The 72089-nt window shown below is 43.2% G+C and overlaps 2 protein-coding genes across 3 annotated transcripts; one reads left to right on the forward strand and one right to left on the reverse strand.

Moving 5' to 3' along the window:
* The first annotated feature begins 1053 nt into the window (after positions 1–1053).
* On the forward strand, positions 1054–2490 carry CNR1 (cannabinoid receptor 1). Of its 2 annotated transcripts, XM_009807424.2 has the most exons (2): positions 1069–1134; positions 1210–2490. In XM_009807424.2, exons 1-2 carry the CDS (start codon positions 1069–1071, stop codon positions 2488–2490), a joined length of 1347 nt encoding a protein of 448 aa, XP_009805726.1. The 2 variants fall into 2 exon arrangements, with proteins under 2 accessions (XP_059691684.1, XP_009805726.1); XM_059835701.1 differs by having other exon boundaries at positions 1054–2490.
* A 30324-nt stretch (positions 2491–32814) lies between these two features.
* Positions 32815–48783, reverse strand: SPACA1 (sperm acrosome associated 1). The gene is made up of 7 exons (XM_059831713.1): positions 48648–48783; positions 44855–44911; positions 40877–40978; positions 40397–40503; positions 39748–39883; positions 33185–33326; positions 32815–32908 (listed from the first exon to the last, which is right to left on the reverse strand). The coding sequence occupies exons 1-7, from the start codon at positions 48781–48783 to the stop codon at positions 32815–32817; spliced, it is 774 nt and encodes a 257-aa protein (XP_059687696.1).
* Positions 48784–72089: the final 23306 nt, after the last annotated feature.

A 72089-nucleotide genomic window follows, 5' to 3' on the forward strand; every position in this document is an offset into this window, starting at 1 on the left:
GCTGGGCAACTTGTTTCTGAGGGGACAGAATGTTTTTGAGGATGTCCCCAACGGGACGAGTTACATTTCCATGCCTCTTGCAGGAGCAGTGGCTCCTGGTCCTTTTTGCTTGGAGTTTAGGCCAGAACTGCACTCTGACCCAAACTTGGTGCCGTGTTTTTCTAGGCAAGTGTGAACTGCTCTGATTGAGGCTTCTGATCCTCACAGAATGGATCACTGATGCACTCACTGACTTAGCAGTGTTGGGTCACCTTTCCTGAAACTGTGGACAGGGCTGGGTAACAACCCACCTCCCCCATAGAGTCCGAACATCCCAGCTGCCTTGGTATGCTTAGCAGAAGGAAGGAACAGAGTAGTGAAGCTATATCCAGATCCCTATATTTGTAGATGAAACACCTTGCCAATATGCAGTTAACAAATTCGGGATGTTAGTAGACCTCAGATTGCCGTAACAGGGTGATGTGAATATACAGGCATACTGGGTGAACTGTGAAACTTACAGTGCATGGCTCTTTCCCTGTTCCCTCTCTGTTGTCAGCTTTTCAAAACCCTCGGTGCCTTTTGAAAGAAAAGCAATGAAGGTGATGTTTCGGTTTAATGCTGCTCCTGCAGTGGCACTTGGTATTGTCTAAATGAAGCAAGCCCAAGGAATATTGGTCTGCAAGGTACTTTGCAATCAGAAACCAAGTTCAGATCTAGAGAAAAATATCTTTCGGGTGGAGTGGCTTGAAAGGTTTTGATGAGAAATGAAAATTACTTTCCTGTGGAATACTCAACTCCCTGTGCCTCCAGTTTTCACGTCACTTCTTAGTGTAATTCAGTTTTAGTGAAATCCAGGTGATTTCTTTCTAAGTGCTCGACTCACCCTGATCCCTGCAGGTGGCAAAGGCTAGACCTGCACTGAATACAAAAGAAAGGTCCATTTTGTTTGACACAGTTCAACTAAGTTGTTTGTGGAGTTTGTCTCCCTGTTAATCTTAATGAAGTCTGATCTTTTCCCCTTCTAGGATTTCCTCCGATGCATTTTTCCCTCCCCCAAGCCTCTCTGAAACCAAAAAGATTGGGGTTATGAAGTCAATCCTAGATGGCCTCGCAGATACGACTTTCCGAACAATCACAACAGATCTCCTTTACGTGGGCTCCAACGATATCCAGTACGAAGACATGAAAGGCGACATGGCATCCAAGCTGGGATACTACCCCCAAAAGTTTCCTCTCTCTTCCTTCAGGGGTGATCCTTTCCAAGAAAAAATGACTGCAGGAGATGATCCCCTGTTGAGCATTATTCCCTCAGATCAGGTCAACATCACAGAGTTTTACAACAAGTCCCTGTCCACGTTTAAGGATAATGAGGAGAACATACAGTGTGGGGAGAACTTCATGGATATGGAGTGCTTTATGATCCTGAACCCCAGCCAGCAGCTGGCCATCGCCGTGCTGTCACTCACCCTGGGCACCTTCACCGTCCTAGAGAACCTCCTTGTCCTGTGCGTCATCCTCCACTCCCGAAGCCTCCGGTGTAGACCCTCCTACCATTTTATTGGCAGCCTGGCTGTGGCCGACCTCCTGGGCAGTGTGATTTTCGTCTACAGTTTTGTGGATTTCCATGTTTTCCACCGGAAGGACAGCCCCAACGTCTTCTTGTTCAAACTGGGTGGAGTTACAGCCTCCTTCACCGCCTCCGTAGGTAGCCTTTTCCTCACGGCAATAGACCGGTACATATCTATACATAGGCCATTAGCTTACAAAAGGATTGTTACCCGACCAAAGGCTGTCGTAGCGTTTTGTGTGATGTGGACCATCGCTATTGTAATAGCCGTTCTTCCTCTGCTCGGCTGGAACTGCAAAAAGCTCAACTCTGTTTGTTCGGACATATTCCCTCTCATCGACGAGACGTACCTGATGTTCTGGATTGGGGTCACCAGCATCCTCTTGCTGTTCATTGTCTATGCCTACATGTACATACTGTGGAAGGCTCACAGCCACGCTGTTCGCATGCTTCAGCGGGGCACGCAGAAAAGCATAATCATTCAGTCTACGGAGGATGGTAAGGTACAGATCACTAGGCCTGATCAAACTCGTATGGACATCAGGTTAGCCAAAACCTTGGTCCTTATCCTAGTCGTTTTAATCATATGCTGGGGCCCTCTCCTCGCCATCATGGTGTACGACGTCTTTGGGAAAATGAACAAGCTCATCAAGACTGTCTTTGCCTTCTGTAGCATGCTCTGTTTGCTGAATTCAACAGTGAATCCCATCATCTACGCTCTGAGGAGCAAGGACTTGCGACACGCCTTCCGCAGCATGTTCCCCACCTGCGAAGGAACCGCGCAGCCCCTCGACAACAGCATGGAGTCTGACTGCCAACACAAACATGCCAACAACGCGGGGAACGTGCACAGGGCTGCCGAAAGCTGCATTAAGAGCACAGTTAAGATTGCCAAAGTTACCATGTCTGTCTCCACAGACACGACTGCTGAAGCGTTGTAAGTCAGAGACTTCTCAGCGTTGTGAGAAAAGGAGTTAGTTTTAAAAAAAAAAAAATCAACAACAGAGAAAACCAAACCCGTGGCTTAACGTGTTTGTACCCTCCTGTAATATTTTTTTGGTTTGTCATTGTAAGCTGAGCGACGATTGTGTTAAAAGCATTACCATCAACCAGTTCTTCAGGTTTTACAATTAGGGATTCAAGCTAAATTTTCAAAAGTTTTTTTCTCAAAAAGTGTTTACTGAATAATAGTAAGTTTCCTGAAAGATCAGAGAAAGTACCAGGTTAGCAATGGTTCCTTTTGGGGGTGTGAAGAAAAATTGTGAAACCTAATTAAAAACTAATGCATCCTAAACCAATACCATCAAATAAGAAAAAAAGCCTTGTAATCATGCTGTTCATGTCAATGTGAAGTGTATTTCATGTCTGTAAGTAATAGGAGTTTTTGATTTTTTCCAAAAGCGGCAGTGCTGAGTTTTAGAGGTTTTGTAAAACGTGTCGTGTCCCGTGAATTGTATGCTGTTTTATTATGTGTTATTGATATTTGTCTGATTAAACAAAGTGATAAGGTAGACTTCCGTGGAAATAATGTGAAACGTGATATCTAAACCCCATTGAAAACACTTACTGTATTTGAAGAATTCCTATGAGCTATTCTGGGAATTTTACACTTTTAGTGGTCTTCTGTGGACTTAGAGGAGAGGCTTTGTGTTCTTCTACTAAAATTATTTCCCCACTACCTTTTACTTTCACATGCATACGAGAGTAACAGCAACAAAGGAATAGAGGAGGAATGTAAGAGAGGAATGCACTGGTTCAGACTTTTAAATACCGCTGCGTTTATACAAAAGGACGTTCATGGTTGTACAGACTATCGCCTTGCTCTCAGGCGTTGCATGAATACGAACACTGAAAGGCGAAGGTCCCGGATATTGGCTCCTTTAATGGGCGAATGGTTTTAAGCCACGTGCTGGTGCTGGACCACTGAAGACAGCATGTGTCAGACTCAATGTGCGATGTTATCACTGTGCAGTCGATGTATACTTGAAGTGTGTCGCATTCCTGTATCCCAGGTTTAAGCAGATGCAGAGCCTGAGATGCCAAACTCCCATCTTCACTAAAAGAGGAGGAAATATTGTCAGACTTAGACATTCTCTTACTGTGTGAGCGTGTATATAAATAAGTATCTACATGTGTGTATGTGTGTGTGTGCGCGCGTGTGTGTGTAAGTATACTAATCAGTGTGAGTCATGGTAGCATAACTAAGATAGGTCACTATGACCAAATGTAAACTGTATTTCTTGTTGCACGCTTTGCACACGAATTCTGTTTTTATAATTGAGTTCTTCCAACTGATTACTGATGAAAGTACCGTATTAAGAATATCCCAATCCACTCTGAGAGGTGAGTCCATGTCCTAGAGAAAGAAGCCTTTCAGCTGTACTTGAGAATAAGGGGAAACAAGAGGCAGAGCATAGCGTGAGCCCACACTGACAACTGCAGTGGCTGTTGATGGTGTTCCTGAAAACTGAGAAAGCCAGAAATTAATGATCATTTGTTTTAAGACCGTCAGTATTCAAATCTGATTGCTTGAAATGAGCTGAGTCTCACTGTGAAATCAGGATACAGATGACAAGGTTTGACACCATCAGCTTGGAGGAAGGAGAAGTTATTGAAGGAAAACGGCGCCTCTGTTCCCTGGTGGGATTGTTTCTGCAGCCTGGGACTTTCGCAAGGAGCGTGTTACCGGATAGTCTTTGAGGCATGGATATTCTGTAATTCTGTTCTGAATCAGAAGGTATGGGGTCCTCTTCTCTGCTGCCTTGCTTTTTTGGACCATTTCCTCACCCTTCTTCTGGCTGATTTCTGCCAAAATAGCTGCAAAGGCGGCTTAGCCTGTTAGCTGCCTGATGCTTGCCGCAGGAGGGGTGACTGCCTCCGTGGCACCAGGCAAGGGGAGCCAAATCCATGCTGCCCTGCCACCCGTCCTGGGGGTTATGTAGGGAAAGAGCGGAGCGGCAGTCCTGGGGTCTGGCCGCCGTGGTGTCCCCATGGTGTTTCTGATACCTCAGTGCAGGCCAGAGCAGCTGGTAGCGCAAATGGCCCAGCCGATTTCAGCCAGTGGCTCTGCAGGGGTGTAGGTGGCTCCAAGTTCAGGCTTGGTGAGGGGCAGCACAGTTTAACAGCAGCTGGAAGACACAGGGGTACTTTCCTCCTCCACTCCCCTCTCCTGCAGCCTGCCTGGGTGGTAGCACAGGGCACCAACCCTCGAGGGGCCCACGGCAGTCAGCCGAAAATGGCAGATTGCGGAGGATTCCTGGAGGACATGCAAGTCCTCCTTCTGAAGGATCTTTCTCATATCTAGACGTAGTCCATCCTAAAGCAGTCCTCTTGGAGGAGGCGGGGGGAAAGGCCATTTGAAATGGAAACGTATTTTAAGAGCCATTTTTGAAACTGTCTTTTTGTGAATTAAATGCAAACTTCGTGGACTTTCGTTGTGCATTCAAGTTCTAAATTTTACATGATAAATCATGGGACAATGGGGCTGTCTTGGCACTTAACTTGGTGCTTACTGATATAATAAGAAACAGCATCCTGTGAAACGTTACCGTCTATCATCAGTATCTTCATTTACATAATGAGTTTTTCTAAAGCTCTGGGAACTGTGTCGGTTCACTTAGAACCATTTATTAAAGAGGTTGCAACAATTTCCCTACATGTTGCACACTAAGCGGAACTACTCTTTCATTAGAAAAATCTGCTGCCATTCCAAGATAAGCTGTACTTAAACTTCAGCTTTACGTATTCCAAATTTGCAGTTGCCTACCTTCACTTAGTGATCGCACAGCCAAACGATACTGTGTTCCATGGCCACCCACACCATCATCATCAACCGGCCAACGATAGTTGCAGTTACGTATACATACCAACTCCAAGTGTCACGTATCTACTGAGAAGACCATCTATATGTCACTTGTGTGCAGAGTTAGATTCTCAACAGTCTAATTGTATATTTGTATAATATAATCTCCTCAATGCTGTGCAATCACTATCCACATCTTCTTGCACTGGCCTTTCGATGAAAATTCTAGTGTGTCTCTTGTGAGATAGACAGTGCATTTTACCTGCTGTTATTGGGCTGAATGTATGTAAATAAGTGAAAAATAAAAAAAGTCATCCGTACAAGCAGTGGCCTAAAAAGTCTGTAATTGTAGATTAGGACAATTGTTGAAGTTGCTGTGACATCTCAAATACTACCTTTGAATAAACTGTTTACAGGGTCTCTTGGGATGCTGTTTCATAGTGAAAGGAAAATCTTTCCTTGTGATAATATGAGGTAAAGAAATTGGATTACCTGAGCTCTTTATTTCCAGTGTTTCAAAGTGGAGAACATAACTCTTTACTGTCTGTAAATCTAACATTATTACTTCCTCTTAGAAGAATATTGTATCATTAGATGTTTGTTTGAGCTGGTAACATCCTTGCAACTGCTGCAATATTTTTCATTAGCAACCTGTATAATAGTTTGTACACAAGTACTGTTCAGATTGTCATGAAAAGTAGCTTTGACCATTTACCTACCAGTAGCAGAATAGTATTTCGGTAAGATTTCCAGTGTATTCCTACCATATCATATTTTATTTCTATAATGTAATTAAACTGTTATTTATTCAAGGAGAAAAAGTATTCCTCTACTTTTTTTGTTTTCCAAATTTTGAGATCACTGAGGAAGCCACGTGATCATGCTGCCTCATCCCACAATCTGGTGCTCTACGTTTTGTTTATAAGTTTGTCTGTCAGATTCTGAAACAACTGCTTAAACAACTTGACAACAGGTTGTCAAGCTTTGTGGGTTTTAATTGTACATTGATATGTTTGAAGGAGGAGGTAGATTATATATTTTATATTTGTGTATTCAGTACTATGGAGACAAGAGAGAAATGACATAGTTAAAACTGAATCTCCTGTGTCATTATGTAGGCAATTTCCCCTTTCCTCTGTATTAGCCAAAATGCAATAAATCTCTTTTGCCTTCCTCAGATGCATATGTTTGCACAGAGATGTCACATTAAGACAAACCCATATACTTCAGAAAAACGAAACACCAAAGAGCAGAAGAAAGGAATACAAACTAAAAGACTGCTGCCAACAACGGCAATGACCTGAATTAGTTATTGGTGGTGGTAAATGTAATCAAAGACTTGAGAGAAACAAATAGTCTAGTTTTGGCCAGTGCCAGTGGGGGCAGAGTTATAGCTGGGGGGGGTGGGGGGGTGGGGTGGGATAATGAAGTGGTCCGACAGGGATGCACAAAAGCTATGCAGGAAGAGCAAGCTCAGCCATGCCACTGCCGGCGGGGCACACGTAAGTGCTCCCACCACTGCTCCTCCACAACTGAAAGGAAGGGTTGAAAAAACACTTATAATCTCTTTGTGGTCCCACGCACCCAATCCGAAGCCCACTAAATGCTGTAGAAAGGTCCCTGCCCATTTCAAAGGATCAGTTTTCCATATGACTTAATCTCAGATTCATGTTACTTGGGCAATTTTCCTTCTCCACATTCGTAGTTTGAAAGCAGTGGAGGTCCTTCGGGGATGAAGTGAGCATGTCCTGGGGCCTTGGATCATGGTTGTGCCACAATATTTGTATTTTTAAAAATTAGGTCACTGATGAATTGAGAAAGTCCTGGCAAAACAAAAGCAACTAGAAATGAAAGATTAGCTCTTAATCTGTAGCTGCACGCTACATTTAAATGAAGAAGTCTGAATATTTCCGCTGAAAGCTGTCACTTCCAAAGCAGCCAGGAGACAATTCCCACTGTGTTCACACGCTCGCTAGAAAATAAGGTCTATACTGCCACAAACCGACAGTTTCTTTTGATGGTAACACCTAACTCTATTCTAAACAACACAAGAGGAAATAATGACAACTTTCCAAGCAACTGCTTTCCCACACTATACCAGCTCAGGAAGTGTGCAGGCAAATATACCGTCATCATTTCAGCCTTTCACATTAACATCCATTATTATTTCCATTCTCCTGACAGTTGTTCTAAGAAGTCACAATATCATCATGCATGCACATCATCAAGAAAACATCTGGATTTTGTTGTTTTTTTTTTTTTAAATATGTTTTGTCTTCAGTGAAAGTCCAGCTTTGGCTTGATTTAAAAATTAAATCATAATATCTGGGGACAGATTATAAAAGAAGAGAAAAAAATAATTTTGCCTGTGTTTAAGAAAGCATAAGGTGTAGGGGGGGTTATTTGACAATTTAGAATACATATCTTCCTCTGTTTTGCCTTTGTCAATTGGTCTTTTTAGGTAATGGATATAAACAGTATCAACAGAGTTTTCTTTAAATAGCAGCACAACGTATGAGGCACATCATTGCCTTTAACAGGGCTCCTTAATAGAACGGTCATCTAATACTAATCTTTAAAATTCATTTAGGAGAAAGAGTGATAATAAGCCCAAGGTAATCTTAATGACTAGGTATGACATGCCCTGTTATTGCTTTCCAATAAATCATCTTTGGTATTCAGAGCAGCACTCAGGCACTCAGTTTTATGTTAAAGCATATTAAGGTATGGAATCCTGTCTCAATAAAGTCATTAAGAATTTTTTATTGACTTCAGCAGAAATTATATCTTACCCCAGATTTTCAAACTATGAGTTTGCATTTGGAAAGTGCAATTTTATATTCCAGTCTATTTGCATTTTCACTGACAGTAAAACAAAGATGAGACAGAATAAATAACAGCCTCCGTATTCATTGTTGGGGTATTTTTTACCTCCAAGATAATTTAGTTTGAATTCTGGTGGGTCAATGCAGAATCATAAAGTCTGTCAGGAGTTCAATGGACTTGTCATGGGAGTGAAGCGATTTATTTATCCATATGTGTGCAGGTGGGGTAGAGAACATCATGAACAAAACTGCTCTCACAGTAATGCTGACAGAGTCGCTTCCTGACCACTTGCACTGATGCCCTTTTGATGCTGCTTTCTCTCCCTCTCTCCATATATATGCATATATGTGTGCATGGTGAAAACAGGCCACACACATATTCAAAATCTTTCCCCAAAATAAAGAAGTCTCTCTACATGTAATACTACTACTACTATTAGTAGTAATAATGTGAAACATCTTCACAGCCACTGATTTCACAAAGGAGAAACCTCTTCTGCCATTTATAGCCATAACTGGATGGATCAAGGCCTGCCATTGCTACTTTTTTACCCCGTGGATCTTACTGAAAGTCCCTCCAGGGCTCAGAACCACGAGAATACCTCACTTTCCACCAAGGTGAAGAAAGGGAGAAGGGAAGGGAGCTGGAAATGCCCCAGTTCTTGTCCAGAGCCGCTGTGCGTGTAATGCTGCGAGGGTCTCTGGGGACTCCCCTGCAGTGTCCCTGTCCTCCAAGGCAGGGTTTGGTGGTTGCTGTAAGCTGGCCAAGAGCAGAAACCTCATCAACAGGTGTGAAGAATAATCATCTCTGGTTGAAACTCTGACAAGAAAGGATTTAAGACGCAGCAGGATAATAATGCAGAGGTGGGGACCTGCTATGCGTCATTTCTTAGTTAAGGAACAAGGATTAGGGCTATCATTTTAATAGAGGAACGTGGGGGATTATACAGGCTGTGGATCCATCCAGTAAACAGTCCTCCCATACCTTCACAAGGGTAATAATAAATCCTGTAAGGCCTGTCATCAGCAGCCTGGGGAAAAAAAATATAATCATTGTCTCTGCGATGCTTAACTTGTAACCTAATTCAAAGTAATTTTTAAATCATACACCTACCTACTACCAATGTAGTCTGAGCAGGCAAATTTAACAACAGGCATGCTCAGTAAATCCAAGGTTTAAAGCTTTAGCTAGAATGTTAATGTCTAAATTGAGTAATACTATCAGTCATGAGAATTACAGTTATCTGCCTCCTTATCTTTTGCTATTTATTTGAGGGCTTTTATTTATTTTTATTATAGCACTAGCAAAACCTGACAGCTCTGGCAGAGAGGGAGGGATGGTCTCTCCGCATGCGGCCGGTGGTGTTGCTGAGCTGCCTGCAGCAGCGGGGCCAGGGCACCCAGGAGCTGCAGAACGCTGGTCTGGACAAAGAGGCGAGGAGAGGGGATTTGCCACTTCACAGCAAGCCTAGCAGGAGATGAGAAAAAGAGCAAAGCTTTTTAGGGTGCAGCTCCTTCCCCAGGTACGTCCTACATCCCCTTACAGCTTGGGAGGTGCTGGGTGGACGCTGCCGCGCGGGAGAGGAAAGCCTCAGCTTCAAACCCCCCCACTTCTACCTTGGCAGCTGGTGACGGGCTGCTTGGCAGGGACATGGCCAAAATTGTTGCACTCAAGGGTTAGTGCCTATGGTGAGACACTCGCAAAGGGTGCTGGCTTCTTACTGCCTGTGCCTCGACAGCCATGAGTGTGAATTATCCATAGCTTGGAAGTCTGCCTTTTTACCCCAAATTGTTCTTTAAGAAAAGCTTCCACTTTCAGCTTTCATGTTCCTCACTCAGGATTCTAGAGCTGACCAAAATGTGGCTATGTGCAGATGATAAAAAAACCACCAGGCTACAGTCCCTGTAGATAGATTACAGGAAGTGTAGCTGAACAGCAAAATGTCATAGAAGACTCAAAAAAGACCACATTATCCACCTACAAATTGTGCGTTTAGCCCAAATAGTTTTCTATGCAAGTGATATCCACAGGTAAACCATTTAACATCATTTTTGCCTGGGAAAGCTGAGGATCTAGTTTAGCTTAGTTAAAGGACTGAGTTGTCTCACTCATGGGCAATGCAGGCAGTGGTTGCATCTGGTGCTGGAAAGGACCACTCCTATAGTGACTGACAGCTGACCTCCTAAACTGATACCTAAACTGAGACGTTTTGGGTTGTCTCATTCAAGACATTCAGTCCTGACTTGAAGTGAGGGTGTCCATCTTTTCTTTTCTTTTCTTTTCTTTTTAATCCCATTCAAAATACTGCTGGACCCTGCAGATGCTTTATTTTATTCTTGCAGGCATGATGAAGCTACTGGCTATCATAAGAAAGGACAGAGGGGGTTTCAAACTCAGTGCCGCTCTATTCTTACACTTTTGCTCTTTGCCCTTTCTTGCTGATTACACAAGGTTTTTAAATAGTTGTTTGTGATCTAATCTTAGCTGCTGTGTCAGCTGGCCCCTGCTGAGGCTTAAATCCTTCTGCTGACTATGAAAGTGTAGACTGAAGTCTCAAAAGGGAATAGGGCACTTGCCTTCTAGAGAGCAGAGCGTGGAGGTGCAAATGAATGGGAAAATGTTTCTTATAGGAAAGTGAACAATGGCAAAGCATGAGAACATGGGCTGAGGTACATTTTCTGTGGTCCCTTGCCCTCTGGTAGTTTGTTCCTTCTACTCTTTAGGCTGCCTCCACCATAGTGCCAACACAAGTGCTTGCACGGCTGTCTGGTGAGTCAGATCCAGCTGAACGGATCCATCCAAAAAAATAACATTTTTTTTTTCTTTTTTGGACATGTTATGCCTGCCAGATCATTTCCAGACTGCGTGACCTGGGTTTCAGAGCTGGGAACTAGTGCAGGATTTGTCACACAGGCAACTCAACAGCTCCATCAAGCCAGGTTCCTGCTGTGCCAAGCGTGTAATGGGACTTTCAGGGTCTCATTGTTCATTATCAGAACAGTCTAAAAGTGTTCTGCACTTCCAAACAGGAGCACCAAGGGAAACTTCAGTTTCAAAGCCCATTGAAGCACCAAAACTGCAAGGGCTGCATCTGTGTCCTTCAAAGGCAAAGTCCTCATCAGAGCTAATAAAACTCTCCCCATTCTCAGTGCCAGTGACTTTGCTGGCATGAATATGCATTTTTTTTCAACAACAGAAGTAACCATTGGGTTGGAAAATTCCCTTTGTCTTTTCCTTCTCTTGAAAGATACCTACGTTCCTACTGAGTCTTTGGGAATGCCCATGCTCAGGTGGATGGGCAGAACATGCACGTCATCCCTCTGCCTACCAGCCAAGTGGACCACTTGCTGCAGGCACACCTTGCGCTGGGCATGCCATGGTGAACACCTTTCCTCACTGGTATACAAAGTCCCAGGGCAGGCACGGTGACCTTGGTGCTGCAGCAGCCCTCACATCGCAGTGTTAGCACCCCTTTGTGCAGGTGCCCATCACCTCTGGAGCAAACTCCTCTCACTACATGCTTCACGTTGCCCCGCTCTGTACTGCTATATCTGTTTCCACATTGTTACTACTGAGAATCAAAGTGGTAAGTTACTGGGAATTGAAGCAGTTAGTTTCTCATCGCTGCAGAGAGGCACGGAGATGCTTTGCAGAAGAAACTGCTGACCAATTGGTGGGCAATCTTGAAGGTAAACTACATCTCAGGTGCATCCGCAGCACTCAGGCAGGATAACCACTACAATCTCTTCAGCAGCATGAGCATTCAGTGTCTTTTTGCTCCTCAAATTTTATTTGAATCGCTACCAATGACAACATGAGCACTTGGGAAATGTTCACTCTTAGAAAAAACAAGTAAAACTTTGATTTTACAGGCCTGTATTGTTAAAAAAAGAAACTGTCCAGTTCTGTATCAAAAAAATCAATCTTTTCCAGAGGCTAGGTTGGTAAATAAATCAGGAGGAGAAGCTGCTGTAAATTAGAAGAGCTCTACCACATTCACAAGCAGAGCGATAGAGGCCAGTCATACATCAGTCAGCCACACTGCTGAGCTGTGGATGTGTTTACTGCACAAAAGTAATTGCAACCATATCCTTTCACAGGAGGGCAAAGTAGCCCACATTTTCCCTGGGGTGCAAAGATGCACATGGGAAGCTGGTAGTCGTTATCATCCCTGGCAGTCCAGACTGTACCTCTCCTCACACTAACATATGTGTGTACCTCGTGTACCCTTAAGCCACCCTAACCTAAACTGGGGACCAAACGAGCTAGACATTACCAGTAATGTGTAAGCTCTTTGGCCAAAGAGGAGTAGACTCATAATACTCTCCTTTGCAAGTCACTCAGTTAATGGCCTGTTTTCACATATATTGCTGTTACACCTGGCAACTCATGATAATAGAGGCTTGAGGTATTAGCAACAGCACAAAAAAATAAACAGCCTTTATCAAACCATTCCTATCAGGGGAAAAACAGCATCGCATATGTCAAAGGCTGCATTATTAGAGCGATATTTAGTCTGCAGCTAAAAGGCCACGCAAGCCTTTACTTCTAACTGCTAACTCAGGTCTCCTCAAGAGACTTGACTGGGATTTAAAGGGTAAGTATTGTGGAACGGTCTGCAGAGGAGAGAGCAGTCCCCTTAACACTGTCTTTTCAGGACATTATTCTTTCCATTTGTATAGAGGCAATTGCTCCAGCTAACCTGCCTGTCCTGCACCCTAGGCAACCTGACAAATTAAAACTAACTGCCTAATCCATCAAACAAATGGTTTGCCCTGGCTCCATCAAAAATAAATAAATAACTATCCCCCCCCCTGAAAAATAAAATGTTTCAACATCAAAGAAAGCTTCTTCCCTGCCTCATCTTTCTCTTCTCCAAATGCCCAAAGGGAGGACCTTCCAGCATGGCCACAAGGTCTGCAGAAGGCCAAGATCTAAGGACTATCCCTTAGCACAGATATTTTCTAATACATCCTTGAGCTCAGGGATCCAGGGGGAACTTGGGAGAGACACAACAAACCACATCTGCACCCCTCTGGTGGGGCTCCAAGATAAAAACCAAACCCTGAGGCTGATGGGTTCTCAGCCAGGGGCAGGTCTTGCAGAGCACTCAGCGTCGCCTCTTCCTTCCCCGCTGCCTTCAACAGCCTGCAAACACAATCTTTTCCAGTGTACCTCACAGTATCTAACCTTGCTTTGAAAGTCTGAATGTATTTACTGCCTTTGACTTCCTGACTGGGGCTGTGTGCTTGGAGCCTGTTAATGAAGCTCAAAGAGCAGAGTCAAAGCACTTTCTCAGTGCTGGCTGGCACAGGTGGAAGGAAACTGCCTGGCACCAGTCGCCATCCCTGCATGCATGTTAGAAGACAACGCCACGGAACTCCGCACAGCAGGGACAGGCACAGGGCTGGGGCCATACATCCCTGCACAGACAACCCTGCCTGATGCCTTCCCGGTCCTGTACTGCCACGAGCCATAAGCAGATCCAAATCCCACCATATGCCAACTTCAGGCACCCTAAGCCTCATTAATTCAGCATGCATTGGCAACATCTAATATCTAAAAGCACTTAAAATCATTAGCAACTACCATTAGCACCTCCATTCTGGAGCATAAAGGTTTATATGCACCTAAATAGGAGCTCTGGAGCAGTACCCCAGTCCAGGTCTGAATAAGATGGGCAAGGGCTCGCTGCCTCAGTCACCTACCCTTTTTCTTAGACTCCAACCACATCTAACCTCCTGCAGCAGCAGCGCTGGTTCGGCAGCAGGCACGATGATGGGTATCGCTAGCCGGCCAGGATTTAATTGAACACAGATGGAACTGAGGCAGCCTGAGCCTGATGCAAAGTGCTTCCAGTCCTCGCTTCCTCCTGGGGTCCACAAGCCACGAAAACAACAGTGCTTCCCAGTTCGGTCATAAAACTTCCTTAAAGCTATTTGTTGGTTGTTTTTTGAAGTGAAGCTTTCATTATCTGGAAAAGACATTCAGAGACACTCACAGCTACTTATTGCTAATAAAAATAAACATTAGGCCTGGACAGGCTAGGTACATCAGTGCACTTGTTCAATAGCTGCTTCTTCGTTGCCCAAGTACCAGATGGGAATGGCCACTCAAGAGCCTCTTCTCTGGAAGTACCGTTATTTGCAGAGAGGCTGCCATTTCTTGGGGGAGCAAAGCACAACACAAAAAACCAAAAGATGGTGGATCCCCAATGGACCATGCCGAGGACACAACACAAAAAACCAAAAGATGGTGGATCCCCAATGGACCATGCCGAGGACACACCACAGTGTGGTTGCTCATCCATTACCCCACGCTTTGTACCCCATTACAGGAGGTTTGTTTCAGAAGGAGAGCAGCAGAGGCCAGGAGAGTCCCCTAATGCATACCTGGCCCTGGAGACACACGCTGCCAGGTGCAGCAGGTTTTTCAGCCAGCTCGGCCAAGGGAGCACACGGCAGCATGGCCCTCCTTGCCAATCTCACGATGAGCTGGGAGGACAGGAGGGAGGATATGCAACTGGATAAAGACTGTGTTACTGTGCTGAGCCTCCTTGTCCTGGGAAGGCCCCTCACTACAAGAAAGACATGGAGGTGCTGGAGCGTGTCCAGAGAAGGGCGACGAAGCTGGTGAGGGGTCTGGAACACAAGTCTTATGAGGAGCGGCTGAGGGAACTGGGGTTGTTCAGTCTGGAGAAGAGGAGGCTGAGGGGAGATCTTATCGCTCTCTACAACTACCTGAAGGGGGGTTGCAGAGAGGTGGGTGTTGGTCTCTTCTCCCAAGTGACTAGTGACAGGACTAGAGGAAATGGCCTCAAGGTGCGCCAGGGGAGGTTCAGGCTGGATATTAGGAAAAAGTTCTTTACCGAGAGAGTAGTGAAACATTGGAATAGGCTGCCCAGGGAGGTGGTAGAGTCACCCTCCCTGGAGGTATTCAAGGAGCGTGTGGATGTGGCATTGTGGGATGTAGCTTGATGGACATGGTGCTGTGTGGTGTTGGGTGGGTTGGTTTTTGGTGTGTTGTGCCTTGTTGTTGTTGTGTGGTGGTTGGCTTGCGTGGGTTGTTTGTGTGTGGTTTGGTTTTTTTTTTTTTTTTTTTTTCAGGTTGGACTTGATGATCTTACAGGTCTTTTCCAACCGTAGTGATTCTGTGATTCTGTGATTCTGTGACAAGACGTAGTTTTCAGGCTCTACTGAACTGACTGAGAAAGCTCATCACCTCCCAGGACTGGACCCAATTGTTGCATTAATGTATGTCCATGTCTTGAAGGCACCTGGACTATATCCTAAATGGATGGAGGAGAAGGCAGCAGGGTTTCCCACTGCCGATCACAACCAGACACATCAATGTCATTTCTTGTGAGGGAAAATTGGAAAATGTGCCCAAAAAGCCATAGAAATTATTTAATGGCTTGAGAATCCATTTTTCTGTGAGAGACCTAACTCGTAACATTTGGGTTTTTATCAAAGAGAAGACTGAAAGATGACTCTCTTGTAGCATGTGAAGTATTTCCACAGGAGGAAATACCAGCTACTAAAAGGCTCTTTAACCAGCAGAAAAATGCATAACAAGAGCCAGTGGCTGGAAGCTGAAGCCAGACAAATTAAAATGGGAAATAAGGCATATATTTTTAAAAGTGGGGGTAATTAACCACTGGAACAAATCCTCAAGGGATGCTGTGGATTCTTATCTCTGGAGAGTTTCAAATCATGGCTGGATGCCGTTCTAGAAGATATACTTTAGCCAAAGAAGCTATTAGGTTCAATACATGGGTAATTGTGTGAAATGTAATGGCCTGTGATATACAGGAAGTAAGAACAGATGATCTAATGTTTCTTTCTGGCCTTAAACCTAAGAAGCTATTCATCTCGATGGAAGCCCTGTGCCTATAGCTGAGAATTTGATCCAAGGCCCCCACTGCAACATTTATAAACCTGTGAAAAATGAGTGTATAAATGCGCCGAAGAGAATAGAATCAAACGATGGATGGGGAACTAAGGACAAAGAAACACAAATATAAAATAATTTATTTCTTTGTTTATGAATTATGCTGGAATGCAATGAGCACCTATAGAAACCAGGACTGTAAGGCAGTAATTTACACTGGAGAAATTCAAATGAAACGGGAAGGTACGAGACTATGTTTAGAGACTGTCAGGTTTCTGCGATAAAATTGCGTTAGTAATTAATAATCTCCCAGAAAAAAGAGAGAGAGAGATCATCTGCTACCATGTGTCTATTAGCAGATAAATCCAAAGTGAAAGATATCCCCTCTGGGACTACTTGATGGATTATATTAAATTTAATGGTAATGGAAGGAATACTGTAATTGGAAGATGCTGGGGGGAAAAGATATGGTGGGAGCAAGAGAAGGAGGTGCACTGCTGATACAGAAAACCTCATAGTATAGGAATGGGCTCAGTTCCTCCCAAACTGTACCAAAAGAGCAGAAGATGCTCCATTCCCCATAGGCAAGGACCAGAAAATGTACAGGATGATCTTAGCTAATATGGAAGCCAATCTATACCATCCCCAAGGGAGGTACGTTTGGCAACTGCAGTGTGGAAAATAAATATTAGAAATGCCAGAATTTTTTTCATCTATGAGTACATTTCAGAGGAATAAAATGACAAGTTCAATTAGGTTCCTCGAAGCAGAGGAGAGAAACTGATTAATCAGGCATGGAAGTTCCTAAGTAACCAAAACAACTGTGTGGGCTTTCTCCTCTTGACTCATGTTACAGGAGGAGGTTGTATCTATTTGAAAATGGAATATATTTCCACATGCTCTATAAAGGAATGTCCAAACATATCTAGATAAAAAATGGTCCCTGTTATCTAGTTCTCTCCAGAGCCTCTCGTATGTTGTGTGAAGCTCTGGAGTATGTACAGGAATTTTAGGGTGTTGTCTTTGAAGATAAAGTGGCTTTCTAAAGACTATGTGGACTCCATGCCAACATCCCAAAGGGGCAATATAAACTTCACAAGTAAACTTGTATTGAGCAGAAAGATAACTACAGCAAATGGCAACCTAGATTAAAATAAAACAGCAACACATTTATAATGTCTGAAGTCCAAAGGCTTCTTGGAAAAATAGCCTTGTCTGTCAGAAATGTACTATGTGGAGAAACATATCCCTGCAAATTGCCAGCAGAACAGCAAGAGTTACCATCCTTGGACAGTGAAACATCAAATTATTATTACATCTGAGCTGGCTCTTTCCCAGAGCATTGGATACCGTCTCTACCAGCCTCGGAAAGCTGCCTTCTGCAGATGGGCTTTTTCAGAGGTGTCGTACACCTCACTGCTCAGGGGAAGAGACAAACAAAAGCCAACGCATGTGACACAGAACTGAACCATGCAAATAATATCATGCAAGCGGATGCATCCTGATCATAAAGCTACAGGATGTCTGCAGAGAAATTCAGTTTTCTGGGAGTGCTCCATTTGCTCACTTTGGCTGAAGGCTGAGGGAGGGGGAAGGGAGCCCCCACACGTCTCAAAACCCTCATGTTTTGGAAGGGATTTTGGGGTCGCTTTTTATGTCATTTTTGCTGACAGCTGATTGAATTTGATCATGACAGCGAGTAGGAGGGTGACCAAGGTAGGGCTGTACTCTCTGGTCGTGAGCACAGCAGAGCAGAAAGCCGCTGACACAGCTGCCACGTTCATCTTGTTTCGGGTTTTCCTCCACCGCCCAGCACCCAGACGTCCTCCGCTGTACTCCCCGATGCTCCTGCACCCGGGTGCCCTTGCCCACGGCTGGAGCAGGTGGGTGCGTGGCCTCCCGGCGTCACAACACATTCGTGGGTGTTAGTGTCACAAGCGACTCAAGCAGCATTGCTAATCTGTGTAGCGTTGCCTTTCCCCGACAGCACCAGTCACTCCAACCCAGGGATCGCTAGTTTATTTTTATGGAATATTTTGTTCATGTGGACTCGTAACTGCTTCCCACAGGAGAATGCCTTGGAGTAGGAAAGGTTCCAAATAACATATGAGCTGCTATGTACATCCACCTCAACGAAGTGAGAGCTAATAGATGAAGCACAAAGCTCAGCACCGAACCCTCACAGTGCTTAACCCTGACTCTGCCAGTGACTTGCTGCAAGAACGGGGATGAGCTATTTAGCCAATGCCTCTCCTCCCACCTCCGGTAGTTATTATAAGGATGAATTATTTAATGTGTGTACACAGCTTTGATGTTGTATGCACCATTTCGTATGTACATAAGTGCTAAAGATTATCGGGTGGTTCTGTCATTGCTAGAACACTAAACATGCATTTCTGGGCTTAATTAGGTGTATAAAAACGGCTGTAAACAGCCACACTGGAAAATGTGAGTCCTGATGTATAAAAAATTGTGAGGCCGTGGCAAAATGGATCTCAGCAAGAGAAAGCCCATCTGGATTTAACCTTGGCCAAAGCCTGCTAAAGTGCCTCTAATGGCCTCTAAGCTCTTAAGGCATCCAGAGAGGATTCCCACCTCAGTCCTATCCTGGACTGCCCAGTGTGAATTTCAGCAGAACAGGACTATTATGTCATTAAAAAACAATCGAACTAAAACCTGGACAGAAGTCATAAAAGCTTTGCTATAAGCTCAGATCTTGGGCACAAGCTTATCAGAAGTTTTGCGGAGGCTTCTGTGTACTCTGGGAGGGAAGCTGGTGGGCTGTGAGTCACCTGGCCCGTGTGTGCATCAAGCCACCTCGAAGGACTTTTCATGGCTTGCCTGTCCTCTACGCTGCTCTGCTTTAGGTGTGATATGTTGCATCCAAATACCTGCTAGCCACTAGCCTTTAGTTGCCCTGGAGAAATGCTCCACTTGCAAAGCCAACATATTGACACTGGCGAAACCCTTTATGCAAGTCAGCAAGGCGCCGCAAGCTGCGATTTGCATTTGTGTAATTTACTCCTGTTTGGGGGCCGGCTAATCTCTGCTAGTGCAAATAGCAGCTTTGCCTGTATGCACTTGGGGCCAATGCTGACAAAGCCCCATCAGCGGCTGTCACCAGTGGATATAATATGGCAAAATCCCCAAACCAAACAAGACCTTAATTTCTCACTGAGTTTTGAGTTTCCTGACACCCAAACTTGAAAGAGGTTTCATCCCTTGCTCAAGGGGTAAAATCCTCTGGCGAGAAAAGGCAAATAAATGTTCACAGTGCACAGGCTTTCTGCAAATAAACGGCTGAGTATCTCACCAATGGGATCAGTGTGATGTAACTACAACAACATCTCAGCCTCATCTGTGTTGCAGAACCTTGGGAAAAGTAAGTTCAGCTTCTTCTGATGATCCTGTGTCATCACAGGAATGTTTTCAGAGTAAATTCTTCATATGTTAACAGTTTTGTACATTATTAAACTGGATCTAATTACACGTGGTTTGCTAGAACCAGCAAACCATATTCACAATTATGTTTTCATTTAAAAAATTATTCTATATAAAGATTTCATTAAGATGTTAATTGCTACCGGAATTAGATGCACATAAATAATAAACAAGAATACCTACCCATTATTAGAAAATAATTTCCACATATACCAAGCTATTTACTTTAATTTGTTTCAGATTTTAAGTGGGAAGTAGTGAGCCTGGCTAGAAATAGCAAAAGACCCTCTGTTACGAAAACGTGTCTTTATTTCCTTCTTTGCAGAGTGCAGCTTGCCAGGCCACACTAAAAGAATAGGTGATGCCCTTTTAGCATCGATAAAAAGAATGGCTCATATAAAAAATCTAATTATGGGAAACATTGTGCAGGTTTAAATCACTGAAGGAGTCAGCACAAAAAAGCACAGACTATGAGACAAATATGTAAGGACAGCAGACACTTTTCTATCTGTTGACCCTGTCTTTTAACCAAGCAAGGGTAAACTCTGAACCTTCAAAGAGCCCTTGATGAGGTGACCATGTACCTTGCCAGAATCCCTCCAAATCTGCTGTTTTTTCTTTGCAGAGAATCCACTGGGAGCTGGGAAGTGAGCTCCCTGGCCCATGGGCAACCACCAGCCCCCGGATAGCAAGGCAGAAAGGCCACAACTATGGCCAAAATCCTGACAGAGGTCCCTCCTCCGCTGAGGTGGCAGCAGCTGGAAATGACACCGGTGAGCTCAGTCACGTCACAGGAAAGCATCTGTGCTTATGCTTATTGGTCTCAAGGTGTAGCGACAAGATGGGGTTTATTTTTGGCCTCTGGAAAGAGGATTTCTCGCTGTTGCAGAGCGTATTGGACACTGAGTTCAAACATGCCCTACGTAAGGTCTGCTGACATGCCCTGTTGGGCAACAGCTGTCTTCGGTGACATGGAGAGAAGAGTGAAAAGGAAAACACAAAAGGACTGGCAGTATCAACAAATTCTCCTCTCTGTGCCTTCCCTCTAGCACGACAGGCTGACTTCGGGTGCAGGAACAGAGAGCTTTCGCTCGGGAGAAAAGTGGAAAGGAGTAAGAGGAATGTAAATGCAGTGTGAATCAGAAAACACACTCAGAATTATAAAAAGTCTCTACTTCAAGAAGAGCCACAATAGAAGCCTGAAAGCCTGAGCAGTAGCAAGTAGGAAATAGAAAAAGGAAATTAAATTTTTAAGACCCTTGTATGTTTAGATGGTGTTGTCTTCAAGACAACAAACAGCAAGGGGCCAGGAAATCCAACACTCCTTATTTCCTGATTTTCTCTTGTTAAACATAAAAAGCACAGCCAGGATCAAGTTAACATTATATTTCCTGCCATGTGACTATACTGGCATAATTTTCTTTGCTATGTATATGTGGACTGACCCACTCTGAAATTAAAAAAAAAATACATTAATTGCATTGACATGCAGAGAGAGGTAAGCCAAGAATTTCAGAGCTGTAGTTCACAAGAAATGTAACAAGCCCAACTGCTGGTCCCGCAAGGCTTTTTGTAAATCCGAGGTGAATGTCTCATAGATGAAGTTCATGTCTGATGTCAGTCTGTTGTTATTAGATGACATTTATTGATTGGTGTCAGCTATCTGACAAGTGTTTATCACACCAGAATTTCAATCATGTAGCTCTTTGGGGCTGCTCCAACACAGCTGCCATGTTCTACAGTGCACTGATTCCTGTGAGTTGGCTATGAAAGGTGGGAGGAAAACTTCATGAACTCACCCCACAGTCCTTTGCACCCACCAGCTCACCCACCCTGCTGCAGGAAGAGATCATCTGAGGCACAAGGCGATGATCTAAGCAATAGGACGTCTCCAACCCTGTGGGCAGTTCCTGTGCAGGATGGTTCATCTGGGGAAACACAACCAAGTGGGGCAGTGGGACGTGTGGGGTGGTGAAATGATGCCCAGCCACCTCCCCTCCAGCCAGAAGGCATTGGTGCCCTGTGGCTGCCCATGTCCAAAGCCATAGGAGCACACCTACCCATCAGAAATAGAAAACCAAAGCAGAAGACATACCTAGCACAAACACACAAAACAGTTTATCTCATCTAGGTGAGACCTGTCCCCAGCCCTTATTAGCAGTGTGTATGGCAGCACAGTATCTCACTGCCATCCCAAGAAAGGTGCTGTTGTTCTGGCAGAGACAAGTAAACCTGCAGACACTGCCAGTGATGCCCCCAGACCGGCGGCAGGAGCTCCTGGGGTGAGGAGGTGATACCCATGACCCTAGACAGTGGTGTGAGGAAACCTGTGCCTTCCCCAGGCTCATCCTCAGCATGGGATGAAGAGCTCAAGGAGGCAGGACCCTGGTCTGTTCCCATGGCCTGCAAAGCTCAGCTGTAAGAATCACAGAATCACAGAATCACTAAGGTTGGAAAAGACCTGTAAGATCATCAAGTCCAACCTAAAAAAAAAAAAAAACAAAAAAAACCCAACCCCAACCCACCCAACACCACACAGCACCATGCCCATCAAGCCACATCCCACAATGCCACATCCACACGCTCCTTGAATACCTCCAGGGAGGGTGACTCCACCACCTCCCTGGGCAGCCTGTTCCAATGTTTCACTACTCTCTCAGTAAAGAACTTTTTCCTAATACTCAGTCTGAACCTCCCCTGGCGCAACTTGAGGCCATTGCCTCTAGTCCTGTCACTCATCACTTGGGAGAAGAGACCAACACCCACCTCTCTGCAACCCCCTTTCAGGTAGTTGTAGAGAGCGATGAGGTCTCCCCTCAGCCTCCTCTTCTCCAGGCTAAGAGCAGCATGTGGGGGGGAACTGAGTGTGAGCTAGTGCCAATGGAGCTTATTCCCCAGGCAAAGGTGATTTTAAAGCCACCTGTGTGGATTACAGCCCCTCAGCTACACAGATGCCGGTGGGCACAAGTTTGGCACAGGCACCAAAATGTGTCCAGCCATAGGCTGGCACTAGTCCTGCAGCACTCCCCTCTCTGCAGCTGGGGTCCTCCCAGCCACCCAGGCTCAGCACAACCTTCCAGTAGCTTCCTCATTATCAGGAAGCAGTCTGGACTCAAACCTCATTAACAGCAAGGTTTTGCCCTCATGAGCTCTGGGGGCTCAACGGCCTCAAGCTCGAGGGCCTGCTTTCCTCCCTGCATTAATGTCGACCCTGATACAAGCCCCTTCTTTTGTTTTTGGAGTGAAGCCCGTTGCTGGCCCGAGGGCAAACGGAAGCCAAGAGATGTTGCAGACCCCCGGGAGTAGCAGATGCTGCCTGGTTCCCGCTGGCTGTGTCCCATGTCCTCCACCAGCACCCGCGGTCTGCCAGCAGCCAGCAGCATGCAGGTCCCAAAACACAGCCCAGGTGCTGTTTGGTTTTCAAAGTGAAGAGTTAGACTTTGATTATTACTTTGAGACTATTGTTGTGGAGCAGTTTTAGTCATCATGACCTGACTTTTCACTGATATCTATGAGAGTTGACCCAAACTTCTGAGCTAATTCTGTGCTTTCAAAAACTATTTTCTGACAATCCTGGGATCCTCAGAACTGAGGCTGAGAGGTGGAAGGACATTGTATTTTTCCCTATGCCAACTTTAATTTTAAAAACTGCCTCCTTTTACCCAGAGTCAATAGTTTTTGAAAGGAATGTGAGAGGGAGGGACAAAGGAGCATAGGAAGGGAGGAAAGGAGGAAAGGGGGAAAGGGAAAAAAAGGAAAAGAAAGGAGGAGAAAAGGGAAGGGGAGAGAGAGAAAGAGAGAAAGAAAGATACAAAGAAAGGAAGAGAAAAAAGAAAGAACAAGAGAAAGGGAAGGAAGGAAGGAAGGAAGGAAGGAAGGAAGGAAGGAAGGAAGGAAGGAAGGGAGGGAGGGAGGAAGGAAGGAAGGGAGGAAGGGAGGAAGGAAGGAAGGAAGGAAGGAAGGGAGGGAGGAAGGGAGGGAGGGAGGGAGGAAGGAAGGAAGGAAGGGAGGAAGGAAGGAAGGAAGGAAGGAAGGAAGGAAGGAAGGAAGGAAGGAAGGGAGGAAGGGAGGAAGGGAGGAAGGAAGGGAGGAAGGAAGGGAGGAAGGGAGGAAGGAAGGGAGGAAGGGAGGAAGGAAGGAAGGAAGGAAGGAAGGAAGGAAGGAAGGAAGGAAGGGAGGGAGGAAGGGAGGGAGGGAGGGAGGAAGGAAGGAAGGAAGGGAGGAAGGAAGGAAGGAAGGGAGGGAGGGAGGAAGGGAAGAAGGAAGGGAGGAAGGAAGGGAGGGAGGGAGGAAGGAAGGAAGGAAGGTAGGAAGGAAGGAAGGAAGGAAGGAAGGGAGGAAGGAAGGGAGGAAGGGAGGAAGGAAGGGAGGAAGGGAGGAAGGAAGGAAGGAAGGAAGGAAGGAAGGAAGGAAGGAAGGGAGGGAGGAAGGGAGGGAGGGAGGGAGGAAGGAAGGAAGGAAGGGAGGAAGGAAGGAAGGAAGGAAGGAAGGAAGGAAGGAAGGAAGGAAGGAAGGAAGGGAGGAAGGGAGGAAGGGAGGAAGGAAGGGAGGAAGGGAGGAAGGAAGGGAGGAAGGAAGGGAGGGAGGAAGGAAGGGAGGAAGGAATGGAGGAAGGGAGGAAGGAAGGGAGGAAGGGAGGGAGGGAGGGAGGGAGGGAGGGAGGGAGGAAGGGAGGGAGGAAATCTACTCTGTAACCAGTAGGTGAATTATACTTGCATTTACAAGTGACACTTGAAAAGAAAGATTCTACACTGTGTTCTGATCCTTCCATTTTTCTTCCTATTAATGTGTTTTCCTTCACATTGGAAAAGTGTAGCGATACAATTCACATTTCAAGCAACACAGTGAATCAGTCAGCCAGAGACAGATAGATACAGTTCTTTCTCTGCTAAGGTCTGATATATCACTGCTTGATGAACCAATCTTGCCAAACACAAGTCAAAATTTTAAGACAACACTGAAGGGTACGGTAAGTCCTTTCCAGGATTTGCAAGGAAGTTTTATCACAAGGGTTTAAAATTAGGAATAAAACCCACCAAAGTTGGTGGCATGGAGCTGCTGTAAGTGATGCCTGAATACAGCCCTGCCATGACATGCTTTATGGAAACCATGAGCAAGAAAACCTTTGAAAATAAGACACTAAATTTTAACTTTTGAAACTTTAGAGGTGTATGGGCTTTCTTTTGCCACACTGTCCCCTCTCCAGTTAAAATCTTGAATAAAAAGACAAGAAAAAAGAAAGAAAGTTTGGGGGGACCACAGTCATGGACCATTATTCATTTTATTTGTTCTGAATGAAGAGATAGAGAGATGGAGTTTCAACTCTGTAGAAGAAGTTGGATTTTTCATTATTTAAAGTGTTGAAACATAAATTTCACACTCTTTAGAATGAAATACAATATGAAGAATCTATCCAGTTTGGACCAGCATTCGCCCCAGGCAGAGGCAGAGGAGAACTTCCCCAGATGCATGCATCGTGCGATATTTTGTATGAGTCAGGAGGCAAGGGAATAAGAAAGGTCTCCAGCAAAGAGAAGAGGCAATGACAAAGCACCCAAAAGCACTTTTAAGTGCAGTTTAATGGACTGCCCTCTTTATAAACTAACCTCCCATTCTGCTCAGTTGTGCAGCGATCAAAGACCCCATCCCAGATCCATTTGCTCAGCCAAAGGAAACGCAGACCTACGTCTCCCAGGAAAGCACCTCAGCTACCAGGCTAGGGATTAATGTGCAGGATTTCTCCCACACTCCACCCTCTCTACTCAAGTTGTACCACTGTGTAGAAACCTGAGAGATTCCTGGGGTACGGCATAAGGGGAATCAGGGGCCTGCCCTTATGCAGCCTCACAGCTAAAAGGCTAAAAGTGGTGAAACAGACTGCTAAGAGGCTATGAGTGGTGAAACAGCCATCCGTGCTGCTTCTGTTATTTTAGCATACAATTGTTTAATGTAAAACACAGACACAGGCATCCCCTTCAAACTGAACAGGATTTAGGGTTGTGTTCCCACTAGCACCTTTGTACATCCAGGCCAACGAATCTTGAATTCTTCTCTGAATAGTGGCTGTGCTCCAACAGCTGTTCCTAGTGAAGTCAAAATGGGTGGAGGACATGAAGATGGATGAAGCAGTAAATGAAGCTGGGAGAATTATATGGAACAATCAGGAACATATAGGAACAACTCTTATCCTTATGCAACTTAACAAGGCCAAATGAGAAGTTGGTTCAGGAACAAGGAATGCAGTTTGTATCTACTAAACGAGGAACTGTGTTTTATGAAGATGCAACCCTGCAAAGGAATTAGGATGTAGGAATAGCAAGCAGCTAAACACAGCCATCAGTGTCATAGGGCATATATGGTTCTTGGCTGAACAGATAATGCTGAAAAATTAGAAGCTGTCAAAAAGAGTCAGAAAAAGTATCCAAACATGAGAGAGAACAGCTTCTGAGAAAACCTTTAAAAGCTTAGTCATAAAAGAAGACTGAAAAATGATTGATTAGTATGTGTTGGTGAAGAAAAAATTTTCCATGAAGAAAAAATGTGAAGCACTAAAAGACTGCTAATTTTAGCAGAACCAAAAACCAGTGGCTGAAAGATGAAGCCAGATGTGTTCATATTTTGAATGAGGAGCAATTCTTATTTAGCACAGAAGGCAATAAACCTCTGGAACAAATTGCCAATGGAAGCGCTGGACTTTCAGTCTTTCAGTGTCCCCAGAGCAAGGCGGGGTGCTTTTCTCACAGGTATTGTTTAAACACAGACCTCAGTTGAGTTACCAGCCTCAGCACGAGAGTAATAGACAGACAGGGAAGAGCCTCTTACAGACACAAGATCAGACCAGATGATCCGGTGCGTCCTTCTGGATGCATGCTCTGTGAACATACGAACTTAAGGTCTTGAAAGCTTTCCTAGAAAATCACGTCTTCCCCTGAGATTAGCAAGTGCAGCACATGGGCATCCTTGATAAAATCAGTGCTTCAACAATAAAAATAAGAGATTAAATTATACATAACTTGCCTCTACCTTATTCAAAGGGAGCTGGCATTTTGACTTCCACTGGCTGAGAACCTGCTGTGAATACCACTTGGACCAGGAAGACTGATGACATTTTGAAAGAACTACATCATTCACCTGATGAACTTTTTATGAGACAAGGAATTTACCTTTATCCATTTATCTACAAAGATAAAAGTGTGCAAGCTTTAAAAGTGAAAAACAGGTAAAAAACCTGACTGCCTTTTCAGGACCATTTACAATGAAGTAAATACACACACTAATCTACCAGTTTATAAGGTTTGTCTCTCAGCATCTTGCCCCATTAAATTCCTCAGTGGCCTTCTCTTTCTCCTTTTTCAGTTGTTTGGATGAAGTCTTAGCCCCATATCAGTCTATGGCCAAACTTAACAGCAGAGAATGGAGTAAGTCTTTCAGCCTCTGTTTTGCCTTTAAAATGCCTTCCAGATAATCTGCTTGGGTATGTTCCCCAGCTTTGCTTAACCAGCCCTGCCAACCCTGACATCTTTGGCTGGTCCTCTGCTCCCCAACTCTTCCATCTCTTCTGTGTGAGTGTATTACAGGAACAAGCCTGCACCCTGCTCTGTCTTCAGGTGCCTCCCAGGGTCTCATAATCCCAGTCTCCTTCCCCATGTTCCTCATGATTCCTGTCTGGCTTTCCATCAAGCCAGGTCTGCCCCTCGGTGAAGAACCTGCTCACTGGCATCTCTCTTTTCACAGTATCTGCTCCTTCTCCCCACTTCCATCAGGTTTCTAGGCATAGCCTCTTTGTCCCACTAATCTCAGGATACTGCTTAACTTCCCTTCTCTTCTCTAGCACTCCCAGTCTCTGCTCCCTTCCCAGTTTCCCCTCTCCCAGCCCACTCTCACCAGTCCCTCTCAAAATACTTGCCCAGCCTGTCATAATCTTCTTGCTCTTTTCTACTTCTCCTCCATCATCTCCAAGTCACAGTGTCATTCCCTTCCCATTCAGTCTTAGTCTTACCACACTAAGGAGAGTAGACTGGGAGGGGGGAAAATGGGACAGGAGCAGAAACTAGGAATGCGAGAGAAATGCTCAGGATGGGATTAGCAACCTATTTTTCCATTGAGTGGGTCCCCAGAAAAAATAAAACATCCAACTGCACTTTCTGCATACCCAGAAAGAAAGATAGTAGCCTGAGGATCACATATTCAGCATGGAAAATTTCTGCCTAAAGACTAAAATTTGGCAGTTATAAGCAACAGAAAATTGGATCATTGCAAATATCAAGAGATCTTAATTAACAATTTGCCATTATTCTAGGTATAATACAACATAATGTTATCCCAAAATAGTAACTGCTTCATCTGCACGACAACTTCATACTATTATTTAATTCTTATGTTGTGATAAGATGTGATACCCTCAATAACAATCAGGGCATCGTTTTATAAGACTTCATAGGCACATATGCTATAAAACCATCACTTTGGGAAAGGACTTACAGTCCAAAATGAAGATTTAATCGGCTCGAGTCTTCCCATTTTGCCCAGTAACTTTCTGATTATAAGAACATGAGGATAGAGTACAAAATACATGTAGGTTAAGTAATTTTAAATATCCAATTATCCATATCCAGCCATGCTGGATTTGTGGTTTAATTGCTTCAGACGTGCAAGCTTTTTTCCAGTTATCTTTTCACAGCCCACAAACACAATTTCCTGTTAAAGTAGCATTGTCCTGAAAATTCACCATAATGAATTTTCCAGTCTGAGCACTGTGACCCAGTTCTAAGGCAAAAGTTTTTCTATACAGCTAAGTAAAAAACTTAGTAAATCATAAGTGAACAATATTGGCCTAACATAACGAGATTCTCATAATGAAGCAGAAGCTGAATGCTCAGCTCCTGAAAAATCCATCTCTACACTTTACTGATAAACAACTGGAAACCACAGAGCTCTATTTCCAAAGCCCATATAAAATGCTGTACATTTGACTTAACATTTAGCTGTAGCTTTCTGATTCATAAAATCATAAATCAAATTATTTGCCTATTTTCTCCCTGTAATAGCTGCACAATGCTGAAAATTTGCCACCAATCATGGAGCGCTGAATTGGTTTTCAACTAGCATTTCTTTCATTTTTATTTTATAGAGCATCAGGTTAAAAATTACCCATATTTCTCTCTCTGGTATGCATAGCAGCAAAGAAAGAAAAAACATGAGTACTTATTATATTGTTAAGTGTGTTTGACTAAATGAAGTTATAAAAAAATAATGAAAATCTCTGCAATTCACCATAAAAATTTCATTTCCAAAAAGAGCCAGTAAAGCTGTCAAAGAAAAAAAAAATCTTTTCTGTGGTATATACTATTAGACTATACATAGATGAAACTGCACATACATCAAGACCTAAATAACTATATAAATGCATCCTAAATTTCCTGAGACAGATGGTGGATCATATAGAGACAAGATATGCATTCCAAAAAGATTTTTCTTCAAGAAGAATAAGAAAGGGAAGGTGAAAGAATAGTGGGGAAATGTTTAAAATACTGTTAAATTAAAACAAACCCCACAAGATTATACTGCAATATTAGACAAAGCAAAGAAAATGAAAGCAAGGGATGACACAGTCATTTTGGCCCTGATTCAGGAAATTGCTTAAACACATGTATGAGGACATCTTAGTTCAGGAAAGAATGTAAGTACAAGCTTAAATTTAAGCATGATGAGATTTTCACCTTCACTCTGGCCCCTGTATCCTGGATCCAGCAGCTGGAGTAGTGGGAGGAGGTACTAGAAGTCCTCTGTACAGCAAAGGCAGGTGAAAAGGTCTCCTGGCAGATGAACTGAGCTTGATCACCCTCCAAGATGTGGTGTAGGAGGGCATCTGAATGAGGGCAAAGCTATGAGCTCCCAGAGTGCTGGGATTTCTGTACAGATCACACTTTATAGAGCGGGCTAGGGAGGCTGCCTAACCTGCATTGGCTGAAAGCTCTTGTAGGCAGCACAAACTCCCGAGATCATGAAGATATTTTTATGTGACCCCTGTTGCTTCTCCTTCTAGTCCTTCTGTGCTTCTCCCCTTAGAAATGCAGCACGTTCTCACTTCAAGAGCTTAAATACCACTGGCTTAAACAGGAGTTGGGCACATGCCTAAGGTCTGAGAATAAGAACACTTTCGTACCTTGGGGTGATCAGTAAAGATAATGTTTCCACTGCAGTCAGCAAGAAGAAGGAGATAGAAATGCTGTACTTAAATCTGTGGAAAAGGAGAAACTCTTGTTGGTTCTCTTCATTAACCCACTACCAGCAAGTAACACTAAAAACATTCGTTACATTTCTCAAGCACTGCAGATAAGAGGAGTCACATCAAGTACGGTTACATATCCTAGATGGTGAATACCTCTTGCCAGAAATGTTCAAGCAGATTGTAACATGTTCTTTATCTCTTTGAACATACTCAAGTTAAAACACTTATTTCTGGATATCCTTTATCTGTCATGGCTGTCCACCCTGTTACCAAACTAATAAGTGTATTATCCAGATTGTGGGATCAAAAGTCAGGGAAGGTTGCTATGGGTTGTGCTAAGATAATCATTTTGCACTTCGTCTGTGTTATATACCACATCTAGTACAAAAAGCAATTCATTCAAGTTTATATTTAGGGTGACAGAATGATAATATAGTGGTTGTGTGATGGCTGCTTGGACAAAGTAATCTTAATTTCAGGAATTTCCTCACTTCTTGGCGTTTCTTATTGCAGCTTCAACAACAGAACAGCCTGTTTACCCTATCTGTTGAGAAAGCAAGGCACTCTTCTGTATTTTACGCTACAGTTTTTGCATCAATTTTTCTACTGATTTTTTTCTATTTTGTAGGTATCTTTAAGGAGTTATGAGAGAAAAAAAAGCAGAAGATAATCATATTTTACAAAATATAAGCCAATAAAGGACACCCTAAGGACTCCCACACTCACCAGTAAGGATTAGTTCATCTGTTTCTGAATTTCATTTTCTGAACTACTCTGCTTATGTATCTATTACTTTTTGCTGGATTTGCCAGCAGACCATGGAAATTTAAAACCCTCAAAATATCAACCCAAATAAGACTGGAGGCTCTTTGCAAATGTTATTAAAATACAAAATGGTTGTATAATAGTATACCTCTGCATCATTATGGAAAAGAATATTCTAGTTCCCTCTCTTTCTTTCAGTTATGCTACACCCTAATTACAACATGAAAGCAAGAGTTCAAATGTCGATCACAGAACTGATGGCAGGGCTTCATATTTACCATACTTTCAGTGGAAGCATTTTCCTGAGTAATAACAACTGGATTTGGTCTATTTTTAAGAAGACCAGCATTCCTGACCTAATCCCAGACTCACAACAATACGCTGTCTTTGATTGCACGGGACCAAAAATTCACCTTGAACATGTAAGCTCGTTTTGTGAACTGCAAAATTGTTATTGTCTGCTTTTTCCTTCTCCATGCATTTTCTTCTTAATGTTGCAAGACTTTTAGGTTTGTCCACCAAATGATATAAAATAACATAGCTAATGATAGTGTTACCAAAAATACCATTTCCTTTTTAAAAAAAGATATTTTTACAGAATTAAGTGCACATCATTTTTGAATATGATGTTTTATTTGCAAAAATGTAAATGATCTTTTCACTAAACAGCAAACAAAATGATGTATCTCTGAAAAATATGATAATGCTTTTTTAAGGATGTGCAGATGGTGCAGTTAGAACATCTGCAGCAACAGAGGATCTGAAGAGAGAACAGGAATTCTTTGAGAGGATGAGTTACTACCTCAAATCTATTTTTTTGCCATTTTTTCACAATGTTCTTTACTGAGAAGCGTTCTCTACCCTGGAGTGCTCAATATTTGGCCTCTTTTCAGAGCTTCTACTATACTCAAGAGAAAATCTTAATCCTAAAATCTATTAAAGATTTTAATCAATCCACAGTCCATTTTTTAACATGTCACCAGCTCAGGTTTTTTTATTTTCATCAAACAATATTTATTTACACAAACAGAAAGCACCTTCATAAACAAGATAGTCATGCAATGGAGGAGGGTTAGAGAAGGTCAGCAAGGATGGTCAGAGGTATGGTACGGTTTCAGGATGAAGAATCACTAAGTAATCTTGCACTTTTCAGTCCAGAAAGAAAATAACCAGGGAATATGTTAGAGGTCTAAAAGACAGCCCCTTTCAGGGAGAGGATAGTGCGGATTGACAGCTCACTGCCTTTTCAGGAAGTAAGGTGTGACAAATGAAGCCAGCAGGAAGTGGGTTCAGGCTGGACAAAAGATGTGGTCACGTTGTGGATCTCCTTGCCATAGGATGTTTTATGTGACAGAAGCTTACACAGGTACAAGGGGACATTGAACAAAGCCAAGGAAAAGAAATCCATTCAAGATTGCTAACTGCTTAGGAATTGCATCTAGTTTAGAAAACCTGCAAAAGCCTGGAAGCTGGAGGAATACATGTGGAAAACATCATACAAGACTTGTCTTGCTTTTGTACTCTTCCCTAGACATCCTTTTTTTGTCCATTGATTTCATTACAGAGGTAGATGAATCCTTGTTATGACCCTATGGGGCTACTCTTTTGTTCACATATTTTGGTCCCCTTGATGGCAGAAATGGTTACGTGTGCAAACGTGCAGGTAAAAATGTAATGAAACCTAGGAAGCAACATTTAATGATCTTTCCTACCACTACCCACCTTCCATGTGTCAAGAAGAAACTGGATTATAGTGATTACATAGTAGGTGCTGTGCTTGAAGATCATCAAGGAGACAAGGAGCACTTTACAAAAAATGGGCTCTGCCTAGACTATAAGCCTAGTTTCATCTAGTCTAGATTAACATCTTCACAAAATTAAGACATGTTAAATATATCATTTTCAACACCCTCACAAAAATCTGGCTTTTGTTCTCCAGTTCAGGGGTGCTCAGACTATTAAACTACTTGGGGAATGATGTCCACCTTAAAATAGAAGTATTTTTACCCATTTCACTTAAAGTTCAGTAATCCAAGACAGTGAATGAACTGTAAAAAGTACTTCTTAAAACCAGTATTTCAAACATGTTTTAATCTTCTTTATATCATATTTCTATGTAATCCTTTTTTTTTTTTCTATTTCTGTTCATTATGCAAGTCCTGGAAGGACTTATGTACTTCATCCTCTGTGAGTGAGAGCTCTGCCACTTCTTATATTATGGCTAATGCAGATGGTGAGAACACTGTAGCTGCGGGTGCAGACTCCCATTCTTCAAAAGGCCAATGCGGACCCCCCTGAGAGGGGAGCTATTTATTCCATGTTACACAGTGATCTTTTGTTGGCCAGCTTCTTGTCTTGGCTGTCTTGCCCAGATTTTGATTCCCAAATAGATTTTACAACAGCCCTGAAACAGAAAAAATAATTAAACAAAAACATACCTTTAAGTAGGTTTACATAAATTGCCCTGAATTATTCCCCTCCCATCCACAATCACTGTAACTGTAACTATGCACAGTACTTCTTTCCAATCTCCAGAAGCTTGTTCCTGTTTTCGCTACTGGCAACACAAATATTAAACTACAGAGAAACTTAAATAGTTCAGCCCAGGTCATGTTTGTCATCAGTAATACCGTACTTTGATCAACTAAAACATAAATCACATCGTATGCTGTCCACCTACCAGCGAAGAATCATAAAGATCATGGCAAAGATCATACCGACAGTCACAATGATTCCAGTTACCAGGCAAAAGACCAGAATGGCATCTGTTGTTGTTCTCCTTGATTGCCCTGTTTCTATTCTTGATTTTTTTGTTCGCATTTCTGAAGAAAAGAAATACATGGTCATTATTATGTTCAAATTTTCAAATGAATCAGGAATTTAATCTGATGGACAGGAGTGAAAAGGAGCAGGGCTTGATTATTTACTCTCTGACATCTTTCTCAACCTTCAGGCCTTTACTGTATCAGCAAAATTTAGAATAGTAGCATTTTATACCTTGTTTGCAAAGGCATATCTAACCAAGGAAGATGCAAAGAAATGGAGATCAAGGCATGTGGAGTGGGATATATGTCACTTAACAGCCATGAAACACAAAGCAGTGCAATTCCTGAAGACAAGGAAAAAATTGAAGTGGGAAAAGTATCTATTTGGTACATGTTAAGAATGACTAACATAACAGTATTTTTGCTTTAAGAAATGCTTTAATGTAAGATTTCAAGACATGTCCACGTAAGATACGTGAACGATAAAGACAGAAGAATTACCACAGGCTGTCTGCCACTGGAGGCAGGCTGACTTCTTTGTTCTGTGCCTGGTACCAGGTGGTCCATCACCCAGGGCTGAGGCACCAAGGTACCATGGTGCTACAGAAGAATTCTAACAATGGTAATTGCTGCAATAATGCTGATAATAATGAAGCCAAAAGAGAGTATGCTAACAAAAGACCAGATTCAAGGACTTAAGTGCTGCTTTTCAGTTCCCTGTCTCTATCTAGGTCTGCAAAGCCTTTATTTAAAGCAAATAATCACTGAGCATGGAAAGGAGCTGTTCTGCGTGGCCCAGAAATGCATAGCAAGGAGCAGCTGCATGAAGCTGAGAAGTGAAAAACGTAGCAAGGATATCAGGTAACATACTTTGTAATGCTGCAGCCTGTTCAACCATGGAATGTACACCTAAGGAAACTGAGGGCCCTGCCATTACTTAGGCTGTTTCTCTAAGACCAGACATACCAGTTAGGAGATGATTCTAACAAACAACCCAGGAAGAGCGGAAAATGGTGAAGATGGTAAACCAACTTCCCCCATCCATTTTTTGACACTGGATAAAGAAACGTCTGGAAACCAAACCCAGTCACCTTGTTCTGAAATTTAATTGACCTTATTTGTTCAGCCACATTCAACCAAATCAATGAACCATTAGGCATCTTCCCAGATCCCTCCAGCTTTGACAATTTTACACAAGCCAACCCTAATTTCTCTTTCATTTTCCCTCATATAGTTTCTAAAACTATAAGGTGTTATCTCGTTGCTGACTGCAATGCAAAATTCATGTTCACACTGGTAGGAATTCTGTGTAGCAGAATGACTGCAGAAAAACCATTTCTATTCTATTTCTATTTCTATTTCATTTCTACTTCTATATAAGGTGCTGTGCCACTGTCATCACTGTAGTATCTAAGCAACTCTTCCATCACATCATTTGAGTTTCATTCTCCTGCATCGCAGAATTTTCATTTTGATATTCTTAAACCACAGCTGATGTATAGGATTCTCCCAATCTTTCTGCAAGATACAGAACAGGTAAGAATGGTGAACTGGCTGAGAATATCATACATACCAAGCCTGAATATTGGGGTTTTCATATAGTGTAGAGCTAACTTCTTTTGGACTAATTCACTTCACTGACTGGACTGTGTCTTTTTAGAATTACATGCAGTTGTGGGGCAGGGAGGTTAATGAAAATTATCTTTGATTTTGCTATTTCATTAATGTAATACATTTTCCCCTTGGCAAGATGTGAATTTAGAGCTGTAAGAATACTTCTGTTTACAGGCTGTAACAGGAGCCTGCTGAAGAGAAAAGCAAGTTTTATGTTATCCACTGCTAATCTACTCAAGTTTTCTTCCTAGGCAAGAAATTCTTCCAACTGTCAAGAACCAGAAATGCCCAAGAGACAACCTGATAATACAGAGGGCATGCCTTCCAAGTAAACACACGTGTTTAAAATGCAAGCAGGAAGCAGACAGAAAAGCAGCTTCCCAATAAGCTGGTTTACAATGAGCAAAGACTGATTCACATCAGGTGCACTTTTAAACCCCTGACTGCACTCCTGAAGTCCAGGCAACACTCCCAATTAGTCAGTGAGAATTTTGCCACAGCCAGAATACGCCTTAAAACCATCTACAGCTTACAGTTGAGGTTACAAAGATGTATTTACACCAACTTTTAAAAAAAATCTACTTACCTTAGTAAAAGGAGGAAGATCAATTATTTTTTTGAAACATGCAAAGTCTAGTTCAATGATTTTCAACTTAAAGTCTACAGCCCACTGTGGGTCTGTGGACTACTTCACTATAGAGAGCGATGGAAAAAAACACTATCATATATATTCCACAATTACATTGTAAAAAAATTCCTAAAATTGTGTGCACTCCACTAGAAATTTTCTAGGGTTCTACAACAAAAAAGAGATTCATAACATACCTGACAGTTTCAAGCAGATTGCCTCCAACCCTATCAAAAGCTGGGCATTCTCACTTTACCTGTCCATTATTTATACACATATTTACTACAAAAGGAATGCACTTAAATGAAATGCAAGGGTGGGATACTGCAGTTAGATTGTAGGCACTGTTGGATCTAAACTGTGAAGATTCATTTATTTGTGCAAGTCAGAACAATGCAGGAAGGAAGGAAAAGAAGGAATGCTCAGATTTAATTCTTACCTTCCACCACTGCTAGCTGATTTGAGGCCAGCCCTGTGGAAGAAACCCCAGAGCGGTACTGGTCATAGTGCATGGAAGCCTCAAATGGTCCAAGCACCATACACTCCCTCCACCCCAGATCCTATCTGCTATGCCAATGGGGGGACAACAGGCTGGATTAAAGGAAACAAAAGTGTCATCTATGTGGCCATTACCAGCTGCTAAGAAGCTTGACAGCTTTTTTATGTTCTTTCTGCCATCAGAACAATATACTTAGGCTGAGCCACCCTGCAGGACCTGGATCAAGGACCTTAGAAATTTACTGCTTTCTTATTTGGGCCCAGAGAGATACATCACATACCTCTCTCACACCATGCACCAGAGCAAGATAGCTCTAAAACAGAGAGCACATTCTCTGCTGTGATGTGGCCCAGCAACTATATTTGCATATTTGTATACATACCAGAGTTTAACAAAGCTGCTTTGATTTCTATGCAGTGCGGTGCATCTCTGGACTGTCCTCTGCCTTCATGGAACCCTCTCCCCTTTAATTTGCTTAAATCCAAATACATTCAGAAGCATCTGTTGCCACTGCTAGCATTTCCCTTCAGAAAATATCAGCAATACAAATTCTATCTCTGCATTCTATTCAGTCATTTCTTCAATAAGAAACAGATTCATAATCATGTAAATCATATACATCAAGAAAGTGGAACACCTGCATTTTCAGCACCATTTCTGTCCAAAGGAAACCCACTGCTTCTGCCAGCAGCACTGTTCCTCTTCATCCTCCTCTTCCCCTGGGTTTTTCATTGAGCTGGAGTTCCTCCTAGACCATGAATTTGACTGTACAGCAGTGCTCCATCTACAAGCAGACACCTGACCAATTGTTTATACAGTCCAGCAGCCAACAGGAGTTCTTTCCACCGCTTTTCAGATCCAGAAAGTATGTATCAGTTTGGCAGAGGGGAGTGAGATTCTGCCTCTGCAGGCTGGGAGTTTGGGGGCTTTTTTTCTGTAATATAATGGTGATGCATAGCTTTTTTGTTTTCCTTCCAGATTATCTATAAGCCTTTTTCTATGTATTAAAAATGCATGGATATATGCTAATGGGAGAGCAGGATTACATACACACAGAAGAGATCCACACTGTTAATCTTGGGTACTGGGATTCCCCATTTCATTTCTGTGAAAATGCAAGGACATCATGGCCATGCTGATTACCCATCTGTACAGTAGCTGGTTACAGAGATTTGACTTTTCTCTCTCAAGGAAGCTCTGGCGCTGAAGTCATCAGCAGGAAATGAACTGAAGAGAGATGGGGGCTAGAACGGCCTCTGAGACACAGAAATGCTATTGCCTCCATCTTCTCCACAGAAGTGCCACTAGACACACACCCCCCAACTCGCTCTCTCGCTCATGAGAAGCGTGGAGCTTGGGGCACAGCTGGGATCTCAGTAGGCTGACACCCTTCACATAGCATCCTAATGAGGATTATACTCTGCTCTCGCATTCCTCCCTTGCAAAGTCCTCCCTCCTCACAGGACTATTATTAGTAAATATGAATAAACCGCCTTCCCCTCCAAAGTCTTCACAAAACACCGAACAACAAAATGGGCAGGAGTGTGAAACAGCACCCTTCAGTGTATTTCAGGGTAGTGATTTAGTAAGAAGGACATAAAGAAATGTCAGTTATTATAAGATGGGATTTTCCTTGCAGAGATCCCAATAATTTTTAATGAAGATAAAATACTTCTTTTTTCTGTGTTATGTTTCTCTTGCTATAAAAGACAAAGAGAACCCATTGGTCTGAACGGTTCTGAAAACAAAAGGAAGCGCCAAATTACTAAAGACCACTCACTTATGCAAAAAGGTCATTAGGACTGTTCATCAAAAGGTCACTGAGAAGCTCAGTGATCACTGGCAACAGACACATGGAAGTTTTCCATGCATAGCTTTAAAATTAAGAGAGGTTGTGGAGTCTCCTTCTCTGGAGATACTCAAAACTCTCCTGGACACATTCCTCTGCAACCTGCTCTAGGTGAACCTGCTCTGGTGGGGGGGTTGGACTAGATGATCTCCAGAGGTCCCTTCCAACCCCTATCATTCTGTGGTTCTGTGATTCTGTGACATGCTCCCAGAGAACAGAGCAGCTCTGCAAAACACAAGGCAGCAGCTAAGAAAATCTACATCCAAACACAAGGACTCTTGCCGCGTCCACTGATGCTGTCAGAAGGATCTTTCTCATTTCCTCCTGATCCTGTTGGAAAAGTAAATGGCATCTTCTGATGTCGCAAGACTTCTGACTATCCACAGAGAGCAAAACTAGATCTATATGATGAAAGTCCTGGTACATTCTCAACGAAAACTTCAGCTGGTAACTTCTTCCATGTACCTAATTAAGAGTTAATAATTTATAAAGTCCAAACAATGGCAATCCTGGGGAAGAAAAGCCCAGAAACATCTCTGTACAAAGCCAAAGGATGCTGATCTGGCGCTAGGCAGAACAACCCATTCCTTTTAAGCTACTTAATAAACCTTACAGCTTGTCTTCCCCAGATTTCTGTATAGCCATAAATATTTTCTGAACCAATAAATCTCAATCCTTCTAAGAAGTTCTCAGTGGGTATGTCTGTTGGGCGGGTTTCATCTGACCACTTTTCACCAAGACTACTCAGTCACAGCTTAAACACAAGTGTGTGAGTCCTCCTATTGATGACTCACCGACTCAAGTCAATGGGACCATTTGCATCCTTAAGCCTAAAATAGATTATGTGCTCTGCTAATTCAGGTCTCAAAAAGGAAGCTTCCTCTGTACAAAAACGAATGTAGAGACTGAATAGTGGGAGAAGGAAAAAAAAAGCTTTGGGTGTTTTGTGACTACCAGATGGATTTAGAAAAGGAATAAACAAATTCCATGTTACTGTACAATGGCAGAAAGGACCTCAATAGAGATAGAGGAAATAACCTATCCTCCTGAAGAGAGAGGGAAAAAAGCAGGATTCCCAGACCAGTTTTACCTAGGTGAACAACATGGAGGGGAAAAATATGGGAGGAGTTATCTCCTCCAAGGAGAAATCCAAGGATTTCTTTCTTTCTAGTCTGCCATAATTTTGCATAAGACTTGAATCTACATTATTTCAGGAAGAACTTTAAATTTTGATGAGCAAGGCACTTTAACCCTTTCTGTGATTAGGAAAGATGGAGTTTCTGCACTGCTGTTCTCATGGTTTGAGAAAATCAACACATTGCTACCTTTCCTGATGAAGTCAGCAAAAAACCCATTAGCAGAGGACGTGAGAAAGATAGTACTGGGCAACCTGTTTTATGATGTATTCTTTTCAATGTTAAACTTTGCTAAATCCATTGTGTATAAGCAAATTCCAGATGGCTGCTAAAAGAAAAAACCCCAAAAGGTTGTTTTCCTGCTTCAGTATTGAAGTGGAAAGGAGATTTAACTGCAGAACCCATGCTGATGGTGCTACGTGGCTTTGTGAGGCAAAAAGAAGTCTACGTTAACCAACCTGGGTACAGTAAAAAATAAGGAGGTAATAGGAAAACTTCCTTATTTTAGCTTGAATTTTTACAAAGGGCAATGAAAATACTCATTCCTACCACAAGGAACCTCTTCATTCCCATTCTGTCATTTCCTTTTATATGTCTCCTTTCTTGGCCTGCATTTCATGACCATCATTACCACAGCACAAAAGCTCCTGCCTATATACTACTGGTGACATGCGATCTTAGGAAGATTGAGTGCTACATAAAAAACAGAAGGCCATATCACTAGAAGACTGTAAGCATCTCTGTGAGCTCACCAGTTGTTGCGTAGACTGTGTATTTTACAGAGGCAATTATATTTCCATTTTCTTGAGTTTCACACTGGAAAGTAACCGAATGGGTATCTCTGCAAACTTCCATAACAGCTGAATCATTGGGAAGAATGTGTGCTGTCTAGCCATATATAAAAGAAAAGGGGAAAAAAAAAAAAGCGTTTGTATTTTTTCAAATAGGTCTGCAAAGACGAGTTGCATTGTGTCAGACATACAGAAAAGTGCTTAGCCTACTCCAACAGCTTTCAACCTGTCAGGACTTCTTGGCCCCTGGGAAAATTCCTCCCATCTCTTCAGCACCTCCTACTTGAACAACTGGGAAGGGCAACGTGGTTGTGACTTGCTGATACATATGCACTCAACAGCCACTATGCCCCATTTTTCTGAAGTAATGGTAAACATTACTCTCTAAAATTTTTGTTTCCCTCACATAAACAGGAAATTAAAGTTGCATAAAGGAGCAAAGCCATGTGAGTCCTTGTATTACCAACTCGCCAGTGAGAAATCACGGCTTATTTGCATTACGACAGCAAAGGAAATAATCTGTCCAGAAGTCTGTACAATTCAGATAGAGCATGTGATAAATACATGCAGTATGCAACTTCTTTGCACAAAGTGGGGTTCAGTTACTCACCTTGTTTGGAATTAACATCTTCCAAACGTATTTAAATCGATTTTCAGGAGGTATATAAATACAAGGCATCTTCACGCAGGCAAGGCCCTCAGAAATGGGTATTCCCCCTATAGGAAGAATTTTTAATAGGTACATCATCAACTATATGAAACATCTCTGTATATATCATAAAGTTCATAATTCTTCAAACCACAGACCGTTTCTTGGAAATTATGCTTTCCCTTAAAACTACTTCATATACTTTTTGCTTGGTCTAATGTCTGGAACGAAGCACACAGCAAAGAAATGGTATTTTACAGGGACTTGAAATCAAGCGCATCAGTAAAGAAATGAGATCTGAAACATTACTGGATTGTTTAAAGGGTAATTGGAGGGTGGAATGCAATCACTTCATTCCACTTCCCACTAACATAGAATAAGGATGTTTCCTTCAAATCAACTTATTTGCTCTAGAATACTGTATCACAGTGTTCCACTTACATCCACAGTCTACTGGCCCCCGGCATTCCTCCACACGGACAATACATTTTGCTTCAGTCCCAGGGCATCCACTGGTTAACAGAACTTCTCGAATGCCAATCCCTTTGGGTGAAAAAAGAAAAAACTTTTACTCTGCATGTCTTCATTTCCTTCAAACTCTGTTTTTGCTTTCTCTTTCTTTATCCTGGATATGATGTATCTACCGAATACCAGGCAAAACAGATCTTCTCAGAGTGCCTGCTAAAGCTATCCCATGTTGGTAGCTAAGATTTCAAGACAACATCTACTTCTGTCAGACTCTGCACCACAGGGAGCCAGATTCTTAGAATCATCATGTGTCAGAAAAAGAATTCAAAATTAATTCAAAACTTTTCTTACAGAAAAAGAATTTGAAATGAAACTAATGTATGTTCCGCAAAACAGTTAATTCACTTTAAATATCAAAGCATTCAGGCTCCTGGCCTTTAAATGCTCAAATCAGATGGCACAGAGAATCCTGTACAGACTGCCAACCCAGTCTGCCTCCAGTCTTGTGACTATCTTCAATTCCCACCAAGGCCAACAGAACTGGAAGGCACTAAAAACCTCCTGGCACTGGGACTGGGGAGTCTGAAGTTACCTAACAGTGACCAACAATAAGTGATACAGGAATACCACCAACAGCCTCCAAAATGAAGCCTTGCAGAGCATGGAGGCTGGTGGTCAGTAGCATAGGGCTTCTCATGAGAAACAGGTGAAATCAAGTGTTGACCACCAGGACTCCACCTGCAACATGGAGGGCCCTACTGGAGACAAAGAGAAGGAGATAACCGATCACAAATGTGTACAGTTAAGGAAAATTCCCACACAATGTTCAAGGAAGCAAAAAAAAGGTTCACTCTCACTATCAGGATTTCAATGGAAACATCCTCATTTTAACAATTACGAACAAATTCAAAACAAGTGCTATGATTGTTTTTGCCAAACAGTGTGTACACAGTTTATTGGAATGACATAGCTTGTGGGGGAGGCAGGAATAATATGTTTAAGCCCAGTAAACAGTGAAGGTTTTGCCATTTTTCCAGAAGCATTTTGTTTACTAATGGGCATGGAAAGAAGAGAGTTAAACCCGCCTTGCCGTATAACAATAAATGGGAAATTGGTTTGAATATTGCATTTATGATGCATCCGCCTTCCTTAAATGTGTATTATATAAACCAATGGATTTCAGAATGTTTCAGAGATGTCATGTAAATCGTGAAACAGTACTTCAAATGACAGAGGGAGACAACACCACTTACTGAAAATGACACAAAACAAGGATAGTTCTCTGCTCCAGAGAATGTCTCATCTCATGGATGCAGAAACAGAGGTGTAAATGGCAGTGAACTAACACTTTTATTAAAGGCATTCCTCTTTCTTCAGTGCCATGTAGTTTTTTTAGCTAACGAAAAAGACAGGAAACCTATGAAAACGCAAAAGGCTGGCTTGATAAAATACGGGTGCTAGGTCAACTGCAGTCACATTCATCAGGGAAAATCTCACCATGTCTTACCTTACGGGAATATTAAAATTCGGGAAGTATATCACACTCAAAGGGTTGATGAAAAAAGCTCTTTTAATTAGATCTGCAAGTTCTTTAGGTACTCCTCTGCCTCTTCCTTTTGGACAGCTTTTTCTTTCGTTCCCATGTTCCCTTTCCCCACTTCTTAGTAGCTACCAATGCTGATGAAATTAATCTATTGAGATGCTCTAACAAATGAAGTCTTAACTTCAACAAGTCATACAAGTTAAACTAACAGAAAACTGGCACAGTGAAGTAAAATAAATTACCTAAATGGAATTCACCCTAGAGAAATGTAAATTAATACACTGGGGGAGGGGTGGTGAAGAGGGATGACCCACAAAGAACTGAATACTTTGCAATAGGAAAACAGCAGTTATGAGAGAAATCTAGAGGTAAGAGTGGCCAAAACAATTAGACCACAAAGAGACTAAGGCAAAATTGAGGCAGGTATGACAAGACATCATTAACATATGCTGTAATTATGCTTTAATGCCTCTGTAAACCTGGACTATGACTAGAGGAGCAATGGATCTGAGTCACAACATTACAGGGGAAAAATTAAGAAAATGGAGTCAGTTGAGAAAGCAAGAAATACAAAGATAGATGAATCTAGGGAATAGGAAAGACTATGAAGGAGACAAAGAGCTTACAGCTTTACTGGAAGAACCAAGAAGCTACCTTTCAGCCTTACAACAGACAAGCATGCCATGCATTGAACAGCCCAGACTAGAATGAAGCTACAAACGTGATCTGAACTCCAGACATGAGATGATGCCTTTTTCTTTTTTTGTTAGAGCTTCCCTTTCCTGATTCTTCAGTAAGATTATATAATCTTCAGAATTAAAGGGGTTAAACATTTTGCATTGGGTCTGTGCATTGTATTTGTAGCTGGAAAGGTGTTGATAACACACTGATGTTTCGGCTATTGCTAAGCAGTGCTCCCACAGCACCAAGGCTGTCTCTTCACATCCCCCCCAAAGACCAGTAGGCTGGGGGTGGGCAAGAGGCTGGAAGGGGACACAGCTGACCCAACCTGACCAAAGGGATATTCCATACCATATCATGTCTTGCTCAGCAATAAAAGCTAAGAGAAAGGCGGGGGGGGGGCGGGATTTTTATTAAGGCGTTTTTCTTCTGAAGCAATCACTATGTGGACTGAGGCCCTACTTCCCAGAAAGGGGCTGAACATCATCTGCTGATGGGAAATAGAGAATAATTTTGTTTGTGTTTCCTTTGCTTCCGTGCTCAGCCGTTGCTTTTCTTTATTAAACTGCCTTTATTAAACTGCCATGACTTTTTCATCTTATTTTCTCCCCCTGTCCCCCTGAGGAGGGGAGTGATAGAGTGGCTTGGTGGGCACCTAGTGTCCAGCCAAGGTCAACACACAACATTAACTCTGAGGGACCACAGATAAAACTGAGACAAAATTTAGTGAAAATCCCTGGAAATAAGGAACATTTGAGACATCTGCTAGAGGGATGGGACATAAGGAGCAGTTTCTTGGTATCCACAAGATGCATGCATCAGAGCAAGTGAGGTTATTAAGGGGATATATATATATGGCATTGGTATACGGAACATATAAGCAGATTTGAAATTATGACGTGAAGAAAGAGAAATATTAAAGTATGTAAAAGCAAAAAGAATCTCCTAAACCCATAATGTCCTAATATGTGAAACAGGAGAGAATGGAGGACGTTCTATCATTGGAAATATGAAAAAGTGACCGGAAAAAATAAAAAGACATACTCTAGAAAACATCAGATTGATGGGGGCTAAAACTCGCCTCTCTTCCTTTTTTCTGTGGTCTTATGAGAAGCCGAATTTGTTCAGAAAAAAATTAATAGCATTTCTGATTCAAGACTGCTTCCTAAGCAATATAATTACCACCTCACGGCAGTTTCTATCATCACCCCAAACAGAGATGTCTTCTTAAGGCTCATCTCATTTTTCCTCTCTCCCTTCCTACTCCAGAATGATACCTCTCCTCTCCATTGCACAATTTATAAATTGTATAAATGTGGAATACAGAACAGGCTACTGCAGGCAAGCAATTTTTTGGCAATATTGTATGTGGGAAGACATCTGTGAGAAGCATCAGAAGATCTTTCATCTTCTGAACATCTCACAGATGTTCACAAATAGCGAAAATTGTTACTTTGGGGAAGGCAGCTCATGTGCCAATAAACGTAGGGAACTGGTTTAAAATAGGAGCTTGCAGGCTGTGAAATTAATAAAACAACAGATCTGACCTAAACTCCTAATGACAATCAGCCTGATTGTTTTTGTTAATTATAGTTATTGGCAATTGAAATCAATGAGAGGTGAAGGAGGGCAAGCAAATTACAACTGCAAAATTGCTACAGTTAGCACTTTTTTATTTTTTCAAAAACAAATGACAATATGTTTTATTCATTTGCTTTGCTACTTACCACACGTAACTGTGCATACTCCAAATTCTACTTCCGTGGACACAGTGGCATTCAGACCTGAACACAAAGTCTAAAGTTACATCTCTAATACAATGACAGGGGTGGAAATGCTCAATTAACAGGAAACTCACTCCTTGAAATCTTTACTACTTTTTAGTTGAAATGTGAAATTTGCCAACATTTTTGCTTTCACTAACTAGACCAGAAAAACAAGACATTTATGAAAATTTTGTCATAAAATCCAGTGTGAATAGCACTCATATTTAAACCTTAAGATGATTCTTTAAAAGGAAAAAATGTATTTTTCTTATAAACCAGCCTATGGTGTTAAATTAGCCTACTGAATGCTCTGGGAAGTGCAGTGTCTAGGTTCTATGCAAATTATAGGTCTTCCCTGAAAAGAGTTAAGAAAAATTTTCATTAAACAATATTCATTTAACTCATTTCCTTGTTCTTTCTGGCTAACGTACGCCTTCCCACATGATTTTTTCCCCATCACACTTCAAGGTCACGTTTAGACAGCCAGCACAAAGATGAGTCAACCAGGTACAGTATTTTAATTAGGCACTGGGGTTTTAATCACTGTGATTGGGTTCCTTCCATTTTTTAATGGTACTTTGAGGTTACAGAACGGGTTTCACAGAATGTACAAAAGGTTCTCATCTCCATCTGGGATTCGAGTCTGGATTATGTATTTTATTCCTAAGAGCATGCAATTTGAATGTTTGTTTATAAGGATACTGAGATACAGTAACTGTTTGATAGAGAAACTAACTTAGTGAAGCTCCTTTGGAAATTATTTATTAAATAAGCAATAGGTCTTTTCAATTCTTCCAAATGCAAAGAGAAAGTCACTATGACTGTTTTTACAAGTCTACACTGCCAGTCCCACCCACTCAGATTATTTTTTTCTGATAACAAATACTTACCAATGTAAAGTTTGCTTTCACTGTCTCTCAGTTTTTTATATTCAAGATTTATGTTTACAAAATGTTATTTCTGTGCAGCAATGCGAGTTTATATATCACTTCTTGCTACTAAATCTCTGAGTAACATTTACATTTTTCACACACTATCCAAAACTTTAAATTTCTCAGGTTGAAAGGAACGGATCCATTTCTCTTGCAGTCAGTGATATACAAATATAAAACCTTTATTCCTTCATTGTAAAGGATTTACACTACAGCAGCACGGTGCGTTCTCCAAAATGATACACTGATACTGAACTCTTTTTCCCAACATTACAAATGAGCCATCAAAATCTTATTCTTCCGTTATCTCTAACTGTCTCTACGGTTTTGACATTTACTTCAGCATATAAACTGTGCTCGTCAGAACAGTCTTGTAGTGTATGCACAACAATCCTTAAACAATAACTTAGCTATCCAGTTGAATGATAAAAAAATCCAACCTTAGCCAAAACATAAGGAAAGAAACGGTAAGACTAAAATCCTGTGAAAACAGAGACAACCTTTAAAACAGCTAGTGTATCCTCAAACTCTGTCTCTAATGAGCCTCTAAAAAATAACAACTTCTTTAGAAGACAGTCCCCACCACGGACATCCTATCGTGTTTCCCTTAGTTTCTTTTAAATTAATGGGGCAGTCATTCAGCAGTCTTGTCTAATGACAACTACCACAACACAGCAGAGAGGACGACAAGAACTTAAGGATCCTGTCTACAGTCTAAATACAGTCCTGTTTAAAAATACCTGTTTTCAACTTGATACGATGTGAGTTGTGCTTGTTTCCTTGCGCAGAATAAATGTAAATATGCAAAAATGAATGGGAGGGAGGGCTAGGACATGTTCAGATCATGTAAATTCTCAACTCAGTAGATTTCTGACGATTCATATCAGTTTACGGTGAGCCCCAAACCTCTACCCTGAAAGCAGGCATTACTGTAACTCAATTTTGAGGTGACAAGCTGAATGTAGCCACAGCAGGGTGTCATCATATCTGAAAGAGAAGCTGCCATTTCCCATCCAGACACAAATTTTTTAAAAAAAGAAGAAGAAAAAGCTTTAGAAACATGAAGAGACACAAAACTTCAGATATTACTAATAGAAGGTTGAGAGACTTTGCTAACCAGTGAAAGCAAACTTCTCCTAATTACAGGTGAAGATATCAACCATGGTACCCTTTCAGGATGCTTCTGGCTTCAGCAGCACCACAACATGCAACACAGCTCCATTCACAATGATGAACTGACTATAGCTCTAAATAAAAAAGATACTGTATTTTCTAAGTAGTAATACTCCAAATAAACCTTTAAACACATCTACATATTAAAAGCTGATCGGTTCTAAATTAACAGTTAATCAGGAATCACCAATCCTGATTTCTGATTTAATGATTTTTTTTAAAAAAGCGGCAAAAAGAAGCTTTAAGAGAAACAGGATGAGATTCATCAATAATCCTCTGGATAACACAACACTTTTTATAGGAATGTTATGAACCTTCCATGCCCGTATCACAATACAAAGTTTTGTATTCCTTCTTTTACTTGCATTTGCTCCATACATTTTAAATGAACCAAAATGTTAAGAAAGCTTCCGGCAAGAAACTACAGATCTTTCGACTTATGTAAGATGGCTGGTTCCAGTTGCATCAGGTTCAGATAAAAATATAGTGTCAGCCCTATGCAAAAAGAATTATGTATATAGCTTCCATTAGCATTAATAGGAGTTATATATGTAAATCCCACACATGCTGAGATAAGAATGTGCTAAGGAACTGCATTTACATTCCTGTCAGGGGGCTGCAATTAGTACCAGCGCAGCAAAGGCAGTCTGTATTCCTCTCTGCATTTGGAAGCCTTGTAAAACCTATGTAGAACAGAAATCTTTGCCATTATACACCATTTTAATTACAAGCCACATCACAGCATACATGCAGAATATTTTGACAAAGACCTAAAAAGCCCACAGAAGTCCTACTTAAAAAGTCAACAGAGAGCACGCAAAGTCACGGCTGTGAACCGTAGGGGAACTCGCTCACTCCCGAGCTGGGCGTCTCATTCTTGCCAAGTATTGTGGCTTTAATACTGAGGGGGTCCCGAAGGTCAAGGTGCAGAGAGGAGGGGGAGCAGCGCTGCTCCATCCCCAAAGTGACAGACACCACGAGGGGCAGCTAAGGGGACACGGGTTTCCCAGGATGGAAATCTTCCCATGGGCAATTGGCTTTGCACTTGACAACACATCAGCTGTGAACCTGTGCGGTTCGTTGCTCGACGACAGACGGAAGGGGTTTGCATGTATCCCACTCTCCGTAGCCCACACTTTTCGGCTACGAGAGTGACGAGCAGATCCGGAGCTTTCCCCGTCTCCCCAGCCTCCCCCTTTAGGAGGGCCCCTGTGATGCTGCATGGCTTAATAAAGCACTGAATACACTCTGACACCTTCCCACTGCATATGACACCCAGGAGAGATCGTTACATCCTGGCGGCGATGAAGCCTTGCTCAGAACGCACGACTGCGGGCAGCCCCGCACGTATCTGTTCTTCCACAGGAACCCGGGTCTCCCTGCACCCCGGCCGCGCACCCCCTGCCTCCAGAGGGGGAAGCCGGGCGGGAAGGGGGAAACTCCCCTCGGCGGGAGTGGGGACCGCCGGATCTGCGGGAGAAGCCGTAATGGAAGACGAGCAGGCAGCCGGCCGGGCTGGGAGGAGGCCAGCGCCCGCACCTCTCGAGAAAGGGCCGCGGCGCCAGACGGCGCGGCTCGGGCCGGAGGTGGCGGGGACGAGCGGCGCCCCTGCCCGCCACGGGCGCCCACACCACCCGGGGCCGCCTCACCCGGCTCGGCGCGCCCGCCCAGGGGCTCCGCCGCCTCCGCGCTGCTGCCGTTCACGGCGCCCGCCGCCAGCAAGGCCAGGAGCAGAGGCAGGAGCGCAGCCAGGCGCCCCGCCGCGCCGCCCGCCCGCAGCGCCATGCCGCCGCGCTCCGCGCCCGCCGCCCGGCAACCCCGGGCGCGTCACAACGGGCCCGGCCCGGCGGAGCTGCCGGCCCGGCCCCGCCCCGCCCCGGCGGAGCTCCCGCCTCCGGGCTGCCGTGCCCGCGCGGGCGGGCTGGTCCCGGGGCCCCGAGGTGGTAGGTTGAAGCGGACAAGCGGGGTAGGAGCGGTTTGCGGCCGCTTCGTTTGCCGTTCGCTGGTGGCGGGAATATTGCATTCGCGTGCTGGAGCGCAAGCCCCTCTTTCTAATGAAATGGGTGCCAAACTTTGTGGCGCCCAAACTTTGTGGTTACCTGCTAAAGATGGTCCTGAATAATCACATTTGCATTTGCAACTAAAGCTTTTGCTGCTCCAAAGTCCAGAAAAGGCAGATTTAGATTCAAATCTCTGTGGCCGGCCCCTGTTTCTTAAAATACTATGCTAGGTCTTCCGCAGTACCTTTCACCCCCCACATGTCAGAGCCCTGTGCAAAGGGGGGCCGTGCAAATGGAAGAAATGCAGCTGCGTTCAGAGCGGGCAGCTGGCAAGTGTGTACCATGGGCTCGTTGGACAACAGTTCTGATGGTGAGTGGGACGCCGGGCCAGCAGCTAGAGACTGTAAGAGCCTGCTTGCAACGAGCATCCCCACCACCCAGCACCAGTGTTCGCGAGTGATGCTCCCACAATTTACACAGAAACCATGTTGTAGTCACTGCTTTGATGTTTGGAAAGCCTCTGCAGATGTCCCAAGCTGTCTGGGCCAGAACTTTCTCCTCCGTGAACATGACTTCCATCAGCAATTGGATTTCCCCAGAATAAAGAAACGCAGCCAAGGGGGTTGCTTGTGAGTGCAGAGCTGGACCTGGGCTGTGTGAAATTTGCTTTCGTGGGAGTTGAAAATGAACAGAGCTTTCCCTGCATTTGAGACTACCCGCGTCTCTTATCTCTTTGACTTAGCCTTTCCTTAATAATTTCTTTCCAGGACACCTGCTCTCACATGTGCAACAGCAAATATGGAAGAAAATTGCTAGAACTGATCAGGCTACTTCCCTAAAGGCTAGAATAAAGATTATTACTTTTATAAAATACTTGGGAGGCTCTCAGGTGTTGAAGGCAGAGAAAGCTGGAGAAGTGGGAAAATACTACTTGATGGGTAATGAACCATCGTTTATTCAATAAAGTTCATGAAGCTGTCAAAGTTGATGTTGTCAAAATAATAATTATATCCTTAAGAATAGCTCCTATTTCTACATCTTCAGGACCCAAAGTCATCTAGAACTAGGAAAAAAGTCAATATTGAATAAAATCGGCTGTCTCTAGGGAAAGGAAAAAGATTGACCAAATAGGTTAAATCCAAGTGTGTATTCTAGTTTTTCTTTCATTGAGACATTTTCAACACACTTTCCTATCTGTGTGTATGCACATGTGATATATACCTGTATATACACACAGATGTGCATATATTCTGTGTCACTGTAGCTGCTTGTGATGGGATGCAGGAGACATTTTCGATGAAGGAAGGATGAATAATTTCCAGGAACAGCAGGGCTACGTATTTCTCTAGAAGAAATAGATCTTTACCATCTCTACAGAATAAGCAGGAACTCAGCTTTTTAGGCTGGGACCTAGTAAAAGGCTGGGTTATATTTTGTGCATTTTCTCAACATTATTAGTAGCAATGTCCTTGCCATTCCTTCCTTGTACTTCACATACTTGGTGTTAGTCTTTGTCTCTTTCTACAGTCTGTCTTCTGCCCAGGCGCTCTCTCATTTTTTTGACCCTTCTTATTTTTCTGTTTTTTTTAAAAAAAGGGGATAACAATACTAATGGCAATGGGCAATACCCACTTGGCTCATGCTGTTAAGTGGCTCTGTGGAGCCGTAGTGAGATCCCAAGTGGGCAGAGCTGTTCCACCTACTTGTGTTGCTCTCACAGCTGGCTGTACCACAGGCTGCCCAGAGAGAAGACTGGCAAACAAACAGCTTGGAAAGAGCTTGCAGCTGCTTGTTCTTCTCCCCAGCCTCAGGACAGCCATAAAGTGTTCTGCAGTGGGAGTGTGTATTTGGAAGCTTTCTTCCAGGCTGCTCCTTTTCTCTCCTTGCTTGGCACCATCTCCCACACAATCGTTTTCCTCAGCCATTTAAAGGAAGAACAGTCTGCCTGGACTTGTAGTCAGTATCACTCCCCTCCCCAGGGTTAGGAGCGGTGGGCAGAGTCACAGTACTCCTTGAAATTACCCATATGTGAAGCTGGGGATGAGAGATGCATGTCAGAGCAGCAGACAGAGCTTCTTAAGTGTTATAAACACCTGGAATATGATTAGCTCTCAATTCTGCCTTCAGGCTATATGGGATGTGGACTTTCAGTTTAGCCCTATAATGCAAAATGGTTTTTTGCTGATTTTATTAGTCTAGTTGCTAATTAATAGACCAAATAACACCATTACCACAACACCAACAGATTTGTACTTTAGCCTGAACTCACTCTCAGTAAGAACATGGCCAGATTAGATGCTCAGTAGTTTTCTGAGTTAGTAACTGTGCTTGCGAAAGGTTCAAGTGGTGTGCAGCCAAATGACATAGACAACATTTACAGTGAGCCAGAGCAGCCGTGTCTCTTTTATTCACACCGTTAACCCAGGTTGTTAACGAGGAAAGGAAGATGTTTGATACTTTTAGAAAACAGGAGTTCCATGCAGTGCTGTTTTCTGCGACAGGACTCTGTTGGTCAATAGAGTTTCTTTATTCTCTGTGCATGGGCCAATAAATAATTCTGTAAATCATACCTCATTGAAAGCTCCTGCAGCAGGAGTTCATGCCAGAAGGTCAGCACATCTGTAGTGGTCAAGGGGAGGTGGGCAACCGTTCTGAAAAACGCCTCCTCTTGTTTTGTTCCTATGCACAGATAATGGCATGCTTCTTCCACTGGGTAAGAATTGTTGCCATAGTAATGTTTCCAGCACTCCTTTGGATCAATAGCAGAACAGAGGGTTTTTCAGGTATTTCTGTTGTTTGCAAGCCTGCAGTCATACCCCATGTATATCTCTATTCCCTTCTATACAATAAGTTTGTTCAAAGATCTTTCAGCACTGTACAATTACGCGAAGAAAGAAACGTAAACATGGTGTACAAAGACCTTGGGTCAGAATCAGACCTCTGATGGGCAAGTGCAGTTCTGTCAACAGAGTACAGTTGCATTTGCTTAATCAAAGCCCTGAACTTGGCCCTTGTAGCCCTATCAACACCTCACCAAATGCAGGAACGAACTGAAGCTGCAGAACTGGTTGCATTTTTTTCTGAGGGTCCAGATATAGTTTCATTCACAAATCAGTGGGATTTTTCAGTTGATTTAAAGTTCATTCGCTGGTTAATGGACACTCTGTAGCTACCTGACGTATTGCCACAGCATAGGCTCAAGCTGATTAGATGCTACTAATTCTAGGATGGGAGTGAAGTGGGAGCTTTCCGTAAATTGTTAAGGGCTGAATCTACAAAAGTGGATTTAGTCACTGCACCGCCACTTTCAGCAACCACCTTCAACATGTAGATCATCAGAATCTGCCCATCTGCTCTACATGTGTCAAAAGACTGTACACGTTGAATAGAGGCCCCTACATTTCCCCTACATAACCTAGCACTTAGGGCACATCTCAGCATCTGCAATGAGCTAACTTAGATGTTTACTGGGAACAGTCCAATTCCCAGTAAACAATTTGCAACAGCCATGCTGTGTAGGAGTTTTAAGAGTCAATGTGAACCGTTCATGCTAGTTGACCTCAATGTTGGAGAATGTGCTGCAAGCACAGTTAGTGTATGAAGACAGGCTTTGGTTGAAGATGAAGCATTGCCATGTCTAAATGTTTTTGTGAATTTAACATGAAGAGCTGAGGTCAAACTTTTCTGAGGTAGAATGTGTTCTGCTTGCCATATTGATATACAAGCAATAAAGGAGAGCACAATTTGCTAGCAATATATTTTGCATCTTTTTAGGAAAAACATCTAAAACACTGCTTAGGTTTCTCCATGGGATAGTGATTCTTTTACTTCAGTAGTTTACATCTAAACCCTACCATTCACAAGCCTATTATGCAATTTTCTATGGGTAGATTCCTTTACAAAGAGTGGTATTTACCTACAGATGCTGCACAAGGCTCCTTCAGGTATTACAGTTATTCACTTCTAATTGGAACGGGAACATGCTATCTTCTGCAATTATGTGGTACATTTTTTAAATAGTGACTAATATTTCATTGCCTGCTGACAACATCTCCATATCACAAATACAAGTGGCTTCTGCGGGAACAGCAGTAATCAGCGCCATAGACACTACTCAGAGAGACTCATTAGAGTTCCCCCACAATTCTTAGGCTGGTGTCTGCATGCATATATCACCACTGGGCGGAAAAAATTAGGCACGACTTCTTCTTTTCCTCTTATCTGACACTTCTCAGGAGATCTGGTATTTCATATCTACTTATTCTTCCCCTTCCTTGTTTCCGCCAAAACTGGATGAGCTTTCCTTCATCTTCTACAACTCCTTTTTCCTTGCTGGCAGCGAGGCCCCCTTGCCTACATCTACACATCTGGCCTTCCAGAAAGGAAGGAGGAGAGAGTAGGTAGGGAAGGAGGAGAAGATACATGCCTGGGTTTTGTCATGAGATGGAGTCAAGGTGCATCAAGGCTGCTGGACACTGGAAAACACTCTCAGGTCCTGTGGCTTGTATGTAATTCTTTGTCTTCATGGCCTTGTGAAGAGGAAGACAGGGGAATTTGTCTGAGACTTCTGTCCATGGACAACAGCATGCTGTGATGATATGATTTTGCCCATGCTCTTTAGGAGGTACACACACCTTTCTGACACCCAGCCTTTTCAACAAAATATTTTTTTTGTTAAAAATTTTATGCCAGAAATATCAGAGAATTCAGATATATTCTTGGACTATCTGATATCGTCCCATCCATTTTCCTGTTACTCTGAACAGACTTTAGTGAGAAAAGTTAGAGGTACAGTAACTCCATGTGAGGAGAGAAGGATTGAGAACTGGGAGAAACAGTACTGAACAGCTTGTACACTGCTGAAACAGTACAAACCAGAGGTCACATTTTGCTCCCACTGTTACAGCCCTTTATGGTCAGAGCTGTTGTTCAGATGTAAATAGGGGCTGAATACAAGTGGAATTAGTTAAAAGCCTGCTCACATGAAGGACAATAGAAGTTTTCTTAATAACATCATGGGGATCAAGACCTGAGCCCTGAACATCAACAGTGCTGAGAAGCTGCAGTTTTATCTGTTTCTGGCTTGCACTCAGCACCAGCAAAAATAAAGTCTGCATCATAAAAGAGATTCCGGGTTTTACAAGTAAATGGGTAAATTCATGGGATAGCATTTCAGAACCAAAAATATAGCCTTAAAATACAGCAACTGCAGGCATCCACATCACCTGGTCAACCAGGTCTTTCTGTTAAAAGTCTAGCTGATACCTTAGATCAGCTTGAGAAGTTAATTGCTGTAGTGAGGCCTTACTTTCTAGCTCAGTTGCTGTTTGTTCCCTAAGGGAATGCCCCCGAGGCTACCCCTGGCACTTCAGCCTTTCTGTTTACCCACTCTCTTATCCAGAATTCACCCGCCTCCGCATGGTGTTCCTTGGCATCTTCACTAGCACAGAGCTTGCAGTAACTCTAGCTTTGCTCCTCTCTGCACACAAGCGAGAAAAACGCCTGTGTATAAGCCAGCACGCGAATGCCCTGCCACCTGGCCAGAGGCAGACTGCAAGGCTCTGCTAAATAGATGCCAGAGCTTCCACACAGTCCCGCTAGCTCTCCTCATCGCATTCAGGAATCATGCTGTTTTCGTCTGCTGTCCCCTGCAGTTTGGCAGAAGCATCCTCTGAAGAGACCTAGCAAGAGCTAATGCTTATTAACTCCTCCTCAGATATCCATGGGTCTGGATGCACTGAGATACCATGGTAATGAGAGCAGTAAGAGTGTCTAGACAGACAGACAGACAGTAGTCCCACAGCTAGGGGAGAAATTTTGCCAGCAGATATTTCATCAAATTAACTGTTACGTATTCTGAACAGAGGAACATGTGAATATGCAACCCATGTGTACGGTGAACATAGTGATTGCCTGCTACGGCAGTTTTTATAGGCTATCACAGAGCCTCTGGCAAATACGCAGTTAACAAAATGCTTAAAAAATTAAAATGACATCTAACATTTGACAAGCAGTGTTATTGAAAGGGCGTCTTCAATAGTATAGGGTTTTCCTGGTAGTGATGGGGAGCCAAACTAATCTTCCAGATTACAGTTCTTAAAAGGAGGGAATTAAATCACTTTAAAAGACTGTCTCTTACATAGCCTACACTTAAAAGTCATGACAACCATTTCTGATAAGGATTTCAAAGTGCAAGATCCATTTCTGTCTTAGATGTAGATCAGCTGTGCACCATTCCCTTATGTGCATTTGCCTTGATAAAAATAAATCTTGATCGACTCAGGTGCGGAAATTAGGAGTTGCCTTGAATATGTTTGTTTGTTTGTTCTCAAGCATAAATTATGTTTGAACAATAAGGGCATGGCTCTCCCAAGGGCTGAGCACCTGCAGCTCACATTCCACTCAGCTGGAGCTATAAATGCCAGGCAGCTCTGAAAAGCCAGGGCTGTAACTGTTCTGTTGGATGAGATTTATCCAAACAGTATTGATCGACAACTAAATCGCAGTATAGGGCTGCCTTTCCCTTTCCAACTTACCGTGTTTACTTAGAGGCCTAGATTCTGTGTAAAACATTCAGAATAATTTTGTTTAATTAAAAGACTGCAGTGAAAGGAAAGAAAGGCAAAGATGTGCCGTGTTCTGCAGTACAATAAAAATAAGTAAATACAATTCCAGTTAATTATCCATCACTCAATACAGAGACTTCTACTTAATCTAATCACTGGTTAATTAGATTGTCTGTTTTATTTGATCAAATCTACTGTAACCAGATCATCTGCATTTGCATTGTGCTTTGTTTATTTTCATTATTTTCTATTATTAAAAAGGTCACTGTCAGGTCAATTTAGGCCTGTATTTGTTGTTTAATACAACAGGATTTCACATAACATAAATATCTTTCTGCAGAACCAGTTTGAGGCTCGGACTTTCAGAGCTATGCAAGTATTGAAGGATCTAAAACCTAAGATTTTCAAAGGAATTGGATGCCCCACTCTGATTAAAAAGCAGTATCTTTGACAATCTGGGCTACGTTCAATGAGGTATTTCCCAGAATCAGCAAGGTATTTCAATAAGGAGTGAGGAACCTAAATGGAACATATATGCAAGAAAGGGTTTAGGCTCGCCGTTTCTAATTTAGAGACCCCTCCATTTCCTGGTGGTGGTCCCTGGTCAGGCCAGGGTAGCGCAGTGCAGCTGTGCCTGCAGCTGAGCTGCTCAGCTGATGGATGGCAATGTGTTAAGCAGCAGTGATTTGGTTGCATGTTTGAGTCTCTAGAGAGTAAGTCCTATTTTGCCTTTCGGTGAGACTTAGAGCATTTTTAGAGATGTTTTATCTTCCTGTAAGCTAACAGGTGTACCTGATATAGCTCTTTATCCCAGCCTCCAAGAGTGAAGTGGTGCACAGAGTAAAGCTGGCCTAAGAAATGCTATTCCTGGGTGTTTTAGAAGGTTCAGGAGGAAGATACTTTTTCTTTTAACAAATGGAAAAGATTATGGGCTACAGTTGAGGGGATTATGATGCCTTGGTCCCATATTGACATTAGCCTAGTGCAGAGAGGACACCCTCAAGCTACTCAAGCTGGGATAACTGATAAGCAACCAGACCAGAACTGGGACGTTGAAGGGTTGAGAGGACCTGAAAACAAGAATAGCAACAACTCCCTAAATTTTGCCATGTAAATGTGAATACAGTGGTGTTCTCAGCTTCTCTCTAAAGTGCTGTTCAAGACCATGGTAAGTACATGAGGGAAATTTCCTTATCTTGAATTTGTGAGAGCTGGGGTTGGTGATAAGAGCAGGGCTAGTATAATAAAGAGTGCTAATCTCATCATAGCAATCCTGCTGTGTATATTGCTCAGGACCAGCTCTAGGTATAGGCAAAACAGGCAGTTGCCTATGGCAACAGACTGCTGGTGAAACCAGAGTGAGTTCAGGCTCCTGCAGCTGCCTCTGTCAGCGTGAGTGCCCTGGAGAGCCAGCCTGGTGGCTGTTGCTGGAGGAATCAAGACATGTGGGGCCGTGGCTTTTGATGGCAGTAGTGAAGACCTAAGGGCTTCCCTGCAACTCTTGTCATCAACCCTTTGCTCCCCTGACACCTCTGCCGTAGCAGAGGTGGAAAGCATGACCCTCCAGGACCCTCCCCTGGCTCTGCTGCTGCTCTTTTGCAGAAAAATTCAATCTTGCCAGCACTTCTGAAATGCCTGGAGCTGACTTGCATCATGAGAGTCCTGTGGGCTTACGGTTGCTCAGAACAGCTTGAGGTTACCCAGACTTGCATCTTTATCAGCTCCTCAGAGCAATGGCAACACCAGCATTGACAGAAAGAAGTCAGGAAGGTGTGATGCTGTGGCAGGAGAAACAAGCCAGGCCTTGCAGAAATGTGCAGGCAAAGATCAAACAATTTTTCATGAAATCATGCCAGAGAACTAGGGATATTTCTCTGCCAAAATAACACAGAGCATGGTAAGTGAAGAAAAATTGTTGCTGGGTCATTCTGGGAGCTGAGTCAAAGCCAAGACGCACCAGCTAGCAGCCTCGCATTTCGAGCCTTTCCCATTGCATCGCTGACCCAAGAAGAGCCTTCCATCATTTGTGTTGGAAAGTCATAACAATGATTTCCAGTGCTTTTGCATTATAAAGCAATTTCTGAAAAGTCATGACTTCTCATTGGCAGGTACTCCATCACTGGAAAGCATCTGAAGAAGTGCTTTTTTGAATAATTTTATTCCAAGGCTCATATATTGGTCTGTGTGCATTCGTGTTTACAGAGCACTGAACTGTATTTGCTTTGTTGCTTCATTACTAGAAATATTATCTGCTTGCAAAACAATACATGTTTGGGAAGGGATTTTGTGGGAGGGTGAGGTTGCTCAAAGTTTATTTTTTGCTCTCCTTGCTAATTACTGCTGATGTCTGCTGCTTAAGTAAGTAGGCTGGTTGAAAAAGGCAGCTCCTTTTTTCATGTCCATAAATGATCCACTGTCTTTTGGCAGTGGTCTGCGAAGGTATAGCAAGGGCATAAAGTTAACAGCTGGGCATGTACTGGCTCCCACCTCTTCTCCCCAGGGAATCTCCTTCTAGCCTCAAACAAGGTGAGGTTCAGCTCTGTCTCAAAGATCTGCTGCTGGGTGTCTGGGGATATTGCATATTCTCTGCTTTGCTTCGCAAGCTTTCCATAGCTGTGCAGTCTGGGATTCCTAGTCCTTGTCTTGCCTGGACCACACCTGCAAATAATGTCCTGATATTCTTTTTTTTCTTTTAGCTGCAGCTTATTTTGAGTTACAGTGTGAACCCAGAGCCAGCAGAAATGAGCAACTCCAAAACTGGTGGAATTTAAAGGAGGGTCAAGAGCCAGTCAGTGAATGATTCAAAATTCATCCATGCCGCTCACCGTTCCTGGTTGCTCACTCCTAAAAATTACACGTGGAGAATTTGATTCATTTATTTGTGACACCACTTTGGAATCAGCAACAGAGTCGTCATACCTCCAGCTTAGTTAAGATGACATTATTCTAGAGACATCTCTTTCCGCCGCCCCAGGCAGATATTTTCTCCCCCTGAGGTGCTGCCTGTTCATTGAAAGCAGAGTTGCTCCACGGCCTCGCTCCTGAAGGTCTTCCAGCAAAACTCTCACAGTGTCCCTGCAGCAGTGGCCGTGGAGACCTTTTCACAGAGCTGCTTTTTAATTGCTGTTATCCGTATTCATAGATTCATGGATCGAAGGCTGGGAGGGACCATTGGATCATCTCTTTTGACCTCCACAAGCCCTTAAATGTCATCACTTACCCCTGCGTTGAACTCGTGTTTAGCTGTAGCGTGTGTACCAGCAGGGATGCGAAGTTACGGAGGGACAGAAAATTCAGTACTTCTTCTGGTGGTTCATCTCCTCTGCTGTTAGAAATATATGCTGCATTGTGGCAGTGCCTGCGGGAGCCATCTCAAGGCCTGAGGCCCCATTATGCTGGCCCCACTATACATAATTTAAAAAGACAGCTAGTGCCCCGGAGAACTTGGAGACTGTAAAGTATATGTGAGGCTTAATGTCAAATAGAATATTATGCAGTTGCTTTCAGGCTGCTTAGCCAAGTGAGGAAAAAATTAAGCAACACAGTGGCCTAAAGTATTTTGGGACCGAGGGCTGAAACACAGAAGGCAGACATGAGGTTTGCACAAATGTCACAGGCACAAGAGGAATGATTCAGAGAGGACAGTTGCCCTTAGCATGGTGGTATAATTTATAAATCAAAATAAATAAATAAAACATGGAGAAGAAATATAAAATAATAATAAACAGAGAAAAATTCAATCAGGTCCCTGAGGATTAAAGAGAAAAAATAGCCTTGAGGAGAGCTGGACTCTCTGATCTTTTTCTGAGCTCTGGGTGCCTGCGTTCTCTTTGCAAAAGATAAATAATCGAAGTAAACAGCAGGCTTAAGGATTTTCAAAATGCTGAATAAAATCAGCTTCCACATATACAAAATATTAATGTTTACTGGTGCATATATTTATTAATCTGATGAGAAAGAAAGAATGGACTGAGCAAAATAAGGTAATTAAGTCCCTGAATGCATGGTTGAAGGTAATTTAGGGGTTTATTTCATTCTTTTGTCCTTTGGAATATCATCTCAGTTTTCTGAACAATACTTTTTCCTTCTGGAGGGCCTTCAGTACTGACTGGAATGTTTACATATTTTTCTCTTATCTCCTCTGGAATATCTATTGGTATTTTCAAGGTGGTCTTTTTCCTTCCAACTAAGAGAAGAGTTAAAACCTTAAAATTGTGTGGACCTCATTCTTCATTTGCATTACATTTGTACCTCTTAGGTGAACCGAGTGTGGTGGACTATCTCCTGCACGATTCCAGTCTGAGAGGAGAATGAGGCCTGTTATTTTCCTGATTAGCTCACAGGTACAAGATGATAATCACTGGCTCTTGGGAAGAGTCAATATTACCGCTTAGAGTGAAAAGCATTCAGCTTGTGTTTTCCCTGTGAAGTAGCACATGTTTCACTGAATTTTAAGTTGACCTTGGCCTAGCTAATCAGGGTCCTAGAGCTATTGCAGTAAGGCTTGAGCCATTTATAAAGTACTTGGATCCTCCCAGGGGCTGAGTTAAGGTAAAGTGCTGGTAAAGACAGCAGCTATCTACCCCCACCCACTTGCACCCTTCATCACTGCAGGTCATAACACAAAGATCTAAACTGAGGAAATGCTGGATTAGCTCCTGAAAAGCATCACTGGAAAGCTAAATTTGGTGAAACTAGCTGCAAATTACTTCACATGGTAGTCACATGGGCATATACAAAGGATTTCAGCTTCCTGGGCTGTTTCTGCTTGGTTTCAGCCTTTCAGACCAAGATGTGTATTGCTTGATGTAGCTTCGCTTGCTCAGATTGCTTCCTCTAAGTTTCCAATAGCTTGGCAAAGGATCTACGTGGTCCTGTAGCAGCCCAAATCAGGCTGACACACACCCTTACTGCCTTTGAGGCAGGAAACAGCAGTACTATTGAAGAAGGATCGTGCCTCGAGAGCAGGCAGGTGCAGGGAAATGGGGAGCATCAACGCTAAGGGTAGTGTAGGCTGAGGCAGGATCTTCAGTAGAAAACCTCTGGCCAACCGCTATGCAGTGGAAGAAGCTGTTCTGTAATATTTCTTGCTCAGATGTGATGGATGTTCAAATGCTTTTAAATACATTCACTTATCTTTGAAGTCAGAAACAATATTTAAGATAATCTATAAACTGGCAGACACAAAAGGCTCTGGGAGCAACTGAAGGAAGCAGCTGATTGACCTGCATTATCCAGCACAACACAGTTCAGGAGACTCATTGGTGTGGAGGGTATACGTGAATGGTGCCTCTGATTAAATGCCACCAGCTGTCTGTTAACCTAAGATCAAGATTAGCATCCCAGCTAGGTCTGGAAGGAGTCCATCTGGGCCTGTCAGTCCAGGCTCAGCTCTGCCCAACCCTATGCACCCTCCCCAACCATATGCACCCTACTCGGCCCTGTGCACACTACCCAACCCTATGCATCCTTTCCAAGGCTGTGAGTGTGGAAGAGCATGATGTACTAGCTTTGCAGAAAAGCAGCTTGGCTCTGGAAGCAATAGCTGTTTGCAGTCGTGGTCTCTTCACTCCTTCATGCTTTTTCTTAGCGTGTCTCGGGCTCAGTGCCCTCTGCAGTGGATGGGGAAAGTCTGTGCTGAGACATCTCTTTCTGTACATGGGACAGAAGAGCTGGAGCAAGGGGCTGAGGGACGGGAATGTGGTCTCTGGAGGGATGTCCTGCCAGACTGCCTGTGCGTGCCAAGAGGCTCCAGGGAGAATCCAGCTGACAGGAAATGAATTTCCTTCCTAAGTTTACCACTGTGTGAGAAGACAAGAGGGTGCTTAGGAAGAAAGACCAAGATCATTCTGGTTGCTTTACATGACATACAAGTGACCTGAACAAGACACCCAGAGCCACCCTCCTCCTTCCAGATGCCTTTACCCTGGTGTAACTCTAAAGACCTTGGTGAAGCTACAGCTTTATCAACAAGAAAAGGCAATCTGGACCCCTTGAACAACATAATGTGGGAGCATTAAAGAGGCAGAATTATGGATGCCAAAGAGGAAGACAGGTCAGCAGTGGCTTCTGACAGTAATGAGAGAGTAAGAGGCTCTGATGGGAGTTCCTCTCAGCCCTTCGTCATCAGAAGGGGGGGAGCTGTATTGTGGAGACTTCAAATACACAAAGGAATAAGAATGAAATTGCAGGCTCTCAGTGACCTGCCACATTTTAAGAGGAACTCTTGGGTAAAAAAGTAGGAAAAAAACCCCTTTCTTCCCTATAAATTTGAAATAAAGCAAGTAATAGCATCTGTCAGTCCCTCTAGAAGTCTTCACATTTCCCTTCACTCTCAGAATTCAACTTAATAGGCTCCAAACATAGACTGCTTTAACAGCCAGTATTCTGACATCTCTTGGTGTTATCTAGAAAATGTCAGCAGCTCAAATGCAGAATAGAAATGTGGCTTCAGTTTTCTTTCAAGCAATTTTTTTTTTTTTTGTCCTTTGACATCCAGTAGCTGCAGGGGTGATGCCTCAATTCCAGAAGTAGCTGCAATTAAATGAAATGTGATAAAAAGAGACATCCAAATTCCAAACAAGTTTCAGATTAAGTTTTTGAATATGTAAATTTAGAAAAATAAATTTAAATTTAAACTACAGGGGAAAAAAATGAAGAACATTTTGGCTGCTTAGAAAATTTAATACAAGATGTTTTCTTCTTTTTAAGGGCTTGCAAGTCTAAAGTTCCTGGCAGATGGAAACATTATGAATCTTATATACACACATCTTGGTCAATTTGATTTAAAATAAAGTAAAAATTATTGAGGTGCAGAGTTTCTACACATATGATGCCAGAACAAGCTTTGTGACTAGCTGGATGCGGACAAATGCAATGCCTCAGCGTGTTACTACAACTTCTGCCCCCTTGCTTTTCAAACTTCTCTGCCATTTTGCTCTTGAAGCCCTGTTCACTTTGGGGGTTTTGTGATATGGTTCTTTACCAATTCTCAGATTTCCTTCACTTTGTTGTGGTCCCCTTGTACTTCTGGTGGTTTACAGGAGTCCAACAAGGACCTGACCTTCTGGCCCATCTCCTACAGTCTCAAGTCTTGCACCCCTTTAGCTACTTTGGGCTGAGAAATTTCAGGTATGCTTTGCAAATCCAGACCTCTGATGAAAAACACACCTTTAATTTTCTTTCTGACTTTATTTATCACATAGCTGTAATGTTAAACTCAGGATGGCTAAACAGATGCTTGGTTTTCCTCTATGTGAAACTCTGCCTTCTTCCCGTCTTTCTCCAGTATCACAGATGTGCTAGATTTTGTCCATTTCATCCTTATAATACTTGTCCAGAAGCTTGATTTCTTTTGCCGTCAACACTTCCTTTCTCGTTGCTTTTCATTTCAGCAATTTTAGCTCCCTGAAGTTAATTTAAAATAATAATTGTTCAGGTCATCTTTCAGAGTTGTCTCTGGCCACAACCCACTGCTCTTCAAGTGCATTCCATGGTTTAGTCAAAATTTTTCACCTCTGCATTTAGGGCCTTTCATTTGTTAGCTTCCCCATTTCTATTTAGATGAATAAATTATGACACTGCCCATGCCATTTCTTGCAGAATGGTTCCAGCCTATTCTGCCCATCAGTCTACCTTTCTATCTAAAAGATGCATCTGCTTCCCATGATGCATTTTAGATTTGGGGAAAATCTCCATGTTCCCAGAGGTACTAATATTGACCTTTGCGTAATATCTTAAAAAAAACAAAACACTGCTGTTCTTAGTTGGCTCAGTCAAAATTTTTCTTCCCTATGCTTTCCATTCCAGCTTACTTTCACATTCATGCCATTTCTCTTCATTACCTCTTTGCCACAAGTCAATAACAGTAATATCAGCAACAAAACCTGCTACCAAAGAAACCTCCAGATCCTGCACCAGCTACAGTGTCATCAAACAGCAGGTTATCCTCTAAATCCTATCACAGATGCCTCTGCATCTGTGTTTCTACCATACAGCCCCAAATCATATGACTGCCTCTGCATCTGTGTTTCTACCATACAGCCCCAAATCTGAAAGAAACTGCCATCACAGAGTGGCATCACCGGCTGCTACCGTAATATAGATTCATTAGTGACAAATATCAGTATTCTGCTTAAACCTGACTTTAAAGAAAGAGGGAACATGAATTTTAATTTCGTTTAGACCCATTAGAGAAAAAGAAACCTGAAAATCCAGAAAATTTAATTCCAGATTTGTACATCCACATCTGAGCGCTAGGCATAATGTTACAAAGCTTCACTACCAAGAAATATGCAAGATTTCCCCAAAAAGCCTTCCAGTGAATGCTTAAGTCTGTTTTTTTTTTCTTACCCTAACAAAGTTTAAGGTCATTCAGTCTTCCTCTCCCTGTTAAAATATTGTGTGGATTACCAAAATGTAATTGGTGCTTAAATACCATGCTGCTATTGCCTTGAGTCAAACAGATATGCAAAAGGGGCAGCAGGAATGTGTGATAAAGCACATTTTGGAATGGAAACTAATGCTTTCTTTATCACTAGTCTAACTCAGAGGGCATCTTGGATTCAAATTAATGGACTGTCGGCAGCTGCTTATAAAATTAGGTTCCAAAAGGATAGTGCAAATCTAAAACTTTAATTCCTTGCAAGCAGCTGCGAGGAATCTCTTACAACTCCAGTGCTGCATGGAAGTGGAATAAGGTCTGACTTTCGCTCCATAAATGTTTACCTGTTCTACCAGTTTTGTCAGTATACTGTATTTTGGATTAAGAGACTTTGATAGCGGAAAGTAATTGCTGAAGAATAATAACCTGGCATTCTTATATATCCATCAGAGACGTGGATTGGCTCAGTAATATAGAAAATTGGCCAGAGGACAGAGACTTAGCTACTAGCATCCTAATTGAAGAGATCCAGAATAGGTTTTGTTATTTGTCTTCCTTTTCAGAATGATTGTCTTTGTGCGTGTGTGCGTGTGCGTAGAAAGCTTGGCAATGATATAATCTTGGAAGGCTTTTAATCAGCTCAAGGAGCTTAACGTAATTCGAGAAAATGTATCAAAGCAAATGTTAAAGAAGTTGGCCTGTCAGTCAGCAAGCAGCTGAAGAGCTGAAGGACAGCATGCGACACCCATTAGGCAGCGAGTGCCGGGACTAACAAATGCCAAGGTAGGGGCTGCAAAAAGCCCACGGGCTAATTCGCAAAAGGTAACGAACAGCTGAGGATCTCTACGTTATGTGTCCTTCCCACCCTGCTTATGTGCTCAGAGAGCGACTAAGTTAGCTCGTGAGCCAGGATCCAACAGCTAAACTGCATTCACACATGACTAAAGGGAACCTTAGCGGTAAGGATGTGACATGTGTAGCTTAAATTTATGACGGTTCATCTGCTATGTGAGTGGTATCTTGAATGGAGTCCAACAGCTCTTCCGTCAGCTGCATCCATATGCTATGCATGTGTTCCCTGCTAAGCACATCTTTTAAATTTAGTCTTTGTGGGTGCATGTTCTACACTTTCTCCATGTTTATGGCTCGTTCGTGTGCATTCTTTAGAAAAATATTCCTGTTCATTTCAAAGGCTGTTGCAAGCTCTTCAGATGCTCTCCAGCTGTTCAGCCGTGACCTCGGCAAGACGCCCCGGCGTCCTCCCTCCCCATTTCATCCAGGCCGTGTGGCAGCCACTGCCGCTCTTTGGGCTGCGCTGCGAGTCGTGAGCTCCTCAGGGAATCGTTAGTGCTTCCCCACTCCTTTGTTCAGAGGTGGTGAACATCCGGGTGGTGCTTGCAATGATGTTTGCCTTCGTTTAAAATTTATAGACTCTTTGGCAGAACGCCCTGAATATGGTGACAAACATCCCCACACAGCATCTTTTCTGGTGGATTTTAAGCCTCATCCGTTGATTTTTTTAATCAATCTTTACCACTAACAAGAAATCCCTTGTCACATTTTTGCCATATGGGGTAAGGGGTGAGTGTTTGTGTCTTTGAAAGCAATAGTCACCCTCGATGGTTCTCTCCCAAGTCTCCAGAGTGAAAGAACCTTTCTTAGAAGAAACTGTGAGCCAAGCAGAAATAGGTGTCAAACTACCCAGTAGCACAATGGCACACACACAATAGATTATAAAAGCCTTTTCTCTGGCATGCATTTGTTCCCAAGTCTTCTGGAACAGAACATACTGCCCTACACATCAGCAAAGAACTGAAGACTCAAGGAAAATAAGAAAATTAGAAGGGAGAGAAAATATGAAATACTCTTCTCACAACTAGCAAATGTGGAGGAGTACTGCTCTGATATTAAAGACTAGTGCTGTTCTTCAGGCTTGAGAGTTCAGATTTATGAAATAAATGCATAGCAATTCCCAGAGGAGGTGGGGAAAGCCAAAACACTCAAAATGTAATGAATCTGGACACAAAATTGTATGTTCACATAAAAATGTTATGAGCAAAAAACAGAACAGTGAAGTGCTAAAAAGTATTGTCTGCACGTTCAGGAAGTAATTTGTAAACTAACGTTTGAAAATAGAGTAGTGGTAAAGCTTAAAAAGCAGAGGGATTAAGGAATCTGACGTAGCACACATGGTAATCTGTGCCAGAAAAAAGTACAGAATTTGGATGTCTCCTGGTTTTAATGACACACACTGTTTCCTCTTCCCACAGATAACCCTACTGATGTGGTCGTCTTGCAAGGAGAGGGTGAATTAAAAAATAGCATCTATTCAAATATTTAGCACATGCCCACAGTGGAATTCATGTTACCTAACTTCAGCAGTCTGAAAGTTGGAAATGGGATTCATCGTCACAAATTTAGATTCCTACAGTGCACACGTCAACAGCTGAGCTAGTCATACTGACTCCTTTATAGGCAATGAAGAGAAACAGGCACTTCTGATGCGTAAGCACATCTCATCCTAAAAAATATGTCTAAAAGAGATCCAGCAAATCACATGTAGAAGTGACTTTTTCGCCATCAACTATAAAGAGAGTCCAGACTGTTATCGTTATGACACAGGCTTTTAAAGTTCGGCGAGATGAATCTCTCTCTGGGTATCTAATCTAAACTGGTCGTTCTCATTCCTTTGCCGCGTTGACAGAGAAACAGCCACTTCCAGAGGTCTTGGTCATCTTGATCATCTCGCTCAGCTACAAACGCCTAAGATAGCTGGTATGAGCTGCCCTCCAGAGGCATTTGCTGCTGGGGGGTGGAAGCCTCTGGGATTGCTGAGGAGTATGAGTTGAGAGGAATTGAAATTATTTGAGCCATTCCTCATTCTCACACGTCTATTTTTGTGGTTTTAAAATGTTGCCTCTGGAGATATGGAAGGCTCAGGAGAACAGTGCCAGGAGAAGAGGAGGGGGCTCCAAGGGCAAGTGAAATCTGAATGTGTCATTTTTATTTACATATCATTTAAGCCACTGCCTTCCCTGAAGTTTTTCCTTTCCTCTGTCAGTAGCTATGGCTGTTGGTGTTGACGAGGAAAGGCATTTTTTCTTCAGAGATGCCATGCTGTGCACACAAGTCTTGGAGGCCTGCCCCAATGCCAGCTTGCCTTCCTCCCCCAAAGTCAGAGCATTGCTTGCTCGCTCGCTAGCACACCCTATACTGGGGAAAAAATGAAAAAAAAAAAAGCAGGGAGGCATAGGAAGGCACAATGGTGCATGGGATATTAAGGATAATGCAACTGGAAATGGCTTCTCATTTTTCCTCCATTTGTCCTGTGTAGTGAGATAATCCCTCAATTCACAGTTATTTCATCCTTCTCTGATTCACGCAGCGGTCCCTGGAGTATGCAAATGGTGGGCTGCAGGTTTTTCTGGTCACTGCACTGCCTTTCGCCGCTCCGTGCCAAGTGAGGCATGAGACCTCCTGCAGAGCTCGGGTGTAGGTCTCTGATGTGGCTGCACACTTGTACGTGTACACACACAGAGAGCACCATCTCGGGGAAGGTGCAGTGGCGTGGGTTGCAGAGAGACTCATTTTTCATCCTTCCAGGTACTGAGGAAAACCCTCAGCAAAATATATGCCTTTGTCTTTGTTTTGCACTGTCTCTCCAGAAAGCCATGTTCAGAATCTCACACCTCTTTTTCCTATTTAAACGACCTTTAATTACTTGCTACATGCAAAATGGATCCTCATTAAATAGAATTTATCCTAAAACAGTCCTGATTAAGCAGTAGTAATTATTGCTCTCTGCTATTAGGCTTAGGCAGTCCCCAGGGAAGCTTCCTGAGAGCAGGAAGAAGATGGGGAGCTCTCCAGTGTAGGGACTCTGGTTTGGCTGTGTGTGCGTAGAGCTCTGAGCTTGGGGACAGGGGAGCATTGCACTTTGGGGTTACGGACGGGCAGGGTTTTTTTGCTTTGTTCTGTGCTCTTACAGCAGCTCTTTGGGGTACTTTCCTGAGCCCAGCTTGAGGAGGCATCGAGGCCAGACTCCCTGCTCTTGAGACTGGCCAGGAGGCCAGCAGCACTTTCAGGCTGGCAGGTGAGTTCATAAGCCACGGGGCAGCCTCGTACCTCCGCCTCCTTGTCCTGTTTTTGCATGCAAGCCGCAGTGGCACTGCACACTGGACTCCGTGCTCCTGGGCCGTGCTAGCTGTGCTCGGAGCTAGGGACAGGGAGAGCTTTCCCTCCCTCTACCCAGGTCCCTCAGGCATTGCTGCCTGCTGTCTGGGCAGCAGCTGAGCAGGCAGCAGCAGCTGTAAAGCTCACTGCGGGGAGGGGATAATTTCTTTAATTTCTCCAGGTCCTTTTGGGCTATCCCTTTTTGTGGCACTCTCACCAGGCTCTGCTCCTCCGGGGTCAAATTGTATCTCTGGATTAACCAGCAGCTTATGCGGGAGCTATGCTCCCCACCAGTCAGCTCACGAGAGAAGGGAGAGGGTCTAGAGGATATGTAGGGACCACTCAGGACCAAACTTAGGTCCAAATTCAGGACCACACTTAGAACTGAGCTTGCCACTGCAGGGCAGGGCAAACATTGGGCAGAGGATGTCTGGATCCTTCACTTGGTCTTATTTTTCCAAAGCTCTTTTCCAGGCAGGGAAGTAAGCTCACTCAGTCCTACCCCAAACCACCCTGCCAGCAGCCAGTTTCTCAGCAGTGACACATGCAGACTGAGGATGGATGGGCAGTGTGGGAGGCGGTGGCCCTGGGTTAGGTCCAGCTCTGCCAACCTCTGACGTGAGTGTAGAGCATCAGAAGAGCTTCGGAGCACATGGGAGCAGCCGTCCCCGAAGGCCCAGCAGAATTGCTCACTCCGCCTTGCCATCCTCACCCGTTCTCACTCTGACACACTCCTCAGGTGAACACCAGGGCTCATCCTGCAAAAGGTCTGTTACAAATACAAAGCAGGGCACAGAGGGTTCCCTCCATGGACAAAGGTTTCCAGGCTCCAGGGAGCTGTGCTTCATCCGCTTCCACAGCAGATCATACCTGGTTCATCTCATATTAAATATGATGACTATTAAAGACTATTCAGTGAGTTAGCGATGCACTGGGTGAAAAAACACACACATACGCAGTGAGCGTTAGATCCACTGCCTTCTTGTTTCAGGGGAAGCGTCAGTGCTGTGTTACAAGAAACAGTGAATAACGACTCCCTGTTCACTGCTGCCCATGCACCTTTGCTGATTTCCTAGGTGTGACTCTTTCCCCAGGTGGAAAAGAGCCAGCTCTGTGGCATTGCAAGGCATTTCTCTTTCTGCAAGGCTGCTCTCTGCAGGTCCAAAAGTCAAACCACTTAAGCTGAAGCTCAAACCTTCCTGTTACTCTGTGTCTCTGCCCACTCTATATGCATGTCTTTGTCAGGGCAGCTTCTGTGTGTGCAGAAGGAGCATCTCCTTTTCCCAGTCCCTCTCATTTCTGTCCTTCCTGACTTTTCAAATTCAGTATCCATAGGTTACAAAGCTGTCTGCTTGCTTGTTCTGCTCCTCTGCTTGCAGGACACCTAATAATAGCACTTACCTGGAACATTTAGTTCTCCGGGAACTGCACAAACCCTGATCATTGCACTGGACTCGTGAAGGAGTTGAATATTTGGCGCCGATTTATCAGAAGGACTGGGAAGGCTGACAGCTCCCCCTTCTGCTCTGCCCCCCATCCCCTGCTTTACATTCCTACATGGGGAGTCGCACTTGTCCCCAGTTCCTTCACCCCACGCTCTTGGGACTGTGTATGTTACCCAGGAGCAGGGACATTTCTGGCTAAAAGTCCGATGCTGTGGTCCTGCGTCCAACCCTAACCATGGTACACAGACCCATGGCACACCCAGGAGTTGTTTTTGTCATATGATCACAACATATATTTCCAGTATCATCGAGCTTAGCCCCACAGCACAACTGTGATGTTCAAAATGTTATGAAGAGTAATTTTATGGAAAAGTAAAAGGAAAGCTGGGTGACTGGGTAGTGGCCATGCAGGGTCAGAGGCAGGGGTAGACCTGTCCCCAGGACCTCCAGAGGATTTCCAAATGATGCATATACTTCTGGGACAGGATGCAGACATATCAAACGAAGCAGCAGATGCTAGTCCCACCTGGTATGAGGACTCACACAGGACATCACAGTGAGGCACATCTTACGCAGAATATCTGCACACAGGCAGATTCCTCCCCCTTCACTCCCCAGATCATCCTGCCTCACATCTCAGCCTTAACAAGTGGGATTCATACAATTTGGAAACAGATTGAGTAGAGAAAAATAAATAAAACTGTACTGCATGTCAGCAATGTTTCCTACTATTCCCGGAAGGTAGGTACCAAGCACTACATAATACTGCTGGCATTAATAATTCCTGCATTCTCCTCTATTCCATCAGTGCCATGAGTCTTGCTAAGTCTCACATGAAAAGACCTGAAGGTGATGGACTGTGCTGAGTTTGCCCAGAATTCTCAATATTCAGCTGAAAATAAACTAAAGCCCTGATGCCAAATCTTCAGTGCTGATGACTGCTTCCATCTCAAGCAGGAAAAAAGACAGATTTCTCTTTTTGTGCTGGAAGTTAGTCATATAATCCTGTAATCAGTAGAGTGCTGGCCTATCATTTGCAAATCAGAATACATGTCAGGAGAGAAAATATAAAAACTGAACATTCATTGCTCATCCACCGTAATCACCATAAATATATCCTTGCATCTGAGAGCAGAAGTGCCAGGTTAGTTTTATTTGCAGAAGTGTCTTCACATTATTTCTTTTAAACCTGGTTAATGTCTCCCAGCCATTTCATCTGCTACCAGACTATTAGTCTGTGGGTAGATCTGACTCTTCAATCCCCCATCACACATCCAACATATTTATTTTTCTGCAATTGGTCAGATTTTGAATCTTCCTGTCCAAAGTCGGCTGAGATCACCTCCAGCCACCTCTGGCTCTATAGCATCTCAGACTAGCCAACCCAGTCTCCACACCACTGTTTTTTATATTCTCCAGTCTCTCTGCCATATAACCTGCTATCCAAAATCCTTCTGATAAAATGCATTTCCTAGACCTTCACCTTGATCTGCGCCCTTCTCTTACGCTCTTTCTGCTGTTTTTTCTCACTCTGTTTAAAAGTCTTCCTGCCATTGTCCAAGCATACAATCTTTCCCAACACAGCAGTAATCACATCCCTTTTTCCAACTTCCCTCCAGTTCCTACAGACTCCTCAAAGTGCCTCTTGCCCCTTTCATTTCCTTTCCCTGTACCTCTCTTGGGGCAGCATGTGGTACAGGGAAGGACTTCCCCCCACACGCTTCATCCATCACCAGTGAGGTCTTCCCCAAGATTTCATTTCCTTCCTCACTACCAGCCACAGGTGAAAGATGAATAAATAAAAGAAATGGCAATGTAAAGCCTTCTCTGGGTTTCCCTGTCTGCTCTGTCTTTACTTCTTCTATCTCCTAGAGTATCTAAAAAGGACCATGTCTATCTCCAGATCTTAGTCTGCATCCAGCATATTGGGGTCCTGGGTAACAAAAAATGGGGAAGGCCCAGAGTCTGAGCCACCAGGTGCACTTTCAGAAGGTCTTTGGACCACTGTCTGTCTTCGGTATTATGTAAATATCAATCTTCATCCTAACCGTGGAGGTGCAACCATATCCTGCTGGTGTCAGAGGAATGGGGGAGCAGGGGCAGGCAGAGTAACAGGGCAAGCACATAATAACTGATCGTTAGCACTAGGTCCCCTCTAGTCACCAAGTGTAACCCAGACAGCAGAGCCCCTCCAGACGGACAGCCCCCAAGGGAGCCAGGTGGCAATGCCAATCCCTCAGACACCTATCCCTGCTCCCTTTCTTCTCTTTGCTTCCCTTCCCTTGACTCCCTATCCACCATAGGCCTCCGGCTCCTGTTCGACTCACACCCCTCCCAATAATGTGAAATTATAATGCTGTCAGGCTTGGAGTTATCACCGAGTATTCGCGCTAGCGCTGCCAGTGCATTAACAAGGGCAGCAGATTTCACACATCTCCGAGCCATTGTTTCAGGCTGCCAGGAGCGACAGGAAGCCTGCGCAGCATCAGTTATGCTCTGCTCACATTTAGGGGTTAATTTGTAA

The sequence above is a fragment of the Gavia stellata genome, chromosome 2 (assembly GCF_030936135.1).
Source record: "Gavia stellata isolate bGavSte3 chromosome 2, bGavSte3.hap2, whole genome shotgun sequence".
Taxonomy (NCBI): Eukaryota; Metazoa; Chordata; class Aves; order Gaviiformes; family Gaviidae; genus Gavia; species Gavia stellata.

Bases quoted from the DNA above. Each gene is read 5' to 3' on its own strand.
- CNR1 (XM_059835701.1), top strand. From the start codon at position 1,069: ATGAAGTCAATCCTAGATGGCCTCGCAGATACGACTTTCCGAACAATC.
- SPACA1 (XM_059831713.1), bottom strand. From the start codon at position 48,783: ATGGCGCTGCGGGCGGGCGGCGCGGCGGGGCGCCTGGCTGCGCTCCTG. The intron at 40,979-44,854 runs GTAAGTAGCAAA...TTTCACCCAAAG, and splicing joins AGTATGCACAGTTACGTGTG to GGATTGGCATTCGAGAAGTT. The intron at 40,504-40,876 runs GTAAGTGGAACA...TTCTTCCTATAG, and splicing joins GGGGCCAGTAGACTGTGGAT to GGGGAATACCCATTTCTGAG.